General features: G+C 37.9%; 1 protein-coding gene and 2 pseudogenes across 1 annotated transcript in view; 2 read left to right on the top strand and 1 right to left on the bottom strand.

The window, feature by feature from the left end:
• LOC100724554 (intelectin-1a-like) overlaps positions 1 to 4,940 on the top strand; it is a 6,368-nt gene extending 1,428 nt beyond the window's left edge. Inside the window, exons 4-8 of the mRNA XM_063253536.1 lie at positions 583 to 830; positions 1,181 to 1,328; positions 1,838 to 1,958; positions 2,849 to 2,952; positions 4,665 to 4,940. Of these exons, the coding sequence (XP_063109606.1) occupies positions 583 to 830; positions 1,181 to 1,270 (338 nt within the window). The 3' untranslated portion in view covers positions 1,271 to 1,328; positions 1,838 to 1,958; positions 2,849 to 2,952; positions 4,665 to 4,940. The remainder of the gene's footprint in view (positions 1 to 582; positions 831 to 1,180; positions 1,329 to 1,837; positions 1,959 to 2,848; positions 2,953 to 4,664) is intronic.
• A 9,061-nt stretch (positions 4,941 to 14,001) lies between these two features.
• On the bottom strand, positions 14,002 to 36,591 carry LOC100724280 (caspase-3-like; annotated as a pseudogene).
• Positions 36,592 to 40,211: 3,620 nt separating this feature from the next.
• LOC134477097 (intelectin-1-like) lies at positions 40,212 to 51,424 on the top strand (annotated as a pseudogene).
• The last annotated feature ends 20,665 nt before the right edge of the window (positions 51,425 to 72,089 follow it).

Here is a 72,089-nt window from a genome sequence, read left to right as displayed (position 1 = left end):
TCATAAATGATTTGTCTTTTTGTGCTTAGCTTATTCTTCTTAAATAATATCAACAAGATTCATACGTGTTATAGCATGGATATTTGATTTCTGTTGAACTCCAATCATTGTGTTTGCACACATTTATCAGTAGATGTATACTATATATGTAATAGACACTGTACCTCTACGCATAGGCACAATGTTTTGCTTATGCATTCCATCTGTTGAGGGACACTGGGGTTGTTTCTACCTTTTGCATGTTGTGATCAATGATGCCATGAGTATTAGCATACAAATATTGGTTGGAGTTCAGGCTTCAGTCTTTTGGGTATATATTTGGAATGCAATTGCTGAATAGTTACAATTCCATGTTAAACTTTAGGCTGAGAGTGTCAGGGAGTTTAGGTAACTCTGTTTTGATTCATTCCCAGGGATGTGGTCTTCTGAGCTCAGGAGATCCAGTAGTGCTAAGGACACCAAATGATAGGCCCAAGTGAGGAGTGTTGGGGCCATGTTTATTTTTCGAGAGCTGTCCTGACTTTGTGGCTGAAATGTGCCTTGCGTGCAGACAGGTAGGCTCTGGGCTGCTTCTCCTTACAGATGGCCTGTATTTCCTTTGCACCAAGAATGGCATCATTTACCAGACCTTCTGTGACATGACCACTGCGGGTGGAGGCTGGACCCTGGTGGCCACTGTGCATGAGAACAACGTGTATGGGAAGTGCAAAGTGGGTGATCGCTGGTCCAGTCAACAGGGAAACAAAGCTGACTACCCCGAAGGTGATGGCAACTGGGCCAACTACAACACTTTTGGGACTGCAGAAGTGGCCACAAGTGATGACTACAAGGTTGGTGCCTTTGCCACCATTGTGGGAAGTGGTGCAGACTAGAGAGTAACAACATCACCAATACGCAGGAGGGAGGTTTGGAATATGGGGTGTGGATTTACAGCTGGAGCAGGTGAGAGAAACACATACCTTGAAGGTCAGTTCCTCCCAAGAAAACCCAATAAAACTAGAGCTCTTGAGTGGTGGTGGAAACCATTATCTTCTGGATTTGGGAGTGTCTGATCCCACCTGTCCAACTGTACACTGAAAACAGCTATCAGCTCAGGTGACGGTTGACGTGTGTGTTTTGTTTTTCTCATGGGGTCTCCTGGCCTGGTCAGCGTCACTGTTGTTTGCTTTATTGAATCCAGGCTACTACGACATCTAGGCCCTGGACCTGGGCATCTGGCATGTGCCCAACAATAGCCCCTTGGAGAATTGGGGGAATAATTCCCTGCTGAGGTACCGCACAGCAGTTGGCTTCTTCCAGCAACTGGGACATAATCTGGACTCTATCAGGTACACAGGGCTCCTGGCTGAGCTGATTTTCATACTATAGAGAGCAGCAAGTATTTGAGTTCATGAAGGAGTCATTTCCCCCTGAGGCTATCTTGCCTGTTTTCTATACCATAATTTACTCCTAGCTTCTCTTCCAATTAATCTGACCCAGGGAAAGCAAGATACCCATTAGAGTGAACTGTAGAAGAAAGATCAGAAATGGGTAAAGCAAGAGAATTTGAGAGGGAGTGCAAGGAGGGTGGTATGTAGGATAAGCAGAGCCAGATTCCTATGTTATGTAAAAATTAAACAATGTCTGAGTGGGCTAGGAATTTGGCTCATGGGTAGAGATGTTGGTTTGTATGGGCAAGACCATAGGTTTGATCCCCAGCATCACCAAAAATAAAAATAAAAATAGAAATAAAATAAAATAAAATAAATCTTTGTTATCAAGATCCAAATATTTCTCCTCTGTGCAGCATCCCAGTGAGAGCCAATGCTATTGTCCTTATATTCTTCATTTCCCACAGAAATACCCAGTGAGATATGGAGCAGGAAAGTGTTGGACTGATAATGGGCCTGCGATACATGTGGTCTATGATTTTGGTGATGCTGAGAAGACAGCATCTTATTACTCCCCCAATGGCCGCAGTGAGTCCTCAGTGCTCCTCTGAAATCTTTGTAGGAAAGATGATAAATTCACTTACAGTGGGTAGCAGTTATCTATCACATACTGCAGCCTGGTTCTCCTCTATGCATGTTATGTGCACAGTATTGCATCCTCTAATCTGCATGGCAACCGTTGAGGTCTGAGGTAATATTGCGTCCTTTGTGCAGGTTAGGAAGCAAGCAGGGGGAGGTTCAAGTATTTACCTTATTTCAGAGGCATGGGTGGGTTGGCTAGAATTTGGACTAGAGAAATTTGCCTCTGCACTCTACTTTTAACAACTCTGTTTCTTGTCCTTTGGTAAGTTGTCAGTATCAGGCAACACCCATGTGCACAAGGAAGAGCAACAATGTTGAGACAATTGTATTTCTATTGTGAGTGGAAACTATAAATGAACTATAAATATGTTTAACCTAAATCTGAATTTGGCAGCCTATCCATCCTATAGGCTGAGCCTGTGCTATAAAATCCACAGCTGCTATTACATACAATTGGGATTAGAGACCTTAAAATAAAAGAGAAAAAGAAAAGTGTGAAGAGGATCAGTGTGAGTGCCTTGCCAACTGCTGTAACATACATGGAGTGAAGCTAATTGGTGATTTTCTTGCATTGTTGTGTTCTCTCTGTGCAAACCTCTGAGAGTGCAGGGGAACCTGTGAGGACAAACTCTTGGACTTTTGGGTGTGGCAAGGTCTCTTTTGGCCAGACTTGGGCCTGGCAGAAACCATGCACTGGGCACAGTCGTTTTGGGGTCCACTGATACAGCTGAAATGTGGGTCTGGAAACTCAGTTTGGCACAGAGAGCTTCTACCTGGTCCAAAGAAATTGATTTCCACTATCTTCCTTGAATTTTTTTTCTCCCTCTTGTTTGCAGATGAGTTCACTGCAGAATATGTCCAGTTCAGAGTATTTCATAATGAGGGAGCAGCGAATGCCTTGTGTGCTGGAATGAAGGTCACCGGGTGTAACACTGAAGTGGTGAGTTTTCGTGGATTCCAAAGGGATCTTTGAGCAATGTGCTCTTTGTCTTTCTGTCTCGCTCTCTCTCTCTCTCTCTCTCTCTCTCTCTCTCTCTCTCTGTGTGTGTGTGTGTGTGTGTGTGTGTGTGTGTGTGTACTGTCTACGAATAGATACTGTGTCTTTTTAAGACCCAAATCAAGAATTGAATGTGAAGTGCACCATTGATACTTGCTCAACTTTTGGCCAAAATCACTCAGTTGCTTGAGGTTAGGGTGAGTCTTATGTTCAGGAACAGCCTGTGAAACATTTTGGAGCTAACACTGACCAACACCCAGCCATGTCCTTCTAGTGACTTTTAGTTTTCAGAATAAATTTTGGTGTTCCTTGTGTTTGGGGCTTCCATAGATACACACTGTGGAGGAACTGTGAGGGAAGTCCTGATATAATAGTAGAACACAGCCAACGTACCCTTGTCCCTCCCACAAAGGACTTCGGGCCTGAGGTCACCTGAGAGACTCCCTGCCAACACACTGTCCTCAGTTGTCCCCACCCCACCCCAACCCCAGTCAATAAGGTTTTTGTCCAAAAGACAGTGATAAGGGATCTCTTGAGCCTCAGTCTTCCTCTCACTAGCAGTCTGAAAAAGGTCCTGAGCTGTTGCCAGGTGACCCTGAGGACTTCATTTTCTTTTTTCATTGCTCAGCCATCAGCTTGTCCGTTTCCCAGTTAGGATGAGGCAGCTTCACTGTCAAGGACGACCCTCAAGGCATAATGGAGAATGTCACTGAGGGGCACAAGTGCCAGTCTTTGTGCCAATCTGTCTTTCATGGCACCTTTCAGCCATGGCCTGAAGCACAAGAAATGCAGTGTGCATGGTTCCACCCACACCTTAGAGAAGCTTGCAGGGAGCACCTCCCCTGTACTGTTCAGCAACACAGGATCCTGTGTTCCTTGTCCAGCATCTAGCAGGACATTGACACAAAGATGTCATTACTGTGTGAAGCCTTGAAGCATAATGGATATACAAACAAGGGGCCTGGGAAGGGAGCCAAGTGTTACAGTGCTCATATCTGATGTGTGAAGCCCTGGGTTTGGTGTTCACCAATCCCTGCAAAACAAAACAGAAACAACTAGGGCTACAAATCTTGTAACTGTGCTGGGTGCATCAGAGCAGCAACTACAGAAGAGGCAACTTCTAAGCTGATTCTTGAGAAACAGGCAAAAATCCATGAGGTAGTAATGTAACATGTTGAAGGATGTATGCTCAGGGCTCCTAGTGTTTCAGAAGGGATGTGATGTTGAGGGAGCTGCAGGGTGTTTTGCAGCACTGGCGTATAGGGTGTAAGACCAAGAGAGTCTTACAGTCTTTAAGAAAGAGGGAGATATGTCCCCTCCTAGGCAAGAGCACCAAAGGAATTCAAGAAGAATTTTATCAGGGACACTGAGAATGAATGTTCAGAAAAGTGGAAAGAAAGTCATCAGGCACGATGGAAATAAAACTAAAGGAAGAGAGATTGTTATGAGTGTAATAGATCAATACCACCAATGGACATTTCAATGTGGAACAAAGACTTTGCCACTGAGATATCTTTAGCTTTACCTGCTGATCTCTCATTACCATTTCCTCCTTTTTTTTTTGTAATAGGGATCAAACTCACAACTGTGTGCTTGCAGAGCAGACACTTATGCCATTGAGCTAAATTCTAAGCTCTTCTTTCCTTCTTTTTTAGCATTGCGTTGGTGGAGGAGGCTTCTTCCCAGAGGGCAATCCTGTGCAGTGTGGAGACTTCTCTGCCTTTGACTGGAACGGATATGGAACTCATATTGGATCGAGCAGTAGCCGGGAGATAACTGAGGCAGCTGTGCTCTTGTTCTATCGCTGACACCGTCCTCCTATGGGACCCACGATTCTTCTCCCAACTACCAGGTCCCTGTGATGGAGACTATCTTACCTAGTGTCTAGAATGCAGTGGCTGAGCCAAGGAAAATAAAGATATTTTGTTGAAGGCTTGGTGTTTCTATGAACTTTTTTTCATGCAAGGGTAAAGAACTGTTTTCCAAAGAGTGTGTACTTTGGAGTGATTCCATGTCAGCTATGTCTTTAGTGTTTGGGGTGTTAGAGTGTGGCAGAGGACAGTGTCTCCCCCGGACCCTCTCATGTAGCCCCTTGAAATAGTGGGAGGAATAAAGGGCAGGGAGGAGGCATTTGTCTATCCTTTCCTAACTCACATGTGCTGAGCAATCCAAATCTGCATATCTTAAAGAAGATAATAGTAGTGCACCACTGAAGAAAGGGATTACCCACATTCATATTTGGTCCGTTCATTGGTATCTGTGACTCTTTTCTTATGGAAAAATGGGCCCAACAGGCATGTGGTGATGATGACTCTCCAGGGTCTAATCCTGCTGGAATTCCAGCAGGATTTCTTTTAAGGACTTCTTCAAACGCAACCAGGTGGTCAAATCATCCCCATATTGTTATTGGTACACATAAGATGGATAAAGACATCAGTCCCGATGCATAGAATGAATATGAGACATTTTTTTGAATTTCCTCCAGATTGACAGTATTATTTTTTCAGATTTTTACTTTGCAATGTGTAATGATTACATTCATAGTGGGGAATTGGTACATATAGATAACACACAGCTATTTCCCATCTGGGTATTTTCTCAGAAGTGCTAAAGACATTATACGACAATGGTGTGTGCGCACCCATATTTAGACTAGCACAATTCATAATAGCCAAACATTGGAAATAGCCTTCATGTCCATCAACAGATGAATGGATGAGAAAATTGATGCTTTTTCACAATGGAGTACTATCTTGCCAGAAACCACGAAAAATTTAAGTCATTTGGAGGCAATTGGATAATCTTCAGGAGTATAATATTAAGCAAATGAAATCAGATATATGAGCTTAAATATTATATAACTTCATTTATATGAGGAACTCAAGCATAAATAATTAAATAAGAAAATAAAGGAGGGCTAATAGAAAACAAAGCGATAGATCTTTTGCAAATGGGAGGAAAACCAAGAGATTGAGGGAGGGGTGAGGGGTGAGAGAGGGAAAGGTTGGGTTCATAAAAAGAATTAATATGTTAATTCCCAATCTGTAGGTTGTCCCTTCATTCTGTGGGTTGTTTCCTTTCTCTGCTATGCTTTTTAATTTAATATAACCTATTCTTTATTTTTCACTTTATTTCTTGTGCCACTGATGTTCTGTTTGGAAGGTCCTTGCCTCGGGCCAGGAATTTATGGAATTTATCTCAGTGGTGTGAGTGCCTGCCTGACAAGTGTAAGGTCTTGAGTTCAATCCCAGGTAGACACACACACACACATACACACACACACACACACACACGCACGCACACACTCGCATACAAAGTCCTTATCTATGCCTATTTCTTCAAGAGATTTATCTAGTGTATCCAGTAACTTAAATGTTTCTTTCTAAATATTTTTCTGGCTTATATCTAGTTGTCCACCCAAAAGCTCATGCAGCCAGAGGTGAGGCTTTTGGAGGTAGCTGGATCTAGCCTGTGTGATTTTTGAATTAAGGGTGTGATTCTGGTGTTAAAAATACCCCAGTCTGTGTTTGAGTTAAAATGGAAGGTAGGGCTGCTGATGCTCTCTATTTTTGCTGTAACCTACTTTCCATGCTATGAACGGTTGTTTCTTCTCTGTGATATGGTCCTGCATTAGAGCCAGCTGATTATGAACTGAAACATCTTCAAACTGTGAGCCAAATGAACCTTTTGTTCTTTAACTTGGGAGTCAGGTATTTTGTCTCATCAATGAGAAAATAAAAGACAGATTTTGGTATGAAGACGGAGGTTGCTGTGCCTATAACTGACCCCATGGTTCAAGAGTCTTTGGAATTGGCTTGTGGAAAAATCTGGAACAGTTTGCAGGTGCTGGCGGAAGAGGCAGTGCGGGAATGTAAGTTGGGAGATTCTGCTCTCCACTCAGAAGACCAGAAGGCAGATAGAAAAGCAGGCAGCAAAGACCAGATTTAGGAGATTTCAGTTAGGAATGAGGACTGACTCTGGGTGTTAAGCTTCCAGAAATATCTCTCTGCATTTTATGTGCAAAGACTTTGCCTGCACTGAGAAAGGGCACTGAGCTAATAACCTAGCAGAAGGAATTTCAAGGCAGAAATCACATTGAGGTGGTGGCATGGCTACTGTTGGGAGCTGTTAGCCAGATATATGTTGAGAATCAAGAACAAAGAGCCCAGCAGAATGGTTTCAAATATTTTGAGATTGACCAGAAAGGAAGGCCTGTAAAGTTGCAGCCTGCAAAAAATACAACAGTGGGCACCTGGCCATAGGTCTGCAGAGGAGGAGCTGGGCAGATCTGGGGTGCCCTCACTGGCCTCTCTGCGTGTCTGGAGGACTCTGGATTTCTGCGCCCAGACTGCTGGAGTTCCCTCAGGCTTCCAGGTGCAGTGAAGGAGAGAGGTGGGTTTGAGGCTTCCACATCAGCCTCCCCATTCCCGGCTTCATTTGGAGACCTGCTGAGCTCCCGATAGGTGGGCTGGCCCACATTACCAGCGTAGCCCAGCCTGTTTAGCTGCCGCGCCTGGCCATAGGTCTGCAGAGGAGGAGCTGGGCAGATCTGGGGTGCCCTCACCGGCCTCTCTGCGTGTCTGGAGGACTGTGGATATCTCTGCAACCAGGGAGGGTCCACAGGTTCCTGAAGCACTGCGGCCTGTGGTGAGTACCCTAACCCAGCTGCGATTGAAGAACTGTGGAGCTTCCAAGGGGCAGGTGGGCGCACAGTGTCCCTGAGGCCCAGCTTGTCTGGAACTGCGGAGTTCTGAGCAGGCAGAGGAGGGCCACTGGTTCTGTAGGACTAATGGCTTGGAGTAGCGCGGCGCCAGAGTTCCAGTAGCTCCAAACATAAAAGGGGATTTTCAACAGATCCTGAGGAAGCTTTCAAATAACACTTGAAACACAGAAATATAGGAAAATGACAAAACGAAAGACCAAATTACAACCTCAAACCTCCAGCCCATCTCAAGAAACCCTAGGAGCGATGTATATAGAAGAAAATATATCCCATCCACCTCATATATCAGACACAATAGCCACTGAAATTGACAAGCAACTCCAGGAAGCTTTAAAGAAATTCAAACTCGAAATAATCTCCCAGATAAAAGAAGAAATGTTAAAAGAAATGAAAGAGATTCTAAATATATCTAAAGAAAACACAGATAAAAAATTGCAGGAACTAAACAAAAAGATAGAATCCCTAGATGAGCAATATAAGAAACAAACAGAATACATAATGCAGATGCACAGAGATATACAGGAAATAAAAAACTCCACTGAAAGTTGTAAAAACCGCCTTAATGAAAGTGAAGATAGAATTTCAGACCTTGAAGACAGGATTGCAGCTAGTGAACAGGAAAGGAAAGATCTTTTGAAAATAACAAGGAACCAGGAAACAACAATTCAACAACTGCAAGACGATGCAAAGAAGAATAACATAAGAATGATAGGGATTAATGAAAGAGAGGGAGACAACATGAAGGATGTCAGGAGGATATTTAGAGAAGTAATAGCTGAAAATTTCCCAAGCATGAGATCAGAAACTGACATCAGGATCAGTGAAGCATATAGAACTCCAAACAGTCATAACCAAAATAAAACTACACCCAGACATATAATAGTCACCATCCCAGAAATCCAACACAAGAATAGATTATTAAAAGCTGTCAGAGAGAAAAGACGAATCACTTATAAAGGAAAACCTATCAGAATCACAGCAGACTTCTCAGCACAAACGATAAAGTCAAGAAGAGCATGAAGTGAAGTATTCCAGATCCTAAAGCAAAATGATTTCCAACCAAGACTGATATATCCTGCAAAACTATCATTCAAAATAGATGGTGCAATACGATACTTCCATGACAAAGAACAGCTGAAGAACTTCATGAACACCAAACCAACCCTGCAAAAAATATTGAAAGACAGTTTAGATACGCAAAGGAAAAAACCACTAAGCAAAGCAAATAATTAAACAGAACCGAAAGATAAAGATGCAACAGCAGAGAGATAACATTCCTACAATTAACCAGCATTTAACAGTAATAACCATTAATGTAAATGGTCTCAATGCACCAATCAAAAGAAACAGACTAGCAGAATGGATCAAGAAACAAAATCCAACCATATGCTGTTTACAGGAAACCCATCTAACCCAGAAAGATACTCACAGACTGAAAGTCAAAGGATGGAAAACAATTCTTCATGCAGCAGGAATCCAAAAAAAGGCAGGAGTAGCCATTCTGTTTGCAGACAACGTGAACTTTAAACCAACAATGACCATAAAGGACAAAGAAGGTCACTACATACTCGTAAGGGGAAAACTCCAAGAGGAAGAGATAACTATCTTAAATATATACGCACCAAACTCCAGAGCACCCAGTTATATAAAACAATTATTAACAGAAATGAAAACTCAAATTATCAGTAACACAATTGTAACAGGAGACCTTAATACACCACTGACACCAAGGGACAGATCAACCAGACAGAAAATGAGCAAAGAAATAACAGAACTGAATCACACCTGTGAACAAATGGGTTTGATAGACATATACAGAATGTTCCACCCAACAACATCAGAATACACATTCTTCTCAGCAGTACATGGATCATTTTCTAAAATAGACCATATATTATCTCACAGAACATACTTAAACAAGTGCAAAAGAGCTGAAATCATCCCTTGCATGTTATCGGATCATAGAGCTCTGAAATCAGAAATTAATGAAAAAAGATACTGCAAAAATCCTGCAAACACATGGAAACTGAATAACACACTCTTGAGTAATCAGTGGGTCACAGAAGAAATTAAAGAAGAAATTAAACAATACCTAAAAGAAAATGAAAATGCAGATACAACTTACCGGAATCTGTGGGATGCAATGAAAGCCATCCTCAGAGGAAAATTTATTGCACTGAGTTCCCACATCAGGAAAACAGAACGAATACAAATAAATAACTTGATGCTACACCTCAAACAGCTAGAAAAAGAAGAGCAAGTCAAGCCCAAAGCCAAAAGAAGAGAGGAAATTATAAAAATCAGAGCAGAAATCAATGCAATAGAGACTAAGAAAACAATCCAAAGAATCAACAAATCAAAGACTTGGTTCTTTGAAAGAATAAATAAAATCGATAAGCCCCTAGCCCACCTTATTAAAAAAAGGGAAGAAAAAGCTCAAATTCATGCAATAAGAAATGAAAAAGGAGAAATCACTACAGACGCAATAGAAATACAGAAGATCATCAACACCTATTTTGAAAACCTCTACTCTCAAAAGTTTGATAACACAGAAGAAATATTCTTAGAAGCATATGAAGTGCCAAAGCTAGATCAAGAGGATGTAAAACTGTTGAATAACCCAATCTCTGTTAATGAAATTCAAAATGTAATTAAGTCCTTACCCACCAAGAAGAGCCCAGGCCCAGATGGATTCACTGCAGAATTCTACAAGAAATACAAAGAAGACCTAATGCCGACACTCCTCAAACTATTCAATGAAACTGAAAGGGAAGCAATCCTTCCTAAGTCATTCCTGGAAACAAATATTACTCTAGTACCAAAACCTGAGAAAGACCCAACTAAAAAAGAGAACTATAGACCGATATCCCTAATGAACACAGATGCAAAAATCCTCAATAAAATATTGGCAAATAGGATCCAGCAAATCATCAAGAAGATTATACACCATGACCAAGTGGGATTCATCCCAGGAATGCAAGGATGGTTCAACATACACAAATCAATAAGTGTAATCCACCATATCAATAAAACCAAAAATAAGAATCACATGATCATTTCTATAGGTGCAGAAAAAGCCTTCGATAAGGTCCAACATTTATTCATGATAAAAACTTTACAGAAAATTGTAATAGATGGTCTTTACCTCAATACAATAAAGGCCATTTATGACAAACCAACAGCCAGCATCATACTAAATGGCCAAAAATTGAAAGCCTTTACTTTAAAATCGGGCACAAGACAAGGATGTCCTTTATCACCACTCCTATTTAATATAGTACTGGAAGTACTAGCCAGAGTGATTAGGCAAGAAAGAGAAATAAAAGGGGTAAAGATAGGAAAAGAAGAAGTTAAATTATCACTGTTTGCAGATGACATGATACTCTACATAGAAGACCCCCTAAACTCCATTGAAATACTCTTAGATACAATAAATAAATTCAGTAATGTGGCTGGATACAAAATCAATACTCAGAAATCAATAGCATTCCTATACACGAACAACAAAATTACAGAGAGGGAAATAAGAGAAACTGGACTATTCACATTAGCAAGCAAAAAAATGAAATATTTAGGAATTACTCTTACGAAAGAAGTGAAAGACTTATACAGTGAAAATTATAATACACTGAAAAAGGAAATTGAAGATGATCTCAGAAAATGGAAAGACATCCCTTGCTCATGGATAGGAAGAACAAACATTGTGAAAATGGCCATTCTCCCAAAACTGTTATACAGATTCAATGCAATCCCAATAGAAATACCATCAACATACCTTATAGATCTAGAGAAATCACTCCTAAATTTCATCTGGAACCAGAAGAGACCTAGAATCGCAAAGGCAATTCTAAGCAGCAAAGACAAAGCAGGAGGGATCACAATCCCTGACTTGAAGTTATACTACAAAGCAACAGTAGTAAAATCAACATGGTATTGGAATCAAAACAGAGCCGAAGATCAGTGGAATAGATTAGAAGATACAACCACAACTACGAACACACTCAACCACCTTATTTTTGATAAAGGAGCCAAGCAGGTTCACTGGAAGAACGACAGTCTCTTTAATAAATGGTGCTGGAAAAACTGGCTCTCCATTTGCCGAAAACTAAAGCTAGACCCATGTCTATCACCATGTACTAAATTAAAATCTAAATGGGTCAAAGATCTGAATATTAAAACAGAAACACTAAATCTATTGGAAGACAAAATAGGTAGAAACCTTGGAGACATAGGGGTAGGTAAAGAATTCATGAACAGGACTCAAACCGCACGGGAAATACTTCCCAGAATCAATAACTGGGACCACTTCTTATTAAAAAGTTTCTGCATGTCAAAAGAAATCTCCAGCATAGTGAAAAGAAAACCCACAAACTGGGAAAAGATTTTAGTGAACTCTCTCTCAGACAAGGGCCTCTTGTCTAAAACATACAAAGAATTAAAGAAACTCAGACCTCCGAAATCCAAAGATCCAATCCAAAAATGGGCATCTGAGATGAATATGCAATTCTCAGATGAAGAAATGCAAATGGCAAATAAATACATGAAAAAATGCTCATCATCATTGGTCATTAGAGAAATGCAAATTAAAACCACACTGAGATACCATCTCACTCCTGAAAGAATGGCCAGGATCAAGAAAACCGACAACAAATGCTGGAGAGGCTGTGGGGAAAAAGGAACTCTCCTGCACTGCTGGTGGGAGTGTAGACTGGTACAGCCTTTGTGGAGATCTGTCTGGAGATTTCTCAAAAAGTTGGGACTGGAAATCCCATTTATTCCAGCTATTCCACTTCTAGGCATATTCCCAGAAGAACTGAAAGCATCATACCACAGTGATATATGTGCACCTATGTTTATAGCAGCACAATTTGTAATCGCCAGATCTTGGAAACAACCCAAGTGCCCATCAACTGAGGAATGGATAAAAAAGTTGTGGTATTTCTATACAATGGAGTATTATTCAGCTATAAAGAAGGATCACATTGAGATATTTATCAATAAATGGGCGCAGCTTGAGACCATACTCATAAGTGAAATAAATCAATCTCGCATGTGTGAATACCGAATAGTTTCCCTAATGTAAGTAATGATTCAAATATATAAAAATATGTGGTAATCATGATTCCCCATTAGGTGGCCTTGAAGCCTTATAAAGTTTTCACTCATTAATTAGAAAGGCTTTATTCTGGGCTTCTTGATATGAAAATATTTGAAGCTAGAGTATATGAAGTTTTACCCAAATATTTCAAGGAAAAAGACACTATGGTAACTACTATTAAGTCAGGTTATAAGGTGTTGAAGTACTAGGTTATTGAAACAGTCATGCTGTGACCTCTATTGTTATATTGTTATGTCCTGTTTTATCTCAATCTCCCCCTTATTGTTTCAAAAAAAATTATTTAGTCATTTCTTATGTTTGTCTTAATTAAAGAAAAAAATTCAAAAAAATTAGGATATATAAATAGTAACTCTTTTCGATTTCCTATTAACTTGTTTTGAAGTCCTGTAGTACTCCCATGATCTTGTTTTGACTGATTAGACTCTGTTCCATTCTATATGATAGTATCAAGTTTGAAGACATAGGCAACTACTTTGAAGACAATAAGATTCACTAAGATACCCATTCTGGTTTGACTATTGTCTTCTTTGGAAGTCCTGTAATGTTTACAATGCCTAAGTTTTATTGGTCTTTTTCTCTACTGTTTTGTCCAACTTTATAATATCTAATAAGATAGACAATTCTTTTTAAGGAAACAAGGGACAACGTTGATAACCATTGTTGATAAACTTGTACTCTGTTCTACACCATGTGCTATGTCTATCCTTGGTATTGACTGACAGATTTGTTTTGCCATATTTGACTGTATTCTTCCCCCCCCCAAAGAAAGTAATAAGCACTAAGGAGTAATAAAATCCAAGATGTGTAAATTTTGTTGTAAAAAAGAGAGGGAAAAAAAAAAAGAAAAGAAAAAGAGCTCTAACAGATATAACAGCAAGTGTGTTTGGGGGTGTTAAATAGCTGACTTTATCAATGTTTTTGCAACATTGAACACAGCTGTTTGCAGTCTCCCTGTTTGAATGTCCACCTTGTGTTCTTTGATACTGTGATTTGAGGAACTATTTTCAAGAAAATAGTGTGTAATCTACTAGCAGGTAATTTCCTACTGTTATGGTTTTTTGTTTTGTTTCGTTTTGTTTTGTTTTGTAGTTCTGTATTGCGTGTACCCTTACGCCGCTTTGGTTTGTTTTGTGTTTTTCTCTTTTTCCTCTTAAATTAAAAAAAAAATACAACAGTGACTGAGTGAACCGGAATCCATCCTTTGAATTTCACCGGGAATAGTAACCTGGTGCTGTGAATATGCATACACATAATTGGCCTCTCCTGGTGGTTTCTGGCATGCCAAGCCATCATCAAAACCACTGTCTGTCTCAATGCCACAGTCCAGTTCTGTATCCTAGCAAATCTGAATAATGAAAAGTTTAGATTTTCTGGTTGGGCGTCTACAGAGATATCTTCTTAAAGGCTGTTAATTTTTTCAAGTCAACAGGTCCATTTTTTCCAAAATATTTTCTTGACGATGGCTTAGCATTATGCAAACAATGCTGCTCGTTTTACTATGGTCTTCTTTAGGAATTTTGCTTATTAATTCCATTATTTTTTCACATGTAAGATCATTTTTATTCCTCAATTCATAGTTGAAGTTTATTAATATTTCTCTAATGTTTGCTGCATCTACATCTGTATCAGACCAAGCTGTCATTCCAGTGCTCTAATGAAAGTTCTTCTTATTTATTACTGTACATAAGCCCATTTCAGAATAACTCATTTCGAATCCATTATCCAAGAATATTCCAGAGTTAACGGATTTACTTCCATGTAATCTTAATTTGTAAATTTTTAATGGACTTTGCATCCACTGAGTTTTCAGCGTTCTCTGTGGCTCCTTTTTTTTAATTTAAAGAGAAAAAAAGAAAGGACATGAAAAAACAAAGCAGTAAAAGGGTTCAAGTAATAGAGAATTTCAAGAAAAAAATATGCAGTAAGAAATCACCAGTTAATAGGTTACATATTATCTTCCCAGAAACAGTTGTCCAAATTGCAAAATTAAAGCATATAAAGTGGACATTCATACAGTGAAATTGTAGACAGTTCTGTTCAATGATCCAACAAATCTCAGTAATATGGTTTTCCATCCTACACACTCGAACATACGTGCAGTTATATCTCTTAGTCCACCTTCCTTTCCTCTCTTTTTTACAATAACAATTAGACTTTTTGGGTTTTATTACTCCCACGGTTCTTATTACTTTTTTTGAAGAGAATAAAACCAAATGTGACTAACCAAAACAGAGTCAGTTAGAACAGAATGGTGGACATAGTACATGATGCAAAAATAGAATACCAGGTGATCAAAAGTGGCTACCATTGTGCCTCTTGCTATTTTTAAATTGAGTTGCCTATATCATCAGGTATAATAGAATTGATCAAAACAGTACTGAACAAGACCAAAGGTCTACACTGGAGACCTTACAGGACTTCAAAAAAAGGATGATATTCAAACCATCATGGGCATCATAATATATCTTATTGCCTTCAAAGTGGTTGCTTATACCCTCAAATTTGATACTATCAAACAAAATGGAATATAAAATAATCAGACAGAACAAGATGGGGAGAGCAATACTGGGGTTCAAATCAGGTTAATAGGAAAACCAAGAAAATTACTATAATATGTCCTGCTATTTTTAATTTAGTTTTCCCTTAATTAAACAAATGAGAGAATATAGATTAATTTTTAAAAAAGGGAGGAGATTGAGATGAGAGGACATTGTAACAGAACAATGCAGGTCAGAACGGAACAATTCAAGCGTCATTGTGTTTCACCACCAGATAATCTAACATAATAGTAGTCGCCATAGTGGCTCTTTCCTTGAATTATTTGAGTGTAACTTCGTATGCTATAACATCAAGCATATCAAGACAGTGTGAATCCATTCAAGAGAATGCAAGAATTACAGGGTATTTAGAACCAGCTAATAGAAAATGAACAACGGTTCCTGTATTATCTCTTTGCCTGTAAAGAATTTTGTTTATACTATAGCATACAGTGAACTATAGTAAGATACATCATGTTAAAACCAGTGGAAACAGATGTACCACAGCTTGATGGGACTTCAAAACAAGATGATATTAAATCAGCGCTAGCTTTTATGTTGTGTTGTTTTCTTCAAAATAGCTATTCGTATTATCATAGATACTAAACTCAAACAACCCAGGTTAAAGCCATTGCAATTAATGAGTGAAAACATTATATGGCTTTAAACCAATATGATTGAGAATCATGATTACCACATACTTTTATGTATTCTTATCATTTTTTACATTAGGGAAACTATTCGGTATATATACATGTGAGTTTGACTTATTTCACTTATGAGTATGGTCTCAAGCTGCGTCCATTTATTTATAAATGTTTCAATGTGATCATTCTTTATAGCCGAGTAATATTCCATTGTATAAAAATACCACAACTTTTTTATCCATTCTTCAGTTGATGGACACTTAGGTTGTCTCCAAGATCTGGCTATTATAAACTGTGCTGCTATAAACATGGGTGCACATATATCACTGTGGTATGATGCTTTCAGTTCTTCTGGGAATATGCCTAAATGTGGTATAGCTGGGTCAAATGGGGCTTCCAGTCCCAGCTTTCTGAGAAATCTCCAGACTGACCTCCACAATGGTTGCACTAGTCTACACTCCCACCAACAGTGCAGGAGAGTTCCTTTTTCCCCACAGCCTCTCCAGCATTTGTTGTTGGTGGTTTCCTTGATCTTGGCCATTCTCTCAGGAGTGAGATGAAAGCTCAGTGTGGTTTTAATTTGTGTTTCTCTACTGACTAATGATGATGAACATTTTTTCATATATTTATTTGCCATTTGTATTTCTTCATCTGAGAATTGTTTATTCATCTCAGATGCTACTTTTGGATTGGGCCTTTGAATTTTGGGGGTCTATTTTTTTTAATTCTTTATATATTTTAGACAAAAGTCCTTTGTCTGAGGGGCAGTTCACTAAGATTTTTTCCCCAGTTTGTGGGTTTTCTTTTCACTATGCTGGAGATTTCTTTTGACATGCAGAGAGTTTTAAAAAGAGGTGGTCCCAGTTATTGACTCTGGAAAGTATTTCCCGTGCGGTTTGAGTCTTATTCATGAATTCTCTACCTACTCCTAAGTCTTCAAGGTTTTTACCCAATTTGTCTTCCAATAGATTTAGTGTTTCTGTTTTAATATTTAGATCTTTGATCCATTTAGATTTTATTTTAGTACATGGTGATAGGCATGGGTCTAGTTTTAGTTTTTGGCATATGGTGAGCCAGTTTTTCCAGCACCGTTTATTAAAGAGACTGTCATTCTTCCAGTGAACATGTTTGGCCCCTTTATCGAAGATAAGGTGGTTGAGTGTGTTTGTAGTTGTGGTTGTATCTTCTAATCTATTCCACTGATCTTCGGCTCTGTTTTGGTTCCAGTACCATGTTGATTTTACTACGGTTGCTTTGTAGTGTGACTTCAAGCCAGGGATTGTGATACCTCCTGCCTTGCCTTTGCTACTTAGAACTGTTCTTGCTATTCCTGGTTTCTTCTCACTCCAGATGAATTTTAGGAGTGATTTCTTGAGATCTATGAGGTATGTTGATGGTATTTTTTATCAGGATTGCATTGAATCCGTATAAAAGTTTTGGGAGAATGGCCATTTTCGCAATATTTATTCTTCCTATCCATGAGCAAGGGATGTTTTTCCATCTTCTGAGATCATCTTCAATTTCATTTTCCAGTGTATTATAATTTTCCCTGTACAGGTCTTTCACTTCTTTCATGAGAGTAATTGCTAGATATTTCATTTTTTTGGTTGCTAGTGTGAAGGGTGTGGCTTCTCTTATTTCTCTCTCTGTGACTTTGTTGTTAGTGTATAGGAGTGTGATTGATTTTTGAGTATTGATTTTATATACAGCTACATTACTAAATTTATTTATTATATCTAGCAGTCTTTCAATGGAGTTTTCGGGATCTCCTATATAGAGTATCATGTCATCTGCAAATAATGATAGCTTAACTTCTTCTTTTCCTATCTTTACCCCTTTTATTTCTCTCTCTAGTCTAATTGCTCTGGCTAGTATTTCCAGTGGTATATTAAATAGGAGCAATGTTAAGGGACACCCTTGTCTTGTGCCTGACTTTAAAGTAAAGGCCTTCAATTTTTGGCCATTTAGTATGATATTGGCTGTTGGTTGGTCATAGATGGCCTTTATTAAATTGAGGTAAAGACCATCTATTCCAATTTTCTGCAAGGTTCTTATCATAAATGAATGTTGGACCTTATCAAAAGCTTTTTCTGCATCTATAGAAATGATCATGTGGTTCTTTTTTTTTTTTAGTTGGTACTGGGGATCGAACTCATGACTGCCTGTTTGCAAGGCAGGTGCTTATGCCACTGAGCTAAATCCCCAGCCCTAATTTTTTTTTGTCTTTTTCATTTTTATCGGTACTGGGGATTGAACTCACAACTGCCTGCTTGCAAGGCAGGTGCTTATGCCGCTGAGCTAAATCCCCAGCCCAATCATGTGGTTCTTACTTTTGCCTTTATTGATATGGTGTATTACATTTATTGATTTACATATATTGAACCATCCCTGCATGCCTGGGATGAATCCCACTTGATTATGGTGTATGATCTTCTTGATGATTTGCTGCATCTTATTTGCCAATATTTTATTGAGGATTTTTGCATCTGTGTTCATTAGGGAGATTGGTCTGTAGTTCTCTTTTTCAGTTGGGTCCTTTTCAGGTTTTGGTACTAGAGTAATATTTGCTTCTAGGAACTATTTAGGAAGGATTGCTTCCCTTTCAATTTCATTGAAGAGTTTGAGGAGTGTTGGCATTAGGTCCTTGTATTCCTTGTAGAATTCTGCAGTGAATCCGTCTGGGCCTGGCCTCTTTTTTATAGGTAAGGATTTAATTACATTTTTTAATAGAAATTGGGTTATTCAGTAGTTTTACATCTTTATGTCCCAGCTTTGGTACTTCATATGCTTCTAGGGATCTGTCCATTTCCTCTGTGTTATCAAACCTTTGAGAATAGAGGTTTTCAAAATAGGTGTTGAGGGACTTCCGGGAGAACATGGAGGACAGATAACAGCAACTACCAGGGGCTCTCTGAAAGACTCGGCTCAGAAGCCAGGAATGGTGCGGACTAAGGAGACATAAGCAGGTGGAGATATGCTCTGCTGACTCAGGAACGAACTGGGCTGAGAGAAACCAACTTGGAATGCAGTCCTGGTGCTAAAACAGGAACAGAAAAGCCTTGGTGTGGAGGCTGGACCCCGCGCCATTGGAAGCTGCGATTTGGGTTTCCCGCTGCGTGGTGGCTGGCTGCCTCTACAGCGGCTCGGCAAAGAGAGAGACGTGCGGAAGCTCTGAGAACGGCAATCTGCGAACGGAGTCGAAAACAGGACGGGCAGGGAGGCGTGCACTGACTTGAGGTGAGGGAGAGAAACTGACACTTTACCACAGTTTGACTCCAGCAGAGGACTTTCTGGGCCCGAGCAGTCCTGCGGGAGCAGGGCGTGGTGGCAAGTCCAGCCACACATCCCCCTCTCGGGCGGGATTGGTAAAAAGTGCCTGGCCTGCGTGACGCTACCGGCGGACCCGGTAGGCTGTCCCAACCCAGTTCCCAGAGCCTGAAGGTGGCCGGGAGGGGAGATGCATAGGCTGCCTGGTCTGTAACTCCCTGGTGCGCAGCGGTGAGCAGGAACACCTAACCGGTGCAATTCGATCAGGCTGTGGCTGACTGTGAGAGAAGCTGGGCCTCTTATATAAGCTTGCATATATAAGGAACAGAGAATATGGGAAGAGGCAGCAACAAGAAAGGCTCCTTGGTCCCCAATTCTGAGAAACAGGCAATAGCAGACACCGCACCAATAGACATAAAGCGCCATATAGAGAGCTTCATAGACCAATTCAGGAATGAAGTTATCAATGACCTGAAGCTAGACACAAGCAGAATAGTTAGAGAAATGCTAAGCACCACCCAAGAAAAAACAGATGGTGGAATGGAAGAACAGAAAAAGAGGGGAGAATTGTTTGATGGAGAAAACAGAGAAAGCATAGAATACGTGAAGCAGCTTCAAAGGGACTACCAAGATGCTAAGAAGTCTATCGAAGACTGGCATAACAGGTTGAAAGAAACTAAGGACAGACTATCTGAACTGGAGGGCAGACTTGTAATATGGGAGAATGAAATGAAAAACTTCTTAAAAATAACGAAGAAACAAACAGCAATAATACAAAGACAAGAAGATGATAAGAGGATCCATAACTTAAGGATTAAGAACATAAAAGAAGAAGCAGGGACACAAACAAGTGAACTACAAAAGCTACTCACAGAAATAATCCAGGAGAATTTTCCTAATTTAGCAAAAGGTAAAGATACTCAGATGTATGAGGCATACAGGACCCCAGCTACCTACAACCAAAACAGAGCAACACCCAGGCATATAATAATAAAAATTCCAGAAATTCAATACAAGAACAGAATATTAAAAGCTGTCAGAGACAAGAAACAGACTACTTACAAGGGAACACCCATCAGAATTACAGCAGATTTCTCTGCACAAACCATCAAATCACGAAGAGCGTGGGGGGAAATAATTCAAGCTTTGAAAGATAATAATCTCCAGCCAAGATTGAGATATCCTGCACAACTGTCCCTGGAAATTGATGGAAAAACAAGGTGCTTCCAGGATAAAGAGGAACTGGGGGAATTTGCAACCACCAATTCAACTCTACAGAAAGTATTGCAGGATATTCTAAAAAAAGAAAAATACAAAGAACCCAGAAATAGTGGCGGGGAGGCCACAACGAATGGAGCAGAGAACAAAATGAAGAAGACAAACTGACAGCTACTGACAGAAAAAGAGCTCAACAGAAACGAGGCAGAGAAGATTGGATGATAGGAACAGCTATTTTGGAGAAGATGACATCTTAATAGGTAATACTGATTTAGTATCATCTTGTTTTGAAGTCTCTTCTAGCTTTTGTCCTTCTGTCTCCAATGGTCTAAATAGGTTGTATCTTATTGGATTTTATTATGTATGATAGTATAAGCAAAAACCTTTTAAAGACAAGGAGATTATACAGAAACCATTGTTCATTTTCTGTTAGTCGATTCTAAATACTCTGTAATGCTGTCATTCTCTTAAATGGTTTTACATTGTTTTGATATACTTAATGCTACAGTATACGAAGTTGTACTCAAGGATTTCAAGGAAAGAGACAATATGGTAACTACTTTTAGGTTAGGATTATCTGGTGGTGAAACACTATTCTGCTTAAATGGTTATGTTTTGATCTGCGCTGTTTCGTTGTTATGCCCTCTTTTATCTCAATCTCCACTCCATTATTTACTTTTTTATCTTTATCCTTTTAATTAAAGGAAAAAAATAGCAGGATATATTATAGTAACCCACTTTGACTTTCCATTACCTCGATTTAAAGCCCTGTATTACTCTCACCATCTGGTTTTTAACTGATATTCCCCTATTCTGTTTTGCTGGATAGTATCAGGTTTGAAAGTTTAGGCATCAGCTGTGAAGATAATGAGATTCATTATAACGCCCATTCTCATTAACTTTTATCTACTTTTGAAGACCTACAATGTCTCCAATGTTTTGGTTTTGTCGGTTTTATTCTTTACTGTTTTGTTCAATTGTATTATAACTAATGATATAGGCAATTCTATTAGAGATAGCGGGAGGCATTATGGTAACCATTGTTGATCACCTTGTATTATGTTTTTACATTATCTATTATGTCCACCCTTTTGACTTGACCGATTCTGTTCTGTTATGTCACATTTGGTTTTACTCTCTTCCAAAAAAGCAATAAGAACCGTGGGAGCAATGAAACCCAAAATGTGTAATAGTCATGGTACAAAAGAGAGGAAAAGAAAGTGCGCCAAACTATATAACTGCATGTATATTTAAGTGTATAAGATAGAAAATGATATCACAGAGTTTTATTGGATCAATGAACACAACTGTTTGCAGTATCATTGATGGAATGTCCACTTTACAAGCTTTAATTTTGTGACTTGTACAATTATTTCTAAGATGACTATATGTAATCCATTAACTAGTGATTTCCTACTGTTCATTTTTTTTCTGTAAATCTGTATAACTTGTACCCTTTCTCTGCTTTTTTTTTTCTTTTCTCCTTAAATAAAATTAAAAAAAAAAAAGAAAAAGTTGTTGATAATTTCCTGTATTTCTATAGGGTCTGTAGTGATTTCTCCTCTTTCATTCCTTATTGCATGAATTTGAGCTTTTTCTTCCCTTTTAAAAATAAGGTGGGCTTTTCAATTTTATTTATTCTTTCAAAGAACCAACTTTTTGATTCATTGATTTTTTTTTTTTAGTCTATTGCATTGATTTCTGCTCTGATTTTTATAATTTCTTCCCTTCTTTTGGCTTTGGGGTTGACTTGTCCTTCTTTTTCTAGATGTTTGAGGTGTAACATCAGGTTATTTATTTGTATTTTTTCTGTTTTCCTGATGTGTGAACTCAGTGCAATAAATTTTCCTCTGAGTACAGCTTTCATTGCATCCCACAGATTCTGGTAAGTTGTATTTGTGTTTTCATTTTCTTGTAGGTAGTGTTTAATTTCTTCTTTAATTTCCTCTGTGACCCACAGATTACTCAAGAGTGTGTTATTTACACTCTTGAGTATTCATGTGTTTGTGGGAATTTTGTAGTATCTTTTATCATTAATTTCTAATTTCATAGCGATATGGTCCGTTAGCATGCAAGGGGTAATTTCAACCCTTTTGTATTTATTTAGATATGTTTTGTGAATTAATATACGGTCTATTTTAGAGAATGACCCATGCACTGCTGAGAAGAATGTGTATTCTGTTGTTGTTGGTTGGAATACTCTGTATATGTCTATTAAGTCCATTTGTTCTCAGGCGTGATTCAGTTCTTTTATTTCTTTGCTGATTTTCTGTCGAGTTGATCTGTCCATTGGTGTCAGTGGTGTGTTAAGATCTCCTGTTAGAATCATGTTACTGTTAACTTGGTTTTTCTTTTCTGTTAGTATTTGTTTTATATAACTGGGTACTCTGGAATTTGGTGCATATATATTTAAGATAGTTATCTCTTCCTCTTGGAGACTTCTTTATCCCTTCTGATCATTATTGGCTTGAAGTTCACATTTTCTGCAAACAGAATAGCCACCCTTGCTTTTTTTTGGGTTACTGTTCCACGAAGTATTGTTTTCCATCCTTTAATTTTCAGTCTGTGGGTATCCTGTTGGGTTAGATGCATTTTCTGTAGACAACATATGGTTGGATTTTGTTTCTTGATCTATTCTGTCAGTCTTTTTCTTTTAATAGGTGCATTGAGACCATTTACATTAATAGTTATAAATGTTATATATTGATTTATTGTTGACATGTTATCTTTCTGCTGTTGTATCTTTGTCTTTTGATTCTGTTTAATTGTCTGCTTTGTTTAGTGGTTTTTTCCTACATGTATCTAGGCTGTATTTTAGTATTCTTTGCAGGGTTGGCTTGGTGATCATGTAGTTTTTCAGCTGTTGTTAGTCATGGAATTATCTTGTTTCTCCATCCATTGTGAAGGACAGTTTTTCAGGGTACATCAGTCTAGGTTGGAAATCATTTTCCTGTAGGATCTGAAATACTTCACTCCATGCTCTTCTTGACTTTATCGTCTGTGCTTAGAAATCTGCTGTAATTCTGGTAGGGTTTCCTTCATAGGTGATCTGTCATTTTTCTCTGACAGCTTTTAATATTCTATTCTTTTGTTTGATTTCTGGGATGGCTATTATTATGTGTCTGGGTGTAGTTTTATTTTGGTTATGGGTATTTGGAGTTCTATATGCTTCATTGATCTTGATATCAGTTTTTAATCTCATGTTTTGGAAATTTTCAGCTAGTACTTCTCTAAATATTCTCTTGACATCCTTTATGTTGTCCCCTTGTTTTTCATTTATCCTTATCAACCTTATGTTGTTCCTCTTTGCATCATCTTGCAGGTGTTGAATTGTTATTTTCTGATTTCTTGTTATTTTTAACAAATCTTTCCTTTCCTGTTCACTGCCTGCAATCTTGTCTTCAAGGTCTGAAATTCTATCTTCACATTCATTGAGGCAGTTTTTACAACTTTCAATGGAGTTTTTGATTTCCTGTATATCTCTTTGCATCTGCTTTATATATTCTGTTTGTTTCTTATCTTGTTCCTCCAGGGATTCTATCTTTTTGTTTAGCTCCTCCAACTTTTTAACTGTGTCTTTAGATTTGTCTAGCATCTCCTTCATTTCTTTTATGATTTCTTCTTTTACCTGAGAGATTATTTCTAGTTTGAATTCCTTTAAGGCTTTCAAGGGTTGCTTCTTCATTTTAGTTACTATTATTTCAGGTATTTCAGGTATGTGGCATATATTTTCTTCTATGCACATGGCTCCTAGGCTTTTTTGGGATGGGCTGGATGTTTGAGATTGCATTTTGGTTTTTCTTTTTGTCATTTTCCTATATTTTCGAGCATCAAGTGTTGTTCCAAGTGAGGGAGAGAGGTCAGCCAGCCTGAGATGGAATTTCCTGCCCCTCCTGACTCACTGATCTTGACAGGAAGCTTGACAGGACCTGTCCCCAGGTGAAGAAGAGAGTTCCACCAGGCTGGGACGGGGTTCCTTGACTCTGCTGGACTTACTCGTCCCCACAGGAGGCCACGGCCTGGACCCTAGGCAAGGAAGAGAACTCCGCCGGCTGGGGTCGGTTTTCCTGCCTTCCCTGGACTTACTCGCCCGACTGGAAGCCGGGGTCTGGCCCCCAGGTGAAGAAGAGAGTTCCGCACCTCCACTGGACTTACTTGCCCCAACAGGAAGCCGGGGCCTGGCCTGTGACTGCTTTTTTTTAACTCGCTGATCTGCTCATCTTCAGCAAGGTTTCTGCCATTACTTTAGTGAACAGGTTTTTTTATGTAAGTTGTGCTGACTCCCATTTTGTTGTTGACTCTGATCAACATTATGTTGTTCTTTTTTGCATCACCTTGCAGCTGTTGGTTTGGTTTTTAATTATTCCTTTTTATTTTAAATTTTAAGGAGCTGAAACAATATAACAAAAATTTGAAACAAGATATAAAGGTAACAATCACTTACATTGTCAATTGTTATCTTTAAATTAGTTACTCAGAATATAAGATATTGGCATTTAGTTGTCCAAACAATATTAACACAATCCTTTCTTTTCAGTGAACTAAGAGAAATCAATATCGTATCTATCATATATTTTTAATGTAATTTTTTTGCTTTTTACTTTCTTCTTTTCTGCTTTCCCTTAATCCATTTTCCCTTTCCTTTTGAGGATTCTTCCCATTTTATAATAGTTATTGTATATTTCAGATCTTATTTACTCTTTAAGCTTCTCACAGTAGGGAGACCTTTACACATATGCATCTAGTTTATTTCACTTAGGAGTGTGATCTCTAGGTGGATCAATTTACATATAAAAGCCTCCAATTTATCCTTCTTTATGACAGAGTAGTACTCCATGTTTAAAAAGGTCACATCTTTTTTACCCATTTCTTGGTTGATGAATATTGGGGTTGTATCCAAGATGTAGCTATTATAAACTGTGTTGCTATAAACATGAGTGTTCTGCTGGGTAGAGACTGAGAAGGAGAATATTTGGCTCAAATGGAACCTCCAATCCTTGTATTTTTATTTATTGTTATTATTGTTATTTTTGCTAATGGGGATTGAACTCATGATCTTGTACTCACTAGGCAGGCATGTATGCACTGAATCAAATCACCAGGCCTTCCAATTCTCGTTTTTGGAGGAATCTCCACACTTATTTTCACATTGGTCATATCAATCTACATTCTAACCAACAGCAGAGAAGTGTTCCTTTTACATCTCAGACACTCCAGCATTTTTTATTGGTGAATTTCTTGATAATAGCTATTCGTTTTGGAGTGTGATGGAATCTCAGTGTTGTTTTAGTTTGCATCTCTTGAATGACCAATGATGTCAAACATTTTTTCAGATATTTATTTGCTGTTTGTGTTTCTTCATCTGAGAATTATGTATTCATCTCAGATGTTCATTTTTGGATGGGGTCTTTAAATATGTTGGGTGTGGTTTTTAAAGTTCATTCTATGTTCTGATAGTAATCCTTTGTCAGAGGAACAGCTGGCAAACATTTTTTCCAACACTGTGGGTTGTCTCTTCAATCTGTTGGTGGTTTCTCTTGTATCGAAAAAGCTTTCAAGTAGCTCATAATTGTTGATACTTTGTGATAATTCCTGTGTGATTGAGTTTTATGTATAGAGTTTTTGCCTACACCAGTGTCTTCAAGGATTTTCCCTATTTTATCTTCCACCAGATTTAATATTTCATTTAGATTTTTGATCTATTCCAAATTTCATTTAGTGCATGGTGAAAGTTATGGGTTCAATCTTAATGTCTGGCATGTGCAGAGCCAGTTTTTCCATCACTGTTTATTGTTGCAAAACAGTGCAGCTCTTGATGTTTCCTGCAGGAAAGACAATGAGAGGGTAGGAAAATCAAGAGATGAAAACTGAGGTCAGTCAGGACCCTCTCTCTGAATGGGAGGAGGGAAGCTGCTAACCACTGTAGTGCATTTATTTAAACACTAGCACTCAGCTTCACATGGTAGTCTATTGCCTAGTAATCTGCATCCATGGCAACCTAGGAGCTTGGTGTTCTTGAGTCTGGAACACCTGTTTGGAGTAGTCATTGTTTTCTGACAGGCTTGCCTCACCCCAGAATGTGTGATCAGTCTCCAGCTTCAGCCATTCCCTACATCTCCCCTGTCTCTGTTTTTTAGTTGCAAGTAATGGGTTCTCTGTTAAAGATGGAGGACAAAATTAAATTATGTAATTGTTTTATGATTTTAGGAACTTATGGCTATAAATAGACTAGCTTTTTTGTTGTTTATTAAACAGCAGAACAGTTTACAGGTTTTAGAAAAATTTTTTAATTTATTTTTATTTTTTCATTTTGTTTTAAAAAGAATAAGAACAAACAGAGAAGAGCAAAGCAGATAAGAACAAAAGAATGCAAGCAACACTGCACTTCACATCAAGAAAACCGGATATCATGAGTAGCTACTGTAATGTCATATTTCTTTGAAATAATTGAGCATACCTTTATACACAATTGTATTAAACATAACAAAGTAGTGTAAAAACAATTCAAGAGAATGAAAGTATTACAGGACATTGAAAACCAAATAATATAAAATGAACAATGGCTACTACATTGGTAGAACCAATGGAAAAAAGAAAGAAAGCATGGTAGGACTTCAAAGCAAGATGATATTAAATTAGCAATGGCTGCCATAATGTCTTGTTTTCTTCAAAGTAGCTGTTCATACCATCACATATAATAAAATGAAAGAAAACATAGTAAAACCATTCCAACCTATGAATGAAATATAAGGCTTCGAAGCAAAATAATGGGGAACCATAATTACCATATAATCTTATGTACTCTTACTATTTCTTACATTTGGGAGACTATGTAGTATTTATACACGTAAGTTTCATTTATTTCACTTATGAGTATGATCTAAAGTTGCAACCACTTATTTTTAAATATGTCCGTGTGATCATTCTTTATAGCTGAGCAGTACTCCATTGTATAAAAATACTACATTTAAAAAAATCTATTCCTCCGTTCATGGACATTGAGCCTGTTTCTAACATCTTGCTATTACAAATTGTGTGCTATAAACATGGGTGCACATATATCACTGTGGTATGATGTTTTCAGTTCTACTGGGAATATGCCCAGAAGTGGGAAGCAGGGTCAAATGGGACTTCCTCTCACAGCTTTTTGAGGAATTTGTAGTTGCACCAGACTATACTCCCACCAACAGTGCAGAAGAGTTTCTTTATTTCGTAACCTCTATAGCATTTGTTGTTGGTAATTTTCTTGATCCTGGCCATTTCTGGAGTGAGATGGAATCTCAGTGTGGTTTTAATTTGCATTTCTCTAATGATCAATTTTGCTGAACATTTTTTCATGTGTTTACTTGCCATTTGTATTTCATCATCTGAGAACTATGTGTTCATCACAGATGCCCATGTTTGGAATGGGTCTTTGAATTTTGGGGATCTGATATTTTAAAATTCTTTATGTGTTCTAGACAAAAGTCCTTTGTCTGAGGGAGAGTTCACTAAGACTTTTTCCCCCAATTTGTGGATTTTCTTTTCACTATCCTGGAGATTTCCTTCACCATGCAGAAACTCCTTAATAGATGTTATCTCAGTTATTTATTTTGGGAAGTATTTCCTGTGTAGTTTGATATTTGTCCATGAATTCTCTTCCTACCTGTATGTTTTCAAAATTTCTATCTAATTTGTATTCCAACAGATTTAGCATTTCTGTTTTTAATATTTAGATCTTTGATCCATTTAGACTTTTGTTTAGTACATGGTGGTAGGCATGGGTCTAGTTTTAGTTTTCAGCATATGGGGAGCCAATTTTTCCAGCACCATTTATTAAAGAGACATTCTTTCTTCCAGTAAACACATTTGGACTCTCATCAAAGATAAGGTGGCTGAGTGTGTTTGTAGTTATAGTTGTATCTTCAAATCCATTCCACTGATCTTCAGGTCTGTTTTTGTTTCAGTACCATGCTGATTTTATTACAGTGGCTCTGTAGTATAATTTCAAGTAAGAGATTGTGATGCTTCCTGCCTTGCCTTTGTTGCTTAGAATTTCCTTTGCTGGTCTAGGTCTCTTCAGGTTGCAGATGAATTTTAGGAGTGATTTTTTTTTTATATCTATGAGGTGTGCTATTGGTCTTTGATTGGAGCTGCTTTAAATCTATGTAACAATTTTGGGAGTATGGCCATTTTCACAAGGTTTGTTCTTTCTATCCATGCACTAGGGATGTCTTTCCATTTTCTGAGGTCCTTTTCTATTTCTTTTTTCATGGTATTATAATTTTTCCTGGTAGATCTTTTACTTCTTTCATTAGATTGATTTCTAATTATTTTATTGTTTTGGATTTTATTGTGAAGGATGTGGCTTCTCTTATTTCTCTCTCACTGATTTTGTTATTAGTGTGTAGGAATGCTATTGATTTTTGAGTTGACTTTGTATCCAGCCACATTACTAAATTTATTTATTATACCTAGGAGTTTTTCAGTGGAGTTTTGTGGATCTTCTATCTTCATGCCTTCTGCAAATAATGATAACTTCTTTATTTCCTGTCCATATTCCTTTTATTTCTCTCTCTTATCTAATTGGTCTGCCTAGTATTTCCAGTACTATGTTGAATAAAAAAGGTGATAATGGACATCATTGTTTTGTTCCTGTTGTTTGGGTAAGGGCTTTCAGTTTTTGGCCATTTAATATGACACTGGCTGTTGGTTTGTCATAGATGGCTTTTATTATATTGAGGTAAAGACCATCTGTTCCAGTTTTCTGTAAGGTTCTTATCATGAGTAAGTGCTGGACGTTATCAAAACTATTATGCATGTATAGAAATGATCATGTGATTTTTACTTTTGGCTCTATTGATATGGTGGATTACATTTATTTTTTATTTTTATTTTTTTCATTTTAAAAAAATTTTATTTAAGGAGAAAAAAAGCAGACAAAGGGTACAAGTTATACAGATTTACAGAAAAAAATAAACAGTAGGAAATCACTAGTTAATGGATTACATTTTGTCATCTTAGAAATAATTGTTCAAGTTACAAAATTAAAGCTTATAAGGTGGACATTCCAACAGTGAGACTGCAAACAGTTCTGTTCAATGATCCAACAAAACTCAGTAATATCATTATCTATCTTATACACTTAAATATACATGCAGTTATATCATTTAGAGCACTTTCTTTTCCTGTCTTTTGTACAATGACAATTACACATTTTGGGTTTTGTTGCTCCCACAGTTCTTATTACTTTTTTGGAAGAGAGTAGAGCCAAAAGTGACATAACAGAATAGTCAGTCAAATCAAAAGGGTGGACGTAATAGATAATGTAAAAGAATAATACTAGGTGATCAACAATGGTTACCACAATGCCTCCCGCTATCTCTAATAGAATTGCCTATATCATTAGTTATAATAAAATTTGAACAAAACCAACAAAACCAAAACATTGGAGACATTATTCTTCAAAAGTAGATAATAGTCAACCAGAATGGGTGTCATAATGAATCCCACTATCTTCACAGCTGTTGCCCAAACTTACAAACCTGATACTATCAAGCAAAACAGAATAGAGGAACATCAGTCAAAACAAGATGGTGAGAGCAATACAGGGCTTTAAATCAAGATAATGGAAAGTCAAAGGGGGTCACTATAATATATCCTGCTATTTTAAAATTTATTTTTCCCTTCACTAAAAGGATAAAAAAGTAAATAATAAAATGGTGATTGAGATAAAAGAGGGCATAACAGCAAAACAGTGCAGATCAAAACATAACCATTTAAGCAAAATAGTGTTTCACCACAAGATAATCCTGACATAAAAGTAGTTACCATATTGTCTCTTTCCTTGAAATCTTTGAGTATAACTTCATATACTGTAGCATCAAATATATCAAAACAATGTAAAACCATTTAAGAGAATGACAGTATTACAGGGTATTTAGAATCAACTAACAAAAAGTGAACAATGGTTTCTGTATAATCTCCTTGTCTATAAAAAGTTTTGCTTATACTATCATATATAATAAAATCCAATATGATACCACCTGTTTAGACTGATGGAGACAGAAGAACAAAAGCTTGATGAGAGTTCAAAACAAGATGATACTAAATCAGTATTACCTCTTAAGATGTAATTTTCTCCAATATAGCTGTTCCTATCATCCAATCTTCTCTGCCTCATTTCTGTTGAGCTCTTTTTCTGTCATTAGTTGTCAGTTTGTCTTCTTCATTTTGTTTTCTGCTCCATTCATTGTGGCCTCTCTGCCGCTACTTCTGGATTTTTCATATTTTTCTTTTTTAGAATATCTTTCAGTATTCTCTGTAGAGTTGAATTGGTGGTTGCATATTCCCCTAGTTCCTCTTTATCCTGGAATCACCTTGTTTTCCCATCAATTTCTAGGGATAGTTGTGCAGGATATATCAATCTTGGCTGGAGATTATTATCTTTCAAAGCTTGAATTATTTCCCCCCACGCTCTTTGTGATTTGATGGTTAGCACCATTCCTGAATTCTAAGCTGGGTGTTTCAGAAAGCCTCCATAGCTGCTGCTATCTGTTTGCCATGTTGTCCCGGAAGTCCTGGATTACATTTATTGATTTACATATGTTGAACCATCCCTGCATTCCTGAGATGAATCCCCCTTGGTCGTGGTTTATAATCTTCTTGATGATTTGCTGCATTCTGTTTGCCAATATTTTATTGAGAATTTTTGCATGTATGTTCATTAGGGAGATTGGGCTCTAGTTCTCTTTTTTAGATGGATCTTTCTGAGGTTTTGGTACTAGAGGAATATTTGCTTCCAGGACTGTGTTAGGAAGAATTGCTGCCCTTTCAATTATATTGAAAAGTTTGATGAGTTTTGGCTTTAAATCTTCTTTGAATTTCTTTTAGAAATTCATCAGAGGCCTGGCCTCTTCTTTATTGGTAAGGTAAATTAATTTTTAATTTCCTTAATTTTCAATTTCCTCAATTTTGGTAAATTAATTTTCAATTTCCTTATAGAAATTGGGCTATTCAGCTGTTTTACATCTTCTTGACCCAGTTTTGGTACTTCACATGTTTCTAGGAATCTATTTCTTCTGTTTTATCAAACCAATGGGAGTAGAGATTTTTGAAGTAGGCATTGATGATCTTCTATATTTCTACAAGGTCTTAGTGATTTCACTCCTTTCCTTCCTTATTGCATGAATTTGAGTTTTCCTTTCCTTCTTGAAATAAGGTTGGCTAGGGGTTTTTCAATTTTATTTATTCTTTCAAAGAACCAACTCTTTAATTCATTGATTCTTTGTATTGTTTTCTTAGTCTCTATTGCATTAATTTCTGGTCTGATCTTTATAATTTCCTCCCTTCTTTTGGCTTTAGGCTCGACCACTCTTCTTTTCCTAGGTTTTGAGGTGTTATTTGTGTTCGTTCTGTTTCCATGATGTGGGAATTCACTGCAAAATTTTCCTCTGAGGACTGCTTTTATTACATCCCACAGATTCTGATAAGTTGTATTCATATTTTTGTTTCCATATAGATATTTTTAAATTTCTTCTTTAATTCCCCCTGTGACCCACTGATTGCTCAAAGTGTATTATTGAATTTCCATGTGTTAGTGTGGCTTTTGCAATTTTTATAATTAATTTCTACTTTCATGTTGCTATGATCTAATAATAAGCATGGGATAATTTCTGTAGGGAGCTGCGCAACAGCCCCATTGCTGCCTCCCTGCCTCACTCTCTTCTATGGGCACAATGTGTCTGCCTACATTAACCATAATCCTTTCCTGCTTATGTCACATACCTGGATGTGACGATGACCCTCTTGTATTCATCCCCATAGCCTCTTCCTGTCTCACCAGCCCGCCCTTGGCCTATAAAAGATGTAATCACTTCCGGAATAAATGGGGCTTGATTGGACTCTCTCAACTTGCCTCAGTCTCCCTCTGTCTCCCCCATGTTTTTATTTTAATCCCCGTTCTCCCTCAAGGTACACCCCACGGATTGATCCACAGGCCGGATCAAATTTCAATTCTGTTACATGTACTTAAGTATGTTCTGTGGGCTATTGTATGGTCTATTTTAGTGAATGTTCCATGTACTGCTGAGAAGAATGTATATTCTGATGTTGTTGCTTGGAACACTCTGTATATGTCTATCAAGTCCATTTGTTCACAGGTGTGATTCAGTTCTGTTATTTCTTTGCTGATTTTCTGTCTGGTTGATCTCTCCCTTTCTGTCAATGGCATGTTAAGGTCTCCTGTTATAATTGTATTATTGCTTATTTGATTTTTCATTTCTGTCAATACTTGCTTTGTATAGCGGGGTGCTCTGAAATTTGGTGCCTATATATTTAAGATTGTTATCTCTTCCTCTTGAAATTTTCTGCTAACTAGTATGTAGTGACCTTGTTTATCTCTTTGGATCATTCTTGGTTTGAAGTTTACATTGTGTGCAAACAGAATAGCTATCCCTGCTTGTTTTTGGATTTCTGTTGCATGAAGTATTATTTTCCATCCTTTGACTTTCAGGCTATGTGTTTCTCTTTGGGTTAGTTTGGTTTCTTGTAGACAGCATATGGTTGGATATTATTTTTTGGTGATTTTTGTCAGTCTGTTTCTTTTAATTGGTGAATTGAGGCCATTTAAGTTAATGGTTATAACTAATATATATTGGTTTACTTTTGACATGTTATCTTTATGCTGTTACTTCATATTTCCACTCTGTTTAGTTGTCTTCCTTGTTTAGTGGTTTTTCCTATGTCTATCTAGAATTTCTTTCAGTATTTGCATGGTTGGTTTGGTGATCATGAAATTCTTCAGCTTTTCATTGTTGTAATATCTTATTTCTCGATCCATTTTTTTTGTATTTTTGTATTTTACCGGTACCAGGGATCGAACTCAAGACCACATGCTTGCAAGACAGGTGCTTATGCCACTGAGCTAAATCCCCAGCCCCTCTTCATCCATTTTGAAGGACAGTTTTTCAGGATACATCAGTCTGGATTGGAAGTTGTTTTCCTTTAGGATCTGAAATACTTCACTCCATGTTCTTCTTGACTTTATTGTTTGTGCTTAGAAGTCTGTTGTGATTCTGACAGGTTTTCCTTTATTGGTGATCTATCTTTTTTCTCTGACAGCTTTTAATATTCTATTCTTATGTTGGATTTCTGGGATGGTGATTATTAGATGTCTAGGTGTAGTTTTATTTTGATTATGGCTATTTGGAGTTCTGTATGCTTCACTGATCCTGATGTCCATTTCCAATTTCATGTTTGGGAAATTTTCAGCTATTACTTCTCTAAATACCCTCTTGACATCTTTTATGTTGTCCCCTTCTTTTTCATTTATCCCTATCAAACTTATGATGTGGTTTTTCTTTGCGTCATCTTGCAATTGTTGAATTGTTATTTCCTGATTGTTTGTTATTTTTAAAAGATTTTTCTTTCCTGTTCACTAGCTGCAATCCTGTCTTCAAGGTCTGAAATTCTATCTTCACTTTCATTGAGGAAGTTTTTACAGCTATCAATGGAATTTTTGATTTCTATATATATCTTTGCATCTGTTTTATGTATTCCAGTTGTTTTTATATTGTTCATCCAGGGATTCTAGCTTTTTGTTTAGTTGCTCCAATTTTTTAAACTGTGTTTTCTTTAGATATGTTCAGCATCTCTTTCATATCTTTTATCATTTCTTCTTTTATCTGGGAGATTATTTCTAGTTTGAATTCCTTTAAAGCTTCCCAAAGTTGCTTCTTTACTTCAGTTGCTAGTATTTCAGGTATTTCACGAATAAGGCATGTATTTTCTTGTATGTGCATGAATCCTAGGCTTTCTTGGGATGGGCTGGATGTTTGAGATTGCATTTAGTCTTTTGTTTTGTCTTTTTTCTATATTTCTGTGTTTCAAGTATTATTCCAAGGCTTCCCCAGGGCCTGGTGGAAATCATCTTCTATGCCCTGAGCTCCTGGGACTCTGGCCACCCAGTTCCCTGGAGTGAGAGCCGGTCACTGGGAGTGGGGCAGGCAGGCCCAAATCCAGCAGGGCACACTGAGTGTGGCAGGAAGCTATGAAATTCCTTGGATGGTGGGAGCAATGATCCCAAACTCCCAGGTTCGGAATGGTGCAGGGACACTTGCCTCAGGCCAGCCAGTCTCCAGAATTTAGGGCACAGGCAGTCTCAGAACTCCAGAGTCCACTAAGCACGGCAGAGAGTGGGGAGCCTGGTGGTGGCGCAGGCCTGCTCAAGGCCCACTGAGCTTGTCCAGTGCAGCAGGAAGCCATGAAGTTCCCTGTATGGGCTGAGTGAGAATCCTAAACTAGGTGGGGTTGGGAGATGGTGCAGGGACACTCACCCAGGCTGCCAAGCCTCTGGAACCAGTGGTGCTGGTGGGCCCAGAGCTCCCCAGCATGACAATTTAAAGAGGCCCAAAAGTTTTAAAAGGTTGGGGATGGAGCTCAGGGCAAAGGCCTTGGATTCAATTCCTAGTAGGAAGGGAGGAAGAGCAAGAAGGAGGGGAAGAGAGGAGGATGTAGAAAAAGAAGAAGAGGAAGAAGAAGAAGCCTCACCCTTGATTTCCTGCATTTTTCTATGCTTCTCTAGTCTTAAAATATACATCTAGTGCAGTTTTGATGAGGAAGTTCTTCATTGTAGTTATCATAGTCATCATTTTTTTTAACCTGAAATATGATTTCTTCTTTGATTTCCTCTGTAGCCTCTTAGTTTTGCTTATTTGTTTATTTATTTTTTACTTTTTGGGAATTATCCTAGAAAACTGAGGGGGGTGACTTCTGATTTGTCTTATTGCATCATGTCCTGGATTTGTCCTGGGTCAGCTGGAGATCTGGTTTGCATTTTGTTTCTGCATCTTGTCATTTTCCATTTTTAATCTTTATTTTGTTTTCTTTGTTAATGCTTGTAAATTGCTTGTAATGACAGATTTATGTCTAATACCAAGGCTTCCCTAGAAAAGGTCTATTCCTCAGATATGTCTTTTAGGTGTAGATTGTTCTGGGTCTTTGTATCTTTCCCAAGATCCTACATTCTCAATTTTTTTAATGTTCCCAATTTATGAAGGAAGAGATGTTGTTGTCTATTTGGCTCAGCACTCAGTTCTTTAGTACTGGACAATAGCAATGGTAATGACCTTAGTCACAGTGTTGTTATAAAGGCAGAATAACAGATTATAACAAGTATAATATCCTGCCTAAGTAGTGTCACTAGCAATAGCAACAGATCAAACATAGCTTAGTATCTTAAAAACTATGAAGACTATTAATTTGGTATCTTTAACCATAGGGTAAGACCTATAGTTATATAACAAAATGCAGTATAAGTTAGTAAAAGGTGAAAGATTTATATGATCTGAAGAGAAACCAGAGTATAAATTGCAATATAAGTTAAAAACTTGTGCTCAGAGAGTTTTCCCTTAGAAGAGCAATCTTACTCTGTGGTGGGGGAATTTAACAGGGATAAGGGACAAAACACAGAGATAATTGAAGGGACATGTAGTGGAAGGAAGGGTAGGGAACAAAGATTGATCACACAAGCTTTGGGAAGCTGGAGAACAAGGCAGAAAAGAGAGAGAGAATCCAGGAGAAGGCAAAGGTTCTCAAGGTGGACCAGAAATACCTGAGACAATGTTTACTCATATGAAAATGTCATAAAAACAATAAAAATCTTGGCAGACAGAGAGAAAGGAGATGAATATAACAGAACATAGATAAAGGTAAAAATCTAAATAAACTTAAATCATAACACACACACACACACACACACACACACACACACACACACACACACACACACACAAACAAAATAAAAAGACTCCTGCACAGAAACAGCAAAATGAAAGAAACAAAGAAGGAACAGCTACAACAAATTCCTGTTATATCCACAGTTTTTTGATAGTGTCTCTATCAGTTATATAAACTGCAGGATAAGCCATTGAGCTCTGCAGTAGGATTAGTGCCAGGTAGGGGATGATCTTGGCCTCCAGATAGGGGGACTGGGGCCAGGGTCTTCAGCCAGTGACTTTCTGTATGTGCCTGCCAAACCACACACTCCTTACCCTGTTGATCCCTGTGGTGCTCTTCTGGTTGCTGTGGCATCTTCAAACAGAGGCAGGCTGACGGTGCTCCATCTTACAGAGAGTGGCTTCTCCCATCATCATACAGGTATCTCAGTTCCATTTTCACTGACTTTGCCTTCTGTCCTCTGTCTTCTTTTGCAAGATGGAGTATGTGGGGAACTGTGGGCTAACTCTGCTCCTGATGCCACTGCAGTGTCAGTTGATCCCACTTTGATCTCCTCTGCCATGGGAAGAGTGTCAACCTCCTAGTTATTGCTGTGATACCATGCAAGGTTGTTTAAATTCCCTGAAGACCCTGGCCACATGGCATAAAAGGTTTTGCTGTTTCATTTACTGCTTTTGCACAGCTGCTGCCAGAATGACACCAGCACCACCACAACTGCTGGAGACTACTACAAAGTTGCTCTGAGCAGGATTTAAAATGAACTAGTTGACTTTCCAGGTTTATCAGTGTGTCTGTTCTAGGGTTAGGTCCCTTGTTGGGAGATGGGCAGTGATTCATAGTAAGTGTATCTCTATGAATCACTGGTCCTGACTGAATCCTGTAATGCCAGAGACACCTCAAAGGGCCATGTAAGGCTATAGCTGTGGACACCTCTCTCCAACCACAATTAACTAGACAAGAGACTGCAACTCCAGGCATCTCCCTCCTGCTGTGTCACTCCTACCTTAAATTTCATCATAGAGATAAGACAGTTCTCTAAAATTGGTATAATCTACTATGTGGAACAGTCTTTGAAGTAACTCCCAAGGTTCTGATCAGTTCCCAACGTTTCTCACTATTCTTTTTGTGTTTGAAAACTTAATAAATATAGGCCACCCACAGAAGATCTTTGTCTCTAACACTGCTAGAAAGTTTTGATTCTCTTGCAGCCCTAGAATCATACTACTTGTCTGAAATATTTAAGCCTTTGCTGTAAACTTGTTTGGTAGATTAGGAATCTTGACCAGTGCCCCTATACAACACCACCACCACACTGCAGGAATCACTAACCATGCTGACACATTGATTCTGCCCCACAATGGAGATAGCTCACAGTCTACCTGGTCCCACTTGAATCTCCTTTCTTCTAGAGAGTGCCACAGTGTTCAAATTCTATGCATCCCTCTTTCATCCCTGTTTCACACTACAGGGCAGGAAGGGTTGTGGACTGCTTCTGCTTTTGTCTCTAACCTTATTGTTGCTGGGATTTCAATTAGCTGGTAGCATACAGACAAAAAAACATCGGGGTGCCCACTGTGGAGGGAGTAGTGCTGGTGAAATCTTCTGCCAGGTCCCTGCATCCTCAACACGGAGGAAGGCATAAGAAGCAAGGTGCCTTTCATCCCAAATTTATTTTGTTTGGCTTGAGTTAGTCACACATTTGCAGTCTATCAGCTTCTGGGAGACATGTTAGTGTGGTGCTTCTTGCTCAGTACACAGGCAGTAGTCCCACCAGCAGCGTGGTGATCTTGATTACCATTTCATAAAATCCTATGTCTATGGTTTGTTTTATGTACATGTGTCTTATTTCAAGTTGATTCGTGCATCAGGATGTATGTCCCTCCCTTTCCTCCAGTTACCTTTGTTTTTACTTGATTTTCTGCAAGTAATTCAATGTGGCTCCTCTTCTACTGAGCCACATTGAATGCTTCTTTGTTTTTAATTGTTTGATTTAATTCTGTTTTTCTTCCTTTGGCAAGTGTACCTAGGTACTTGTCTTTTTGTTTCTTCTTTCAAAAACTACTGTTCAACTCAGTGAGAGTTTTGTGCTTTTTGGGTAGAATAGGAGAGTGGAAAAATGATTTAATACACATCATTTACAAGTGTAAATTCTCTATTGTGAATGTGATCAGTATGTATATCTAAAATGTACCAATAAACTTAATAAAAAAGAAAATATATGTATTTCTTTAAGCACGTGTTATCAGTTCCTGTTCACAGTACATGATGATTATACTCATTGCAATGAGTTGCTACATAAATATAAAACATCTTAGTTCTGCTTAATCCCATTTCCCTCCTATGTGTACAGATTTTATGGTTTTATTTCAGCATATGTACAACATGTACCTGAGTTTGACTATTCATTTTCTTCATCTAACAGCATGACATTTGGCCTGCCCTCTCTGATAGCCTGCTGTGTTGTTCTTTACACAAATTTTGTAGTTCTTAGGAAAGCATTGTGAGATATTTGCAAACAGTAAGATATGCTGTACACCAGCAGCCCTTCCAGCCACTTGAAATGGTGGATGGGAAACTTGGGAATCTATTGAGCTTCATAAGCTTTGTTTTATCATTGTCCCCATCTCTAGTCTTGACAATCAAGAGTTCGCCTTAAGTCTTCTCTGTACCAAGTTGCCAATAGCTGTGGAATTCTGTAGTTATACTTTATTTTGACCTGTTTTCTAATTGGTGATGGGTGATCTTCCTGGTCCTTTTCAGGATAATCCTGTGCTTCATGACAGGTCTGAGGGTAGCCAGGATGCTGGGGAACAGACAGTTGTCAGAACTGTAGGCAGTGTATTTTTCTTGGAGATTTTCTTAATGCATGCTGTGTTATTTTATTCCATTAATGTATTTGAGTGTTTTATATAAATTATTATATTGACCCTAGAAAGACTGAAAAGAACCAAGAAGGCAAAGTTTTTTTCTCTAAAGTATTGCCATATTGTGATTGCTATAATAAAGTGATGTATGTGGTATCAGTGAGGGGGAGCTGAGCAAACTGGGATTTGAGAACTAAAGAAGGGCCCTGGGAAAGGAGAGATATATGGATCTGAAGCATCAGCTTTATTTAAAAAATGCAGATAGTCATGAGTAAAGATTCAGCAGTTCATGACAAACTGCGAAAATTAAAGATAAAGTCATTGTATTGAACTAAATTTATTCAAGGTAAAACAAAGGTTTAAATTTTTGTGAAGTGGTCTTTTTCCTGTTTTGTTATTCATACTTTCTTTTTTTGAAATTATGATGATAATGGCATATTTTCTTTTTCCTCTTTGAGACAAGGTTTTCTATGCATTTCAAGCTGGCCTTGAGCTCACTTTGTAGCCCAGGCTGGTCTTGAACTTTGAAGGATCCTCGTGCTTCGGGCTCCCAAGTGCAGGATTACAGGTATGTGCTTAGGACTCCTGATGGTATATGTTTAAATTTAATAAAGTGTACTGGATATGGAAGATACAAATAAAATTCCCCAATATACAAATCAACTCTTCTTAGTGGTCATCTTTTAAAAAAAATTTTGGGGTAATTGGTTCATGAAATTCCTGAATCTGGAAGCAATGCTAGTAAATGACCTTTCAGAATTGTCCTTGACTTCCGGCTCTTTCTGTTATCAAGAACAGAAGCCTAACCTGCACTGGGCAAAAGGCCAGTGAGGGTGAGGCTGGAGATCTGGGCAGTGCTCACTGGGATCTCTCCATAAAAGACTCAGAGCCTCGATCCTCATCAGCATCTTTGTGGAGAAAACACAATCTCCACCTGGTTGGCAATGTTCAGCTCCAGGCCCAGTGTGGAGGGAAGAGGGATGCTGTGTGTGAGTCAGGGGAAGACTCATTTCTGCCCAGTTCTGATTTAGGTGCCAGATGTGTGGAGATAAAAAAGAAAACAGAAAAAGAGATGAGGACCCTTTAGTGTATATTGGACTGGATAGGAGTATGGTAGTGACGAGGACATGGAGGAAGGATGGTTACAACAGTGACTTTCATTTTGCTTTTCTTCTGATTGCAGTGACCCAGCTTGGTTTTCTGCTTCTCCTTATGGCGGCCACCCGAGAGTGCAATGCAGGTGAGTCTCCTTGCACGAGCCTGGGCTTCCCAGCTCATCTTTAGTTTTGGAAGAAAATAAGCAGCTGAGTTACTTACAGGATCTGATCTTCTTATGAGATTAAGATGACATCTTTGAGATGAGCTCAGGTCACCTTGGATATAGGCTGAATGCTGGTTTCTGACCTCTTGAGGGATTTGAGCTATAGCAGGGAGCATGTTGCACAGGCCCACCTTGGTTCATCCTTTGGACCTCACTTTGCTTGGAAAGGATCCTGCTAAGGACTGTGTGGCCTGCCATCTAGTACCGGGGCTTGAAGTTACAACTTTGTGCTTGCCAGCCAGGCAGTTGGGCCACTGAGCTAAATCCCTGGCGGTTTATTGGTTTCTTTTTTTTTTTTTTTAATTTTATTTAAGAGGAAAAAGAGAAAAACACAAAACAAAACAAAGCGGTGTAAGGGTACACGTAATACAGAACTCCAAAAAGAAAAAAAAACATAACAGTAAGAAATCACCTGTTAATTGATTACACATTATCATCTTGGAAATAGTTGCTCAAATCACAGTATCAAAGAATACAAAGTGGACATTCAAACAGAGAGACTGCAAACAGCTGTGTTCAATGATCCAAAAACAATAATATAGTCAGCTATTTAACACCCCTAAACACACTTGCTGTTGTATCCGTTAGAGCGCTTTTTTTTTCCCCTCTCTTTTTTACAACAAAGTTTATACATTTTGGATTTTATTACTCCTTTTATTACTAGTTTTTTTTTGGGGGGGGAAGAGAATAAAGTCAAATATGGCAAAACAAAGCTGTCAGTCAAAACCAAGGATAGACATAGCACATGATGTAGAACAGAGTACAAGGTTATCAACAATGGTTATCAACGTTGTCTCTTGTTTCCTTAAAAAGAATTGTCTATCTCATTAGATATTATAAAGTTGGACAAAACAGTAGAGAACAAGACCAATAAAACTTAGGCATTGTAAACATTACAGGACTTCCAAAGGAGACAATAGTCAAACCAGAATGGGCATTTTAGTGAATCTTATTGCCTTCAAAATAGTTGCCTATACCCTCAAACTTGATACTATCATACAGAATGGAACAGAGTCTAATCATTCAAAACAAGATCATGGGAGTATTACAGGACTTCAAAACAAGTTAATAGGAAATAAAAAAGAATTACTATTATATATCCTAATTTTTAAAATTTTTCCCCTTAATTAAAACAAACATAAGAAATAACTAAATAATTTTTTTAAAGAATAAGGGAGAGATTGAGATAAAACCGGACATAACAATATAACAATAGAGGTCAAAGCATGACTGTTTCAGCAACCTAGTGCTTCACCACCAAATAACCCGACTTAATAGTAGTTACCATAGTGTCTGTCTTTTTCCTTGAAATATTTGGATAAAACTTCGTATACTATAGCTTCAAATATTTCCATATCAAGAAGCCCAGAATAAAGCCTTTCTAATTAATAAGTGAAAACTTTATAAGGCTTCCAGGCCACAAATGGGAAATCATGATTACCACATATTTTTATATATTTGAATCATTGCTTACATTAGGGAAACTATTTGGTATTCACACATGCGAGATTGATTTATTTCACTTATGAGTATGGTCTCAAGCTGCGCCCATTTATTGATAAATATCTCAATGTGATCCTTCTTTATAGCTGAATAATACTCCATTGTATAGAAATACCACAACTTTTTTATCCATTCCTCAGTTGATGGACACTTGGGTTGTTTCCAAATCTGGCGATTACAAATTGTGCTGCTATAAACATAGATGCACATATATCACTGTGGTGTGATGCTTTCAGTTCTTCTGGGAGGATGCCTGGAAGTGGAATAGCTGGAATAAATGGGATTTCCAATCCCAACGTTTTGAGAAATCTCCAGACAGACCTCCACAAAGGCTGTACCAGTCTACACTCCCACCAACAGTGCAGGACAGTTCCTTTTTCCCCACAGCCTCTCCAGCATTTGTTGTTATTGGTTTTCTTGATCCTGGCCATTCTTTCAGGAGTGAGATGGTATCTCAGTGTGGTTTTAATTTGCATTTCTCTAATGACCAATGATGATGAGCATTTTTTCATGTATTTATTTGCCATTTGAATTTCTTCAACTGAGAATTGCGTATTCATCTCAGATGCCCATTTTTGGATTGGATCTTTGAATTTTGGAGGTCTGAGTTTCTTTAATTCTTTATATGTTTTAGACAAGATGCCCTTGTCTGAGAGAGAGTTCACTAAAATCTTTTCCCAGTTTGTGGGTTTTCTTTTCACTATGCTGGAGATTTCTTTTGACATGCAGAAACTTTTTAATAAGAAGTGGTCCCAGTTATTGATTCTGGGAAGTATTTCCTGTGTGGTTTGAGTCCTGTTCATGAATTCTCTACCTACTCCTATGTCTCCAAGGTTTCTACCCAATTTGTCTTCCAATAGATTTAGTGTTTCTGTTTTAATATTCAGATCTTTGACCCATTTAGATTTTAATTTAGTACATGGTGATAGACATGGGTCTAGCTTTGGTTTTTGGCAAATGGAGAGCCAGTTTTCCAGCACCATTTACTAAAGGGACTGTCGTTCTTCCAGTGAACCTGCTTGGCTCCTTTATCAAAGATAAGGTGGTTGAGTGTGTTTGAAGTTGTGGTTGTATCTTCTAATCTATTCCATTGATCTTCAGCTCTGTTTTGATTCCAATACCATGTTGATTTTACTACTGTTGCTTTGTAGTATAACTTCAAGTCAGGGATTGTGATGCCTCCTGCTTTGTCTTTGCTGCTTAGAATTGCCTTTGCGATTCTAGGTCTCTTCTGGTTCCAGATGAAATTTTGGAGTGATTTCTCTAGATCTATAAGGTATGTTGATGGTATTTCTATTGGGATTGCATTGAATCTGTATAACAGTTTTGGGAGAATGGCCATCTTCACAATGTTTGTTCTTCCTATCCATGAGCAAGGGATGTCTTTCCATTTTCTGAGATCATCTTCAATTTCCTTTTTCTGTGTATTATAATTTTCACTGTATAAGTCTTTCACTTCTTTCGTAAGAGTAATTCCTAAATATTTCATTTTTTTGCTTGCTAATGTGAATAGTCCAGTTTCTCTTATTTCCCTCTCTGTGATTTTGTTGTGTATACGAATGCTATTGGTTTCTGAGTATTGATTTACTATCCAGCCACATTACTGAATTTATTTATTGTATCTAAGAGCCTTTCAATGGAGTTTAGGGGGTCTTCTATGTAGAGTATCATGTCATCTGCAAACAATGATAATTTAACTTCTTCTTTTCCTATCTTTACCCCTTTTATTTCTCTTTCTTGCCTAATCACTCTGGCTAGTACTTCCAGTACTATATTAAATAGGAGTGGTGATAAAGGACATCCTTGTCTTGTGCCCGATTTTAAAGTAAAGGCTTTCAATTTTTGGCCATTTAGTATGATGCTGGCTGTTGGTTTGTCATAAATGGCCTTTATTGTATTGAGGTAAAGACCATCTATTACAATTTTCTGTAAAGTTTTTATCATGAATAAATGTTGGACCTTATCGAAGGCTTTTTCTGCACCTATAGAAATGATCATGTGATTCTTATTTTTGGTTTTATTGATATGGTGGATTACACTTATTGATTTGTGTATGTTGAACCATCCTTGCATTCCTGGGATGAATCCCACTTGGTCATGGTGTATAATCTTCTTGATGATTTGCTGGATCCTATTTGCCAATATTTTATTGAGGATTTTTGCATCTGTGTTCATTAGGGATATCGGTCTATAGTTCTCTTTTTTAGTTGGGTCTTTCTCAGGTTTTGGTACTAGAGTAATATTTGTTTCCAGGAATGACTTAGGAAGGATTGCTTCCCTTTCAGTTTCATTGAATAGTTTGAGGAGTGTCGGCATTAGGTCTTCTTTGTATTTCTTGTAGAATTCTGCAGTGAATCCATCTGGGCCTGGGCTCTTCTTGGTGGGTAAGGACTTAATTACATTTTGAATTTCATTAACAGAGATTGGGTTATTCAACAGTTTTACATCCTCTTGATCTAGCTTTGGCACTTCATATGCTTCTAAGAATATTTCTTCTGTGTTATCAAACTTTTGAGAGTAGAGGTTTTCAAAATAGGTGTTGATGATCTTCTGTATTTCTATTGCGTCTGTAGTGATTTCTCCTTTTTCATTTCTTATTGCATGAATTTGAGCTTTTTCTTCCCTTTTTTTAATAAGGTGGGCTAGGGGCTTATCGATTTTATTTATTCTTTCAAAGAACCAAGTCTTTGATTTGTTGATTCTTTGGATTGTTTTCTTAGTCTCTATTGCATTGATTTCTGCTCTGATTTTTATAATTTCCTCTCTTCTTTTGGCTTTGGGCTTGACTTGCTCTTCTTTTTCTAGCTGTTTGAGGTGTAGCATCAAGTTATTTATTTGTATTCGTTCTGTTTTCCTGATGTGGGAACTCAGTGCAATAAATTTTCCTCTGAGGACGGCTTTCATTGCATCCCACAGATTCCGGTAAGTTGTATCTGCATTTTCATTTTCTTTTAGGTATTGTTTAATTTCTTCTTTAATTTCTTCTGTGACCCACTGATTACTCAAGAGTGTGTTATTCAGTTTCCATGTGTTTGCAGGATTTTTGCAGTATCTTTTTTCATTAATTTCTGATTTCAGAGCTCTATGATCCGATAACATGCAAGGGATGATTTCAGCTCTTTTGCACTTGTTTAAGTATGTTCTGTGAGATAATATATGGTCTATTTTAGAAAATGATCCATGTACTGCTGAGAAGAATGTGTATTCTGATGTTGTTGGGTGGAACATTCTGTATATGTCTATCAAACCCATTTGTTCACAGGTATGATTGAGTTCTGTTATTTCTTTGCTCATTTTCTGTCTAGTTGATCTGTCCCTTGGTGTCAATGGCGTATTAAGGTCTCCTGTTACAATTGTGTTACTGATAATTTCAGTTTTCATTTCTGTTAATAATTGTTTTATATAACTGGGTGCTCTGGAGTTTGGTGCGTATATATTTAAGATAGTTATCTCTTCCTCTTGGAGTTTTCCCCTTACGAGTATGTAGTGACCTTCTTTGTCCTTTATGGTCATTGTTGGTTTAAAGTTCACATTGTCTGCAAACAGAATGGCTACTCCTGCCTTTTTTTTGGATTCCTGCTGCATGCAGAATTGTTTTCCATCCTTTGACTTTCAGTCTGTGAGTATCCTTCTGGGTTAGATGAGTTTCCTGTAAACAGCATATGGTTGGATTTTGTTTCTTGATCCATTCTGCTAGTCTGTTTCTTTTGATTGGTGCATTGAGACCATTTACATTAATGGTTATTACTGTTAAATGCTGGTTAATTGTAGGAATCTTATCTCTCTGCTGTTGCATCTTTATCTTTCTGTTCTGTTTAATTATTTGCTTTGCTTTGTGGTTTTTTCCTTTGTGTATCTAAACTGTCTTTCAATATTTTTTGCAGGGTTGGTTTGGTGTTGACGAAGTTCTTCAGCTCTTCTTTGTCATGGAAGTATTGTATTTCACCATCTATTTTGAAAGATAGTTTTGCAGGATATATAAGTCTAGGTTGGAAATAATTTTGCTTTAGGATCTGGGATACTTCACTCCATGCTCTTCTTGACTTTATTGTTTGTGATGAGAAGTCTGCTGTGATTCTGATAGGTTTTCCTTTATAAGTGATCTGTCTTTTCTCTCTGACAGCTTTTAATAATCTATTCTTGTGTTGGATTTCTGGGATGGTGATTATTATATGTCTGGGTGTAGTTTTATTTTGGTTATCACTATTTGGAGTTCTATATGCTTCACTGATCCTGATGTCAGTTTCTGATCTCATGCTTGGGACATTTTCAGCTATTACTTCTCTAAATATCCTCTTGATATCCTTTATGTTGTCTCCTTCTTTTTCATTAATCCCTATCATTCTTATGTTATTCTTCTTTGCATCGTCTTGCAGTTGTTGAATTGTTGTTTCCTGATTCCTTGTTATTTTTAAAAGATCTTTCCTTTCCTGTTCACTAGCTGCAATCCTGTCTTCAAGGTCTGAAATTCTATCTTCACTTTCATTAAGGCGGTTTTTACAACTTTCAGTGGAGTTTTTTATTTCCTGTATATCTCTGTGCATCTGCATTATGTATTCTGTTTGTTTCTTATATTGCTCGTCTAGGGATTCTATGTTTTTGTTTAGTTCCTCCAATTTTTTATCTGTGTTTTCTTTAGATATATTCAGAATCTCTTTCATTTCTTTTATCATTTCTTCTTTTATCTGGGAGATTATTTCGAGTTTGAATGTCTTTAAAGCTTCCTGGAGTTGCTTGTCAATTTCAGTAGCTACTGTGTCCGATATCTGAGGTGGATGGGATATATTTTCTTCTATATACATTGCTCCTAGGGTTTCTTGAGATGGGCTGGAGGTTTGAGGTTGTAATTTGATCTTTCGTTTTGTCATTTTCCTATATTTCTGTGTTTCAAGTGTTATTTGAAAGCTTCCTCAGGATCTGTTGAAAATCCCCTTCTATGTTTGCAGCTACTGAGACTCTAGCACCACGCTACCCCAAGCCATTGGGCCTGCAGAACCAATGGCCCGCCTCTGCCTGCTCAGAACTCCGCAGTTCCAGACAAGCTGGGCCTCAGGGACACTGTGGGCCCACCTGCCTCTTGGAAGCTCCACAGCTCTTCAATCACAGCCGGATTAGGGTCCTCGCCACAGGCCGCAGTGCCTCAGGAACCTGTGATCCCTCCCTGCTTGTAGAGATATCCACAGTCCTCTGTACACACGGAGGGGCCGATGCAGGCACCCCAGATCCGCCCAGCTCCTCCTCTGCACACCAATGGCTAGGTGCAGCAGCGAAACAGGCTGGGCTCCTGGGATAGTGTGGGCCCGCCCACCCGTCGGAAGCTCAGCAGTTCTCCAAGTGCCCCTTTGTTGGGTTTTTAGAAACTCCCTTGTAGAGGATTTTTTGCTTTGCTTTTTTTTTTAATTTTATTTTTGGCGGGGGAAGTTTTTTAATTCTTTTTAATGTGCAGTGCACAGGGCAGTGGTAGCATCTGCATCAGGTTATATGGAGAGGTATGTGTTAAGTGTGTGCTGTATGCCAGGCCAGGTGAGCTGGATGGAGATGACACTGGCCATCTCATGGCCTTTCATCCAGGCAGAGAAGCTCTGGTTCAGTGGAGAAATGAGTTTGAGATTAATGATAAGGGGCTGCTGAGTTTTGTGTCAAACCAGCAATGAGAATAAAACTTTACATTTTCTCTAGATTTGGCCAGTGCTTATCTTGAGGAAGAGACCTGTTCTTTGTCTCGAATTCTGCCCCAAAGCTGCAATGAAGCCAAGCAGAGGTGCCATAATGCCCGTGGTAAGTGTTGTAGCACAGACATTGGAGCCAAGCATGGGGTTTTATTTCTGGCAGGTTTTCGTTTTTGTATAAAAAGAATGGGAAACTGTACATACATTATGTATTGGGTAAAGCTTGGGATTTCAATTATTTTTAAACATTCATTTCTGTGGCATAAATTACTTTCACATTGTTATGCAACCATCACTGCTATCCAACTCCAGAACATTTTCATTTCCTCTACTTGGGACTCTAGCCACTAAGAAATACCTTCATGTCTCCTTTTCCCTACTGTTCTACTTACACTTTGGATAAATTTGCTTATTTTGGTTACCTTTTAAAAGTAGATCATAAATTAGTTGTCTTTTTGTGCATGCCTTATGTTTCTTAACATAAGGTCAGCAAGGTTCATACATATTATTCCATGGATCATTTATTTATGTTCAATTTCAACCATTGTGTTTGCATACCTTTATCAGTAGATATACACTGCCCATGTAATATACACAGTATTTATACACAATGTTTTGCTTATGCATTCATCTGTTAAGGAATATTTGGGTTGTTTCTAGATTTGCATTTTGTGATCAATGATGCCACGAACATCAGCATACAAATATTTGTTGGAGTTCAGATTTCAGTCTTTTAGGTATATGTTTGGAGTGGAATGGCTGAACTGTGATAAATCCATGTTTAACTATAGAAAGAGACTTTCAGGGAGTTTGGGTAATTCGGTTTTGACTCATTCACAAGGATGTGGTCTTCTGAGTTCAGGAGATGCAGTGGTCCTAAGGACACAAAATGATAGGCTTAAGTGAGGAGTGAAGGGTGCCATGTTTATTCTCCTTAGAACTGTCCTGGTTTTGGCGTTGAAATGGGCCATGAGTGCAGCCAGGTAGACTCTGGGCTGCTTCTCCTTACAGATGGCCTGTATTTCCTTTGCACCAAGAATGGCGTCATTTACCAGACCTTCTGTGACATGACCACTGTGGGTGGAGGCTGGACCCTGGTGGCCACTGTGCATGAGAACAACATGTATGGGAAGTGCACAGTGGGTGACCACTGGTCCAGTCAGCAGGGCAATAGTGTCAATTATCCTGAGGATGATGGCAACTGGGCCAACTACAACACCTTTGGGACTACAGAGGGGGCCACAAATGATGACTGCAAGTTTGGTGCCTTTGCAACCACTGTGGGATGTGGTGAGGCCTGGAGTGGCGCAAGGCTACAAATATGCAGGAGGGAGGCTTGAAATATGGGGTGTGGATTTACAGCTGGAGCAGGTTAGAGAAATACATGTCTCCAATCTCAGCTTTCTCCCAACAGAACCCAATAAAAATACAGCTCTTGGATGGTGGTGGAAACCATCATCTTTTGGAACTGGGAGTGTTTGATCCCATGTGTCCATCTGTACCCTTGAAATAGCTGTCAAGTCAGCCGAGTGATTCATGTATGTGTCTTGTTTTTCTCATGGGGTCTCCTGACCTGGCCAAGCTCAGTGTTGATTGCTTTCTAGAATCCAGGCTACTATGATATTCAGGCCCTGGACCTGGGTATCTGGCATGTGCCCAACAATAGCCCCATGGAGAACTGGAGGAATAATTCCCTGCTGAGGTACTGCATGGCAGTTGGCTTCTTCCAGAACCTGGGACACAATCTGTTTGGCCTCTACCAGGTACATTTGGCTGACCTGATTTTCATGATATAGAGAGTAGTAGGAATTTGAATTCAGGAGGGAGTCATTTTCTCCTGGGGCTATCTTGCCTGTTTGCTATACCATAATTTGTACCTAGTTTCTGTCTGATTCCATGAAGAATTCTGACCAAGGGAAAGCAAGGGACCCATTAGAGTGAATTGGAAGAGAAAGACCAGAAGTGGCTAGAGCAAGAGAATTTGAGACTGAGTGCCAAGGGGAATTGTATGTTGGAGAAGCACAGCCAAAGGGAAAGATTCTATGCTGTGCATTTTAAACAATGTCTGTGGGCTGGGAATGTGGCTCAGTGGTAGAGCTCATGCTTTGCATGCTCTAGGCCCCAGGCTTGAACACTAGCACAACAAAAAATAAAAATGAATGCAATGAAATAAAACAATGTCCGTTTATCAAAAACCGAATGTTTTTACTCTAGACGGCATCCTAGTGAGAGCCAACCCTACATTTCTCACTGAATCACTTTTTCACTTCCCACAGAAATACCCAGTGAAATACGGAGCAGGAAATTGCAGGACTGACAATGGGCCTGAGATACCTGTAGTGTACGATTTTGGTGATGCCAAGAAGACAGCATCTTATTATTCCCCCTACGGTCGCAGTGAGTCCTCAGTGCTCCTCTGAAATCTTTGTAGGAAAGATGATAAATGCAGTTACAATGGGTAGCAGGTACCAAGGGTCCTGAATGCATAAGGGAGGATTATTACTGGGAGGCCCCCAAAGGACAGGTCTCTTTGTGACAATCTGTCTTCTTTAGCACTTTACCGACATAGCTTGAAGCAAAAGTAATGCAGCATGCATGGGTTCCACCCACACCTTAGAGAAGCTTTCAGGGAGCACCTCCCCTGTGCCAGTCCGCAACATGGGATATTGTGTTTTTTGTCCAGCATCTAGCAGGACATTGACAAAGAGTCTCTGAAGTGTAATGGATATATAAACAAGGGGCCTGGGAAGGGAGCCAAGTGTCACAGCCTTTACTGTGTATGTGTGAAGGTCTGGGTTTGATGTTCACCAATTTCCCACAAACAAAACAGAAACAACTAGGGTCTACAAAGGCATGTATCTGTGCTGGGTGCATCAGAGCAGTGACTACAGAAGAGGTAACTTCAAGGTGATTTTTGAGAAATAGGCAGAAATACCTGAGATATTAATGCAACTTATGTTGAAAGAACAGTATACTCAGGGCTCCTAGTGTTTCAGAAGGAATGTGAAGTTGAGGGAGCTACAGGGTACTTTGCAGCTTTGGTGTACAGGGTGTAAGACCAACAAAGTCCTACATTCTTTAAGAAAAAGGGAGATGTTTCCCTCTTAGGGAAGAACCCCTATGGAATTCACAGAGTCCCATCAGGGACATTGAGAATGAATGTTCTGAAAACTGGAAAGAAAGTCAGAAGGCATGATGGAAATAAAACTAAAAGAAGAGAGGTTTATATGAGTGTAATAGATCAATACCACCAATGGAAATTCCCAATGGGGAGCAAAGACTTTTCCACTGAAATATCTTTAGCTTCACCAGCTGATCTCTTATTACCCTTTCCTCCTTTCCTTGTTTATTAGCATTGCATTGGTGGAGGAGGCTACTTCCCAGAGGGAAATCCCAGCCAATGTGGAGACTTCTCTGCCTATAACTGGAATGGATATGAAACTCATACTGGATGGAGCAGTAGCCAGGAGATAACTGAGGCAGCTGTGCTTTTGTTCTATCGCTGACACCATCTTCCTATGGGATCTGGCATTCATCTTCCATCTACCAGGACCCAGTGATGGAGACTAACTTACATAGTGTCTAGAAAGCCAGTAGCTGAGCAAAGTGAAATAAATCATTTTTCTTGAAGTCTTAGTGTTTCTGAATATTTTTCATGCAGGGTGGAGAACTGTAAGAATTTTCAAAAGAATGGGTATTGTGGAGTGATTTTGTGTCAGCTATATCTTTAGTGTTTGTAGTCTTAGAATTTGTCAGTTCTACAAAGGACGATGTCATCCCCCAGGACTCTCTCAGGTAGACCCTTTAAATACTGAGAGAAATAAAGGGCAAGGAGGAGGCATTTTATCTGACCCCTTCCTAACTCTTATGGACTGAACAAAGAAAATCTGAATATTTTAAAGAAGATAATATTAGTGTACCACAGAATAAAGAGATTACCTCTATTTGTATTTGGTTCATTCATGGGTGTCTGTGGCTCTTTTCTTATGTTAAAATGGGCCTGCCAGGCATATGGTGATGATGACTTTTTAGTGTGTAACCCTGCTGGGCTTCCAGTTTTGGGGACTTCTTCAAAAGAAAGGAAGTGGTCTGATCATCCCCATGGTGTTGATATGGAGGAATGAAACTCCCAGGCTGTTATGTCCATGAGTTCCTGTTTTCTAAAATAGAAGAACGAATTTTAGGAACAATGGATGTTAAAAGTAGAATATATTAAGAGAAAGAAAGCTTCTGTCTGACAAGATACAGAAGGGGTCCTGAGTGGGTTGCCAAGGACTCTGTCTTTTCTAGGAACTTTTATAGAGCAAAATCATGGGGCGAGCTTGGTTTAAGATAGGGGAAGACTGGGAACTCATGAAGCAAGTGGCCATAACTGTAGTTATCGAACAAGATTAGTAGTTCAGGTAAAATTGATTAAATTGTGGACAAATGAGAAAGCAAGTCATGTAGAAAGCAGGCATTTTTAGAGCTGTGACTCTTCCCTAAGGGGATAGGATGGTGACTCTAGGTTTCCTCAGGGTGATAGGGAACTAATTAGAACATCAGTCCTTAGGATATAGATGCATTTGTTTGATCTTTTGTCTTGAGGCCTGGCCCACAGCAGGAGGTGTCTGTCTCCCCAACAGATGCAAGGTATCTGTAATGGCTCCATCAAGGACCCAGCCCTGTCTGACTGCCTATAATTTTTCTAACTAACTCAGCTATCTGCAAGAATCTCCCCTCTGAAGAAGTAACTTGATCTGCCATGAGAGGGTAATAGGCAGATGACTGGTCTTGCTTCTTCAGGCTGAAGAGGGACACAGTTGTTGTCAGTCAGAGGTTGTTCCACAGAGATCCTGTCTAGAGGCCCTCGATAGACACAAGGCATTTTCATCTTGGGTACATGCACAGCTTTAAGTCTGGAGAAGACAAAGGCAAATAAACAGTTAAGTATGTATTGGGCAAAAGATAGGATTAATAAGACAATTATGAGATAGTTAACAAAGATTTCCACCAACAAGAATTATTAATAGCTTTCCGTAAGGAAGAGAAAGACGATCTCTGCAAGCAGGGAGGGATCACAGATTCCTGAGGCACCGCGGCCTGTGGTGAGAGCTCAGCACACTCTGCCCAAATCTCAGACTGTTCCAGATCACTCAGGCTTCCTGGCGCAGTGAAGTGGAGCACTGGGTTAGAGGCCACTACATCCGCCTCCCCATCCCGGCTATACTTGGAGGTCTGCTGAGCTTCCGACGGGTGGGCAGGCCCACACTATCCCCTGAGCCCAGCCTGTTTTGCTGTTGTGTCTAGCCATCGGTTTGCAGAGGAGGAGCTGGGTGGATCTGGAGTGCCTGCATCAGCCCATTCCTTTGTCTGGAGGACTGTGAATATCTCTGCAAGCAGGGAGGGATCACAGGCTCCTGAGACACCATGGCCTGTGGTGAGTAGCCTCACCCAGCTGTGATTGAAGAGCTGTGGAGCTTCCAAGGGGCAGGTGGGCTCACAGTGTCCCTGAGGCCCAGCTTGTCTGGAACTGTGGAGTTCTGAGCAGGCAGAGGCGGGCCATTGGTTCTGCAGGCCCAATGGCTTGGGGTAGCGTGGTGCTAGAGTCTCAGTAGCTGCAAACATAGAAGGGGATTTTCAACAGATCCTGAGGAAGCTTTCAAATAACACTTGAAACACAGAAATATAGGAAAATGACAAAACGAAAGATCAAATTACAACCTCAAACCTCCAGCCCATCTCAAGAAACCCTAGGAGCAATGTATATAGAAGAAAATATATCCCATCCACCTCAGATATCGGACACAGTAGCTACTGAAATTGACAAGCAACTCCAGGAAGCTTTAAAGACATTCAAACTCGAAATAATCTCCCAGATAAAAGAAGAAATGATAAAAGAAATGAAAGAGATTCTGAATATATCTAAAGAAAACACAGATAAAAAATTGGAGGAACTAAACAAAAACATAGAATCCCTAGACGAGCAATATAAGAAACAAACAGAATACATAATGCAGATGCACAGAGATATACAGGAAATAAAAAACTCCACTGAAAGTTGTAAAAACCGCCTTAATGAAAGTGAAGATAGAATTTCAGACCTTGAAGACAGGATTGCAGCTAGTGAACAGGAAAGGAAAGATCTTTTAAAAATAACAAGGAATCAGGAAACAACAATTCAACAACTGCAAGACGATGCAAAGAAGAATAACATAAGAATGATAGGGATTAATGAAAAAGAAGGAGACAACATAAAGGATATCAAGAGGATATTTAGAGAAGTAATAGCTGAAAATGTCCCAAGCATGAGATCAGAAACTGACATCAGGATCAGTGAAGCATATAGAACTCCAAATAGTGATAACCAAAATAAAACTACACCCAGACATATAATAATCACCATCCCAGAAATCCAACACAAGAATAGATTATTAAAAGCTGTCAGAGAGAAAAGACAGATCACTTATAAAGGAAAACCTATCAGAATCACAGCAGACTTCTCATCACAAACAATAAAGTCAAGAAGAGCATGGAGTGAAGTATCCCAGATCCTAAAGCAAAATTATTTCCAACCTAGACTTATATATCCTGCAAAACTATCTTTCAAAATAGATGGTGAAATACAATACTTCCATGACAAAGAAGAGCTGAAGAACTTCGTCAACACCAAACCAACCCTGCAAAAAATATTGAAAGACAGTTTAGATACACAAAGGAAAAAACCACAAAGCAAAGCAAATAATTAAACAGAACAGAAAGATAAAGATGCAACAGCAGAGAGATAAGATTCCTACAATTAACCAGCATTTAACAGTAATAACCATTAATGTAAATGGTCTCAATGCACCAATCAAAAGAAACAGACTAGCAGAATGGATCAAGAAACAAAATCCAACCATATGCTGTTTACAGGAAACTCATCTAACCCAGAAGGATACTCACAGACTGAAAGTCAAAGGATGGAAAACAATTCTGCATGCAGCAGGAATCCAAAAAAAAGGCAGGAGTAGCCATTCTGTTTGCAGACAATGTGAACTTTAAACTAACAGTGGCCATAAAGGACAAAGAAGGTCACTACATACTCGTAAGGGGAAAACTCCAAGAGGAAGAGATAACTATCTTAAATATATACGCACCAAACTCCAGAGCACCCAGTTATATAAAACAATTATTAACAGAAATGAAAACTGAAATTATCAGTAACACAATTGTAACAGGAGACCTTAATACGCCATTGACACCAAGGGACAGATCAACTAGACAGAAAATGAGCAAAGAAATAACAGAACTCAATCATACCTGTGAACAAATGGGTTTGATAGACATATACAGAATGTTCCACCCAACAACATCAGAATACACATTCTTCTCAGCAGTACATGGATCATTTTCTAAAATAGACCATATATTATCTCACAGAACATACTTAAACAAGTGCAAAAGAGCTGAAATCATCCCTTGCATGTTATCGGATCATAGAGCTCTGAAATCAGAAATTAATGAAAAAAGATACTGCAAAAATCCTGCAAACACATGGAAACTGAATAACACACTCTTGAGTAATCAGTGGGTCACAGAAGAAATTAAAGAAGAAATTAAACAATACCTAAAAGAAAATGAAAATGCAGATACAACTTACCGGAATCTGTGGGATGCAATGAAAGCCGTCCTCAGAGGAAAATTTATTGCACTGAGTTCCCACATCAGGAAAACAGAACGAATACAAATAAATAACTTGATGCTACACCTCAAACAGCTAGAAAAAGAAGAGCAAGTCAAGCCCAAAGCCAAAAGAAGAGAGGAAATTATAAAAATCAGAGCAGAAATCAATGCAATAGAGACTAAGAAAACAATCCAAAGAATCAACAAATCAAAGACTTGGTTCTTTGAAAGAATAAATAAAATCGATAAGCCCCTAGCCCACCTTATTAAAAAAAGGGAAGAAAAAGCTCAAATTCATGCAATAAGAAATGAAAAAGGAGAAATCACTACAGACGCAATAGAAATACAGAAGATCATCAACACCTATTTTGAAAACCTCTACTCTCAAAAGTTTGATAACACAGAAGAAATATTCTTAGAAGCATATGAAGTGCCAAAGCTAGATCAAGAGGATGTAAAACTGTTGAATAACCCAATCTCTGTTAATGAAATTCAAAATGTAATTAAGTCCTTACCCACCAAGAAGAGCCCAGGCCCAGATGGATTCACTGCAGAATTCTACAAGAAATACAAAGAAGACCTAATGCCGACACTCCTCAAACTATTCAATGAAACTGAAAGGGAAGCAATCCTTCCTAAATCATTCCTGGAAACAAATATTACTCTAGTACCAAAACCTGAGAAAGACCCAACTAAAAAAGAGAACTATAGACCGATATCCCTAATGAACACAGATGCAAAAATCCTCAATAAAATATTGGCAAATAGGATCCAGCAAATCATCAAGAAGATTATACACCATGACCAAGTGGGATTCATCCCAGGAATGCAAGGATGGTTCAACATACACAAATCAATAAGTGTAATCCACCATATCAATAAAACCAAAAATAAGAATCACATGATCATTTCTATAGGTGCAGAAAAAGCCTTCGATAAGGTCCAACATTTATTCATGATAAAAACTTTACAGAAAATTGTAATAGATGGTCTTTACCTCAATACAATAAAGGCCATTTATGACAAACCAACAGCCAGCATCATACTAAATGGCCAAAAATTGAAAGCCTTTACTTTAAAATCGGGCACAAGACAAGGATGTCCTTTATCACCACTCCTATTTAATATAGTACTGGAAGTACTAGCCAGAGTGATTAGGCAAGAAAGAGAAATAAAAGGGGTAAAGATAGGAAAAGAAGAAGTTAAATTATCATTGTTTGCAGATGACATGATACTCTACATAGAAGACCCCCTAAACTCCATTGAAAGGCTCTTAGATACAATAAATAAATTCAGTAATGTGGCTGGATAGTAAATCAATACTCAGAAACCAATAGCATTCGTATACACAACAAAATCACAGAGAGGGAAATAAGAGAAACTGGACTATTCACATTAGCAAGCAAAAAAATGAAATATTTAGGAATTACTCTTACGAAAGAAGTGAAAGACTTATACAGTGAAAATTATAATACACAGAAAAAGGAAATTGAAGATGATCTCAGAAAATGGAAAGACATCCCTTGCTCATGGATAGGAAGAACAAACATTGTGAAGATGGCCATTCTCCCAAAACTGTTATACAGATTCAATGCAATCCCAATAGAAATACCATCAACATACCTTATAGATCTAGAGAAATTACTCCAAAATTTCATCTGGAACCAGAAGAGACCTAGAATCGCAAAGGCAATTCTAAGCAGCAAAGACAAAGCAGGAGGCATCACAATCCCTGACTTGAAGTTATACTACAAAGCAACAGTAGTAAAATCAACATGGTATTGGAATCAAAACAGAGCTGAAGATCAATGGAATAGATTAGAAGATACAACCACAACTACAAACACACTCAACCACCTTATCTTTGATAAAGGAGCCAAGCAGGTTCACTGGAAGAACGACAGTCTCTTTAGTAAATGGTGCTGGAAAAACTGGCTCTCCATTTGCTGAAAACTAAAGCTAGACCCATGTCTATCACCATGTACTAAATTAAAATCTAAATGGGTCAAAGATCTGAATATTAAAACAGAAACACTAAATCTATTGGAAGACAAATTGGGTAGAAACCTTGGAGACATAGGAGTAGGTAGAGAATTCATGAACAGGACTCAAACTGCACAGGAAATACTTCCCAGAATCAATAACTGGGACCACTTCTTATTAAAAAGTTTCTGCATGTCAAAAGAAATCTCCAGCATAGTGAAAAGAAAATCCACAAACTGGGAAAAGATTTTAGTGAACTCTCTCTCAGACAAGGGCCTCTTGTCTAAAACATATAAAGAATTAAAGAAACTCAGACCTCCAAAATTCAAAGATCCAATCCAAAAATGGGCATCTGAGATGAATACGCAATTCTCAGATGAAGATATGCAAATGGCAAATAAATACATGAAAAAATGCTCATCATCATTGGTCATTAGAGAAATGCAAATTAAAACCACACTGAGATACCATCTCACTCCTGAAAGAATGGCCAGGATCAAGAAAACCAATAACAACAAATGCTGGAGAGGCTGTGGGGAAAAAGGAACTGTCCTGCACTGTTGGTGGGAGTGTAGACTGGTACAGCCTTTGTGGAGGTCTGTCTGGAGATTTCTCAAAACGTTGGGATTGGAAATCCCATTTATTCCAGCTATTCCACTTCTAGTCATATTCCCAGAAGTACTGAAAGCATCATACCACAGTGATATATGTGCACCTATGTTTATAGCAGCACAATTTGTAATTGCCAGATTTGGAAACAACCCAAGTGTCCATCAACTGAGGAATGGATAAAAAAGTTGTGGTATTTCTATACAATGGAGTATTATTCAGCTATAAAGAAGGATCACATTGAGATATTTATCAATAAATGGGCGCAGCTTGAGACCATACTCATAAGTGAAATAAATCAATCTCGCATGTATGAATACCGAATAGTTTCCTTAATGTAAGTAATGATTCAAATATATAAATATATGTGGTAATTTGATTCCCCATTATGTGGCCTTGAAACCTTATAAAATTTTCACTTATTAATTAGAAAGGCTTTATTCTGGGCTTCTTGATATGGAATATTTGAAGCTATAGTATATGAAGTTTTATCCAAATATTTCAAGGAAAAAGACAGCCATTATGGTAACTACTATTAAATCGGGTTATTTGGTGGTGAAGCACGAGGTTGCTGAAGCAGTCATGCTTTGACCTCTATTGTTATATTGTTATGTCCTGTTTTAACTCAATCTCTCCCTTATTCTTTAAAAATATTATTTAGTTATTTCTTATGTTTGTTTTAATTAAGGGGAAAAATTAAAAAAATTAGGATATATAATAGTAACTCTTTTTTATTTCCTATTAACTTGTTTTGAAATCCTGTAATACTCCCATGATCTTGTTTTGAATGATTAGACTCTGTTCCATTCTGTGCAATAGTATCAAGTTTGAGGGTATAAGCACCTACTTTGAAGGCAATAAGATTCACTAAGATGCCCATTCTGGTTTGACTATTGTCTCCTTTGGAAGTCCTGTAATGTTTACAATGCCTAAGTTTTATTGGTCTTGTTCTCTACTGTTTTGTCCAACTTTATAATATCTAATGAGATAGACAATTCTCTTTAAGGAAACAAGAGACAACGTTGATAACCATTGTTGATAACCTTGTATTCTGTTCTACATCATGTGCTATGTCTATCCTTGGGTTTGACTGACAGCTTTGTTTTGCCATATTTGACTTTATTCTCTCCCCCCCCAAAAAAGTAATAACAACTAAGGAGTAATGAAATCCAAAATGTGTAAATTTTGTTGTAAAAAAGAGAGGGGGGAAAAAAGAGCTCTATCGAATATAACAGCACGTGTGTTTAGGGGTGTTAAATAGCTGACTATATTATTGTTTTTGGATCATTGAACACAGCTGTTTGCAGTCTCTCTGTTTGAATGTCCACTTTGTATTCTTTGATACTGTGATTTGAGCAACTATTTCCAAGATGATAATATGTAATCTATTAACAGGTGATTTGTTACTGTTATTTTTTTTTTTGTAGTTCTATATTATGTGTACCCTTACACTGCTTTGTTTTGTTTTGTGTTTTTCTCTTTTTCCTCTTAAATGAAATTTAAAAAAAAATTAAAAAAAAAAGGAGGAGAAAGACAAGGTCCAGGGATTCTCGGAGTGTGACATGTTGTTAATTTGTTGTCTAATGTCTCGAATATCTGTTGAGACAGTAGTAGAAGAATCAAGAATGCATACACAGCATTCGGTTTTTTCAGTTGTACAAGTGTCCCCCTGTGATGCTTCCAGAACGTCTAATACAATACAATTTTGAAAGACAGCCTGTCTCATTAATTTTGTTTCTTCATTTAGGAGTCAGAGACTGGCAGCATTGTCATTTAAGGCCCACTGAGTATAGTTAGTCAAAGCCTTAATAAGTTGCATGATGTCTTATAATCCTAGGGAAGGGATTAAAGACAGAGGCCAAATGATCATAGCAGGGAACATGCTTCTGGACCATCGATGTTGTAGGTGAAATAAATTTGCAGGTTTGTCAATATTTTTGACACTTCTGCCTTGTAAACAGGCAAATCCTAATATTCATCTGCGTGTCCCCTCCAGGGGCAGCCAAGGTCATACATTGGTTCCTCAAGACCAATGAGCACCATTGGGTCTCCCCATCTAATTCCAGGGTGATTAAATCAATCTGTAGTGAACCAGTCATTAGCTTATAAAGTTACTGTGTATACACAATGTTTAAGGGGTGTCCATCCAAAGTATTTAGTGGCATGAGGCCATTGGGAATAAGAGGGTTTTTTGTTGTTCCCAAGCGTAATGGAGCTTCTCTACTGAGATATCCTATGGTAGGAGTTAACCATAGATACTCATTCCATATTTGAAAATAACCGTCTTGATATCTATGGTTCTTGGCCCTTAGGAGAGGACCTTTATTTTTATTTAATAGGGGCCATATTAGTGTTTGTAAAGAGGCTTTAGTGGCATTGTTAGAAAAATATCCAATTATGTCCAGGATCATTAAGAGAATAATTTATAGGCCATTTTATTACTTTGTAATTGTGGGCAGAACTATGAACTACTGAATCTCTTTGTGTCTCATTAATATAGTCTTGTAATTTATTCCAATCATCTCCTTGAACAGGAGATATCTACCAAGGAAGTCCTGATGTACTGCACAAGGGCAGTAAGCCACATATCCAGGAAGAGGTTTGTTGCTATGATTTTGCATATTCTTGTGCCCACATTAAAAAGGAATGGCATCCTCCTTTGAGTGCTGAAGTGAACAGTAAAAGGGCTAATAGTAGCATTGCGTATCTGAAGTCCTTGTTTTCTTTTTGAAGAGGAATCTTAAGTCTTCTATGGGTTCACAGTAGAAAGTGGGTGATTGTTTACTTCCAGTGACAGTCTTTGGTTCCCAGGGTTTGAGTCTTGTGTGATGTATGCAGGTGTCCAAGCTTGTTGTCTTGACTGTGGAAGGAGTCAACAGAATCACAGTATAAGGGCCTTCCCAAGTTGGTCCTAGGGGAGGAAATGATGAGAGAGGAGATCTTACCAGTACCAAATTTCCAGGGTCAAATATAGGATTTCCTTTTTCTGTGGGCTGAGCTTCTGTTAGCTCTTGAAGAGTTTGTTGATATTTAGGCAATGAATGCCTTTTAATAAGGCATTAGTTTATTTGTCAAAGAAAAAATCATCAGTGCAGAAAGGATGTCCATAAAGCATTTCAAATGGACTGAGGCCTAGGATTTGAGGTGTATTGATAAGAGCTAAAGGTAGTAAGTGAGACCACTGAAGATGAATTTCCTGAGCCATTTTATGAAGATGTCTTTGTAGAGTCTCATTTACCTTTCTACTTTCCTGATGAATGTGGCTTCTATGCACAGTGAGGTAATAGAGAATGCCCAATGCCTGAGAGACACTTTGTGTTACTGTTGCTTTAAAAGGAGGTCCATTATCACTTTGTAAGCTCTTAGGAGGTCCAAATCTGGTGATGATTTCTGAGACCAAATCTTTTTCTACCTCCTGTGCTTTTTCTGTTCTGCAAGGGAAGGCCTCAACCCAGTTTGTGAAAGTATCTACCCAAACCAATAGGTACTAATGTCCCTTACTTTTTGCCATATGAGTAAAATCAATCTGCCTGTCTTCTCCAGGATATTTACCATGTCTCTGTATGCCTGGAGGAACCATGATTTGGTTAAGAGGATTGTTCTTTTGGCAGAACTCACAGGTCTTAGTTACCTGTCTTATTGTCTGAGCAAGTCCTTTTCCTATGAGTAACTTTGAGGTCATCTGCTGAGTTTTGTCTCTCCCTAGAGGAAAGGTTTGGTGTAAAGAGTTAATTATTTTTAATTGACCAGCACCAGGAAGAAACAATTTTCCATCATCTGATTGTAACCATCCTGATGGAAGAAGATGGTATGCATGGGAGAGAGTCCATTCAATTCCGGGCTGAGAGTATTTGGGTCGAATATGTTCAAGGGACCCCTCACAGATCAGGGAGGCTTGAAGACGGGGTCCTCAAGCAGCCTTTTTAGGTGCTGCTTCAGCCAATTGATTATCCTGAGATATTTCATCAACTGGTTTTTGAGGTCTTTTATAGTGAATTACTGCCACTTTGTAGGGTAGATAAACAGAAAATAAAAGATCACCTATTTCCTTATTATATTTTATAGGAGATCTGTTGGTTGTTAGGTAACTTTTTATTTCCATATGGCTGCATGAGCATGTAATACTTGGAAAGCATATTTAGAATCAGTATAAATATAGACCTTTTACCCCTTGCTGAGTTATAAGTCTCTGGTCAGAGCCATGAGTTCTGTTAGTTGAGCACTAGTTCCAGGTTCAAGTGAAGAGCTTTTAAGAATATGGTGTAAAGGTATCACTGCATATCTTGCTTTTGTTTTAATTTTCTATGAAGGAGCTTCCATCACTGAAGAGGGTTATATCTGATTCAGTAAGCGGAGTGTCTAATAAGTGTTTTTTGGCTGCATATGTATGAAGAATTACTTGTTCACAGTCATGTTTATCAGTCTCATTTCTTCCTCCCGTTCTGGCAAGAAGGTGATGGGATGTAAGGAAGAACATGTCTTTATTTGAATGGCTGGTCCTTCTAGAAGTAGAGCCTACTCTTTAAGAAATTGGATATCAAACAGCCATAGACGTCCCTTAAAAGAAAGGAGTCCTGCCACATTGTGAGGTGTGTATACAATGAGATCTTTGCCTCAAGTCAACTTGGTTGCTTGTGGCAAAAAGAGAGCCATAGCTGTCATGGCTCTGAGGCAAGCAGACCACTTCTTAGCTACTATGTCTAATTTATGTCTCAGATACCCTATAGGCTGTTGAGCAAGTCCTTGATCTTGAGTAAGCACTCCCAAAGCCATGTATCACTTCTCTTCTACATATAAATTTTTTAAAAATTTGACTTAAAAAAAGATAAGAGCTTAGGACGCTGGGAAGCCAAGCAAGTGCCTCCCCTCCCTTGTAAACTGTGACGATGTGGCAGATTGCAGCCCTTCCTGAGGGAGAACCACCAGCATCTCCTGAGATCCATGCTATGTTGGAGCTTAGGACACTGGGAAGCCAAGCATGCACCTCCTCTCCCTGTTAAGCAGTGGCGGTGTAGCAGGCTGTTGCCCTTCCAGGTGGAGCACCATCAGCAGCTCCTGAGATCTGTGCCATATTGGAACTTAGGACGCTGTGAAACCAAACAACCAGCCTGCCTCCCTGCTAAGCAATAGTGAACCTACTGATGCATGGCCTACAGTCAAACATCCCACTTCCCCTCCCCACTTTCCCCTGTCCCGCCCCCCATTAGCAAATGGGAACCAGAAATCTGAGCGTCTCCTGGGAGGTTCAGCAGAGCAAATAAGGGGGAATTCCTACTACCGTTTCTTTGAAGGCAAATATTTTTATTACTGTTTTGCTCTATTCTGATTAATGATACTGCTCTATTCAATATTCTGTTTTGATAAGTTCCTTAATGTTCTGTATTTCTTCTCATTTTGATTTACCTGATTGAAAGAACAACCATTATAAAGATAATGAAATATACTGTATACCTATTACTGTTATCCCAGTAACCTGCTGTGAAGTGCGATCTTAGCTGGCTTTAATCTGTCTTGTTCTGTTGTATTTTGCTACTTTCACAATAAAATAAAAAAAGATTTAAAAAAATAAAGAAAGACAAAACCAAATGGCAAATGGGTAGAAATAGTACATACTTTCAAAGGAAAAAATAAACAGTAATAAATAATTTGTTGATGTTTACATATTGTCCTCTTACAAATAATTGTTTAAGATACAAAAGTGGAACATATATATGGGAATTCAAACAGGGAGACTGCAGATAGTTCTGTTCAACTGTCTAATAAAAACTTAGTAATATGGCTATCAATCCTATACACTTAAACATGTATGCATTTATCCATGTCTTCATTTATGTTGAGATTAAATAAACTAAAGCAGACTAAAATTGCTCAGAAGAAAGAATAATAGTATTGCTGGATTTCACATCATGACACTCCAGAATCAGCACTGGGTACTGTAGTGTTTTTTTTTTCCTTCAAAGCATTTGTTCATTTCGTCATGTGTCATAAAATCAGTTCTTGTAAACTGTTTATAGGTTTTACGCAAGCATGTGTCTTAACATGTATTTCTATCCTTTCTATATTAGAGGGACAGAACTAAAAAGCAGGACAGAACTAAACATGTTCCTATATACACCTAAAACTAAAAAGACATATAAAACTGCTGTACAAGAAGTTCTACCATGATTACTCTGTTGTCTCTTGTTATCATCAATAGAATTGGCTATATCATCAGATAAAGTATAATTGAATATATCAGTAAATAACAGTATTAATAGAAATACAACTCTGTAGATAGTGTAGAACTACAAAAACAGGTGGTAATCAAATAAGAATGGGTATCATAGTGATTCATTTTCATTTTCAGTATAGTTATCTGTACTCTGTGACTTGATACTATCAACCTAACAGTTTTGAATAAAATCTGTCAATAACAAGCAGCAATCAAACAAATCAGATCTAACTAAGATCAGTCATGATATAACAGTGTAAGTTATACAGCGATACAGATTAAGTTAATAGGAAATTAAAGATGGTTACTGTGCTATATCCTGATAATTTTGGGATAGCTGTCTGTTCCCTCAGATCTAGTGCTTGTATACAAACTGGGAAGAAATAAGTTCTGTCTAAGCAGAGTGGTGCGAGTAATATGGGTTTTAATTCCTTTTAAAAGATTTTATTTAAAAAAAACCAAAACACTAAAAGGGTACAAGTAATACAGAATTTAAAAAAAAATAAACAGTGAGAAATTACTAGTTAATAGATTACATATTGTCAGCTTAGAAATAGCTATTCAAGTTACAAAATTAAAGCATACAAGGTGGACATTCTAACATTGAGAATGTAAACAGTTGTGATCAATGATCCAACAAAAACCTAATAATATAGTCATCTATCTTACACTACTAAACACACTTGTAGTTGTACCCTTTAGAGCACTTTCTTTTCTTCTCTTTTTTACAATAACATTTACACATTTTGGGTTTTATTACTCCCACTGTTCTTATTACTTATTTTTGAAGAGAATAAAACCAAATGTGACAAAACAAAGCAGAGTCAATAAAAACAAAAGGACAGACATAGTACATGATGTAAAAACAGAATACAAGGTAATCAACAATGGTTACCATAATGCCTATTGTTACCTTAAAAAGAATTGCCTATATATCGTTCAGGTATAATAAAATTGAACAAAATAGTACAAAAGAAAACCAATAAAACCTAAACATTGAAGACATTACAAAGAAGATTCAAAAGAAGATAATAGTCAATCCAGGATGGGCATCATAGTGAATCTTGCTGCCTTCAAATTAGTTGCATATAGCCTCAAACTTGATACTATCAAGCAGAACAGAATAGAGTAAAATCAGTCAAAACAAGATGGTGAGAGCAACAGAGGGCTTCAAATCAAGTTAACAGGAAATCAAAAACGTTACTATAATATATCCTGCTAATTAAAAAAATTTTCCCCTTAATTAAAAATAATAAAAAAATCCATTAAGAAAAGGGGGAGATTAGGGCTGGGGATTTGGCTCAGCGGCATAAGCGCCTGCCTTGCAAGCAGGCAGTCATAAATTTGATCCTCAGCACCGATAAAAAGGAAAAAGACCAAAAGAAAAAAAAGGGGGGGCGGATATTGAGATAAAAGAGGACATAACAACATAATAATACAGGTCAGAACAGAACAATTTAAGCAGCATAGTGTTTCACCACAAGATAACCCGACTTAATAGTAGTTAGCATAGTGTCTCTTTCCTTGAAATATTTGAGTAAACTTCATATACTATAGCATTAAACATATAAAGACAGTGTGAAACGATTTAAGAGGATGAAAGTATACAGGGTATTTAGAACCAGGTAACAGAAAATGAACAATGGTTTCTATATTATCTCTTTGCCAATAAAAATTTTTATTTATACTATCACATATAATAAAATCCAATAAGACACGACATGATAAAACCAGTGTAGACAGAAGAACAATGGTTTGATGGAACTTCAAAACAAAATGATATTAATTCAGCACTAGCTATTATGATGTATTGTTTTCTTCAAAATAGCTGTTCATATCATCACAGACAATAATATCAAACAGCCCAGAATAAACCATTCCAATTAATGAGTGAAAACTTTGTAAGTCTTCAAAGCCATATAATGGTGAATCATGATTACCACATACTTTTATGTATTTGTATCATTTCTTACACTAGGGAAACTATTCGGTATTCATACATGTGAGTTTGATTTATTTCACTTATGAGTATGGTGTCAAACTGCACCCATTTATTTATAAATATCCCAATGTGATCCTTCTTTATACCAGAGTAGTACTCCATTATATAAAAATACCACAACTTTTTTATCCATTCCTTAGTTGATGGACACTTAGGTTGTTTCCAAGATCTGCCTATTACAAATTGTGCTGCTATAAACATGGGTGCACATATATCACTGTGGTATGATTCTTACAGTTCTTCTGGGAATATGCCTAGAATTGGAATAGCTGGAACAAATGGGACTTCCAATCTCAGGTTTTTGAGAAATCTCCAGATTGACCTCCACAATGGTTGCACTGGTCTACACTCCCACCAACAGTGCAGGAGAATTCCGTTTTCCCCACAGCCTCTCCAGCATTTGTTGTTAGTGGTTTTCTTGATCTTGGCCATTCTTTCAGGAGTGAGATGAAACCTCAGTGTGGTTTTAATTTGCATTTCTCTAATGAGTAATGATGATGCACATCTTTTCATGTATTTATTTGCATTTGTATTTCTTCATCTGAGAAGTGTGTATTCATCTCAGATGCCCATTTTTGGATGGGATCTGTGAATTTTGGGGGTCTGATTTTTTAAAATTCTTTATATGTTTTAGACAGAAGTCCTTTGTCTGAGGGATATTTCACTAACATTTTTTTCCAGTTTGTGGGTTTTCTTTTCACTATGCTGGAGATTTCTTTTGACATGCAGAAACTTTTTAACAAGAGGTGATCCAGTTGTTGATTCTGGGAAGTATTTCCCGTGTGGTTTGCGTCCTGTTGATGAATTCTCCACCGGCCCCTATGTTTTCAAGGTTTTTACCCAATTTGTCTTCCAATAGATTTAGTGTTTCTGTTTTAATATTAGATCTTTGATCCGTTTACATTTTAATTTATTACATGGTGATAGGCATGGGTCTAGTGTTAGTTTTCGGCATATGGATATCCATTTTTTCCAACACCATTTATTAAAGAGACTTTCATTCTTCCAGTGAACATTTTTGGCCCCTTTATCAAAGATAAGGTGGTTGAGTGTGTTTATAGTTGTGGTTGTATCCTCTAATCTATTCCATTGATCTTTCACTCTGTTTTGATTCCAGTGTCATGTTGGTTTTACTCCAGATACTTCGTAGTGTAATTTCAAGCCAGGGATTGTCATGCCCCTTGCCTTGCATTTGCTGCTTAGAACTGTCTTTGCTATTCTAGGTCTTTTCTGGTTCCAGATGCATTTGAGGACTGATTTCTCTGGATCTATGAGGTATATTGATGCTATTTTGATTGGGATTGCATTGAATCTGTATAACAGTTTTGGGAGAATTACCATTTTCACAATATTTATTCTTCCTATCCATGAGCAAGGGATGTCTTTCCATTTTCTGAGATCATCTTCAATTTCTTTTTGAGAGTATTATAATTTCTCGGTATAGACCTTTGGCTTCTTTCGTGAGAATAATTCCTAAATATTTCATTTTTTTTTGGTTGGTAATGTGAAGGATGTGGCTTCTCTTACTTCTCTCTGTGATCTTGTTAGCATATAGGAACGCTATTGATTTTTGAGTATTGATTTTATATCCAGCTACATTGCCCAATCTATTTATTATGTCTAGGAATCTTTCAATGGAGTTTTGTGGGTCTTTTATGTAGAGTATTATGTCATCCACAAATAATGATAATTTAACTTTTTCTCTACCTATCTTTACCCCTTTTATTTTCTCTCTTGTCTGATTGCTCTGGCTAGTATTTCCAGTACTATATTAAATAGGAGCAGTGATAAGGGACATCCTTGTCTTGTGCCTGATTTTAAGATAAAGGCCTTCAGTTTTTGGCCATTTAGTATGATATTGGCTGTTGGCTTGTCATAGATGGCCTTTATTATATTGAGGTAAAGACAATCTATTGCAATTTTCTGTAAGGTTCTTATCGTAAATGCACGTTGGACTTCATGAAAAGCTTTTTCTGCAACTGTAGAAATGATTGCTTGATTCTTACTTTTGGTTTTATTTATATGGTGGATTACATTTATTGATTTATGTATGCTGAACCATCACTTCATGCCTGGGATGAATCCCACTTTGTCATGGTGTATAATCTTCTTGATGATTTGCTGCATCCTATTTGCCAATATTTTATTGAGGATTTTTGCATCTGTGTTCATTAGGGAGATTGATCTGTAGTTCTCTTTTTTAGTTGAGTCTTTCTCAGGTTTTGGTACTAGAGTAATATTTGCTTCCAGGAATGACTCAGGAAGGATTGCTTCCCTTTCAGTTTCATTGAAGAGTTTGAGGAGTGTTGGCATTAAGTCTTTTTTGTATTTCTTGTCGAATTCTGTAATGCATCCATCTGGGCCTGGGCTCTTCTTTGTAGGTAAGGACTTACATTTAAAGTTTCATTAATAAAAATTGGGTTATTCAGCAGTTTTACATCTTCTTGGCCTAGCGTTGGTACTTCATACATTTCTAGCAATAGCTCTATTTCTTCTGTGTTATCAAACCTATGAGAGTAAAGGTTTTTGAAATAGGTGTTGATGGTATTGTGTACTTCTACAGACTCTGTAGCGATTTTGCCCTTTTCATACCTTATTGTATGAATTTGAGTTTTTTCTTCCCTTTTTAAAATAATGTTGGCTAGGGGCTTATCAATTTTATTTATTCTTTCAAAGAATCAACTTTTTGATTCATTGATTTTTTGGATTGATTTCTTGGTCTTTATTGCATTGATTTCTGCTCTGGTTTTTATAATTTCCTCCCTTCTTTTGGCTTTGGGCTTGACTTGCTCTTGTTTTCTAGATGTTTGAGGTGTAACATCAGGTTATTTATTTGTGTTCATTCTGTTTTCCTGATGTAGCATCTCAGTGCAATAGACCTTCCTCTGAGGACAGCTTTCATCGTATCCCACAGATTCCAGTAAGTTGTATTTGTATTTTCATTTACTTGTATATATTGCTTAATTTCTTCTTTAATTTCCCCTGTGACCCACTGATTACTCAACCGTGTGTTTTAGTTTCCATGTGTTTGTCGGATTTTTGCAGTATCTTTTATCATTAATTGCTAATTTCATAGCACTATGATCTGATGACATGCATGGGATAATTTCAACTCTTTTGCATTTATTTAAATATGTTATGTGAGCTAATACATGGTCTATTTGAGAGAATGACCCATGTACTTCTGAGAAGAATGTATAATCTGTTGTTGTTGGATGGAACACTCTGTATATGTCTATCAAGTCAGTTTGTACACAGGTATGATTCAGTTCTGTTATTTCTTTGCTGATTTTCTGTCTGGTTGATCTGTCCTTTGGTGTCAATGGTGTGTTAAGGTCTCCTGTTATAATTGTGTTACTGCTAATTTGGGTTTTCATTTCTGTTAATACTTGTTTTATATAACTTTGTGCTCTGGAATTTGGTGCATATGTATTTAAGGCAGTTATCTCTTCCTCTTGAATTTTTCCCCTAACCAGTACGTAATGACCTTCTTTATCTCTTCTGATCATTCTTCGTTTGAAGCTCACACTGTCTGCAAACAGAATAGCTACCCCTGCTTTGTTTTGAGTTTCTGTTGCATGAACTATTGTTTTCTGTCCTTTGACTTTCAGTCTCTGAGTATCCTTTTGGGTTAGATGGATTTCTTGTAGACAGCATAGGGTTCAGTTTTGTTTCTTGATCCATTCTGCCTTCTGTTTCTTTTAAGTGGTGTGTTGAGACCATTTATATTAATTGTTATCACTGTTATATGTTGGTTCATTCTTGACATTTTATCTGTATGCTGATGAATCTTTATCTTTCTGTTCTGTTTAATTGTCTGCTTTGCTTAGTGTTTTGTTTTTTTCCTAAGTGTATATAAACTGTCTTTCAGTATTCTTTGCAAGATTGGCTTGGTGACCATGAAGTTTTTCAGCTGTTCTTTGTCATGGAAGTATCTTATTTCTCCATCAATTTTGAAGGATAGTTTTTCAGGGTACATCAGTCTAGTTTGGAAGTCATTTTCCTTTAGCATCTGAAATACTTTACTCGATGCTCTTCTTGATTCATTGTTTGTGCTGAGAAGTCTCCTGTGATTCTGATAGGCTTTCTTTTATGAGTGATGTGTCTTTTCTCTCTGATAGCTTTTAATATTCTATTCTTATGTTGGATTTCTGGGATACTGATTATTATATGTCTGGGTGTAGTTTTATTTTGGTTATGACTATTTGGAGTTCTATATACTTCAATGATCCTGATGTCAGTTTCCATTCTGTTGTTTGGGAATTTTTCAGTTATTACTTCTCTAAATGTCCTCTTGATATCCTTTATGCTGTCCCCTTCTTTTTCATTTATCCCTTTCAATCATATTTTGTTTTTCTCTGCATCATCTAGCAGCTGCTGAATTGTTATTTCCTGATTACTTGTTGTTTTTAAAAGATTTTTCATTTCCTGTTTACTAGCTGCAATCTTGTCTTTGAGGTCTGAAATTCTATCTTCATTTTCATTGAGGCAGTTTTTACAACATTCAATTTAATTTTCGATTTCCTGTATATTTCTTTGCATCTGTTTTATGTATTCTGTTTATTTCTTCTATTGTTCATCCAGGGATTCTACTTTTTTGTTTAGTTTCTCCAATTTTTAGCTATCTCTTATTTAGATATGTTCAGCATGTCTTTCTTTTATCATTTGTTGTTTTACCTGGGATATCATTTCTAGTTTGAATTCCTTTAAAGCTTCCCACAGCTGCTTCTTTATTTCAGTAGCTATTATTTCAGGCATTTCAGGTGTATGGCATATATTTTCTTCTATGTTCATAGCTCCTGAGATTTCTTGGGATGGGCTAGAGGTTTGAAATTGCATTTTGGTCTTTCACTTTGCCATTTTCCTATATTTCTGTGTTTCAAGTGTTGTTCCAAGGCTTCCCTGGATGTGTTGGAAATCATCTCCTGTGTCCTAGGCTCCTGGGACAGAATGGAGGTTTCTGAGCCTCATCCAGTTAGGGCCTCAGGCCTTCCCTTGCCACCTTCAGTGTTCCAGGTAGCTGGGCAGGCACCTAACCACTATGGATGATGGGCTAAAGCTCTTCTTTGGTGAGGACCAATGCCCTGGAATTCACTTCACTTGCTCTCAAATGCCGTAATTCAAGAAGGTCACTGAGCATAATATACTTGGTCCACAAAACCTCCCAAGGCTAATCTAATGTGGCTGGGCTCTGGCTGGTTCCTTAAGCTCCTGAAGAGATGATCTTAAATTTTCCCAGAGCTTGTTGTGGTGTGCACACTCACTCCTGCTGCTAGCTGAGTCTCCTGGTTTGGGAGAAGGTCACTGGGCATTTCCTGCAGAGACCTGAAACCTTCCAAGATTAGTCTACTATAGATGGGCTCTGGGTGAGTCCTTGAGCTCCAGAAGAGATGATCTTAATGTCTCCCAGGGCTCTGGATGGTGGGCTGACTTTTGTTGTGTTTAATTTTACCACCCTTTATTTATATTTTAAAAGGGGTAAAATTAAACACAGCAAAACAGAACAAAAAAGCCATAAGAGAGCAACATAAGAGATAAAAATTTCAAAGCTAGATGACCTGATGTCTTCAGTATTTTTCATAGTCTCTTGTTTTCTTCCAAATAGTTGTCCATGTCTTTGCATACAGAGAATTCATACAAAACAACGTGGTATAAAAGTGATCAGAACAGAATGAGGAACACAGTTTAAGTCCTCAAGACTAGACAATAGGGAAGTCACTAATGGCTGTCATAGAGTCACTCACTCTCTTCAGATAGCTACCCATACTTTCATGTACACAGAAGTTCAACAAAACAAAACAGGCTAAAATAACACCATTAATTAGAAAAAAGCAAAACAGGGATAAAAGTGTTTGCTTTCAAAGAGATGGTAGAAGGAAATCCCTCTCAAGGGATGTCCAGATCACTGGCTCCCACTTGCTAATGAAGAGAGGGAGAAACTTGCGCGTGTGTGTGTGTGTGTGTGTGTGTGTGTGTGTGTGTGAGGGGGTTACTTGGTTTCCTGGTGCTCCAGGGCCCAGCATGGTGCAGGTCCCAGTAAATGCTG

The sequence above is a fragment of the Cavia porcellus genome, unplaced genomic scaffold, assembly GCF_034190915.1.
Source record: "Cavia porcellus strain 051 isolate PalLab524CR breed Dunkin Hartley unplaced genomic scaffold, mCavPor4.1 scaffold_7, whole genome shotgun sequence".
Lineage (NCBI taxonomy): Eukaryota > Metazoa > Chordata > Mammalia > Rodentia > Caviidae > Cavia > Cavia porcellus.
This window is presented reverse-complemented; position numbering and strand designations above follow the sequence as displayed.